The sequence below is a fragment of the Acinonyx jubatus genome, chromosome D1 (genome assembly GCF_027475565.1).
Source record: "Acinonyx jubatus isolate Ajub_Pintada_27869175 chromosome D1, VMU_Ajub_asm_v1.0, whole genome shotgun sequence".
Taxonomy (NCBI): domain Eukaryota; kingdom Metazoa; phylum Chordata; class Mammalia; order Carnivora; family Felidae; genus Acinonyx; species Acinonyx jubatus.
Window position 1 is genome coordinate 14,310,370 of NC_069390.1, and position 72,089 is coordinate 14,382,458.

A 72,089-nucleotide genomic window follows, 5' to 3' on the forward strand; every position below is an offset into this window, starting at 1 on the left:
CCCAGAGCCCGACGTGGGGCTCGAACTCATGGACCGTGAGATCGTGACCTGAGCTGAAGTCGGACACTTAACCGACTGAGCCACCCAGGCGCCCCTCAGGCTTCATTTGAAGTGAATGTTATATTTAACATGATGATTCTTGCATCCTAAATACTATTATTAAATTGTTAGTAAAATCTTTCTCTACCACTGAGTCCAAGAAATATAACAGCTGAAATCTTCTTACCTTTCTTTTCCTTATTTTGTTCTAATTTTTTCTCTAATTTTTTTCTGCTTTATCATCTTAATTAAAGCCGGTCCCTTTTAATTTTTTTCACTAGAGAGTCTATTCAATCTCTGCTAGTTTTATTTTACTTAAATCTTCTCTATCCTACCTTGACTTTCTCCCATAATTTACAGAAACAGAACAATGCACATTCCCAAAGTTCTCAGACCTCTTCTATTCTCCCACCCAGGGTACCCCTTGTTCATCTGAGCCGGGCCCTCTAAGACAAAACCGTGTAGCATAAATGCACTTTCTCTTCCTTGCATGTTCTAGATATGTTACTTCTGCAGTGACTAAATAATTCTCAAGAACTGTCTAGATCTAAGGGTAAGTTTCCCCCACAGTGCTGCTTCCCAGATACCCTACATTGAAATTAATATCAATCAGTCTCTAGAATCTGAAAACAAACCTGCTAATGGCAAAGGTAAGGCCACTCTTGGTTGGGACTGATGGATATATTCTTATATCTATAGTACAACCTTTGGGACATGAGCCCTAGAGATTATGTCTTGCCCCATTCTCCTGAGGTCATGAAATAAACAATTAAAATTAATCATTTTTCTCTGATGTAATGCTTGAAACCTTGGAGCAGCATTAGGAAAATTTTATACAAAAATTTATATAAATGTATTTTAGATTTTATTAATTTAGTCTGGAAGAAAAGGAGAGAGAGAGTGTGGGAGGGGCAGAGACAGAGAGAGAATACCAAGCAGGCTCCACACTGTCAGCACAGAGCCCAGTGTGGGGCTTGAACTCATGAACCATGAAATCATGACCTGTGCCAAAACCAAGAGTCAGACATTTAGCCAACTGAGCCATCCAGGTGCCCCCAAAATGTTCTATTTTAAAATCACTTCTCCAACCCCTGATTAGTCCCATATATACCTACAACCATTATAAAAGTTATGGAATTATAAAAACCATCCTTATCAAATATTGAGTGGCTACCATATAGCAGGCGTAACTGTCTTCCTCCCTGCCATCCACTCTGACCCTGTTGGAGAAGGGTGAAGATCCCTCCTTTAGATCATCATGATTCACTAAGAGTTAAAGCATAAATATTTAAAAAGTTAAATATCAAGTTGGGAAAATAGTCCCTTTGAAACCTTGTCCTATTCTATTACTCTTAACCACCTCTGCTTCTTCGATCTAGTCTGACCTCTTTGTTTTTGTGTTTTGCTTTATGTTTTCCAAAAAATATTACTGACTCTTTCTTTATGGTCTTTTCTCCCATTTCCTGCACACTGAAATGCTTTCCCTTAAGTTTTTGTTCAAATGCAGCTTTTCAGTGATACCCTCCAAAACATACTGTTTTACCACTGGGGCTACTCTACTACCCAATATAGTGTTTAAAGTACTTCACATGTTTCAAATATATTTACTTTATTTATTTATTTTGAGAGAGAGAGTGTGTGCGTGAGTGTGAGTAGGGGGAAGGGCAGAGAGAGAGAGAGAGGGAGAGGGAGAAACCCAAGCAGGCTCTACACCATCAGCCCAGAGTCCCAGGCAGGGCTTGAGCTCACGAATCTTGAGATCATGAGCTGAGCCAAAGTCAAGAGTTGGACGCTTACCAACTGAGCCTTCCAGGAGCTCCTCAAATATATATTTTAATCCTTACTTATTTCTTTATTTGTACATTGCTTGTTTTCTTCTGCTAAGATAAAAGTTCCAGGAAAGCAGAGATCATTCATTGCTTTGTTCACTAATATATCCCAAGCTCCTAGATGAATGAGTAGCATAAAGTCAGTGCACCATGATTCTTCATTGAACAATAAATATGGCCTTCCAAAGGAACTGGGAATAGAGCCAAACTACCAGAAGTACGAGGAATTTCAGTGCAGAGAGGAGATAGTTCACAAAGGATGATAAGGATGTTTTAGAAGTGATTCTTGAAACTGCAGTCACAACAAAACAGAATACAAACAAACCAAAAGAAATTTGCACTCCTCTCAACTTCCTGTCTTTATCAGGTTTATTATATCAAAATCTTGACATTTTCAACATCAGGAGCAGCATGGTGAAATTACCGGCAAATGGAAAATATCTCAAGTATTCTCCTTTAGAAAAATTTACAGGGAGTTTTGCTAAAGTTTTATCGCGTTGATCCATTTGGCAAACGTTTTTTACATATCCATTAAATGCAAGGCTACACTGTTGATATAAGAATAATAAGGAAGTGGATCACATTAAAACTCATCTTTCAAAAGATGTATAATTTCTCTGTAGTAACAAGCAATACAATTGAATAAAGACTGAAGGTTGTACATGCTCAGAATTAAAGCAGGGACTGTTCTGTGAATTTTGTGTTTTGCTACAGGAACCAGGGAAAAGTGGTTGGGTACCTGATGAGGGTAAGTAATTATTTATTATAAGTTTATAATGAGCTAGGTACTATCTTAGATATTGGGGAAAAAGAGAAAGAGTGTCCCTTTGTCAACAAATTTCTATTTAATGGGGAGTACAAATAAATAAATATGTGATCATTTTTTAGTAATTATAAATGCTATAAGTATATAACTGAAGATATCATTTTTTTAAAAATTATTTTTTTTATTTTTTTTCCAACGTTTATTTATTTTTGGGGGGACAGAGAGAGACAGAGCATGAACGGGGGAGGGGCAGAGAGAGAGGGAGACACAGAATTGGAAACAGGCTCCAGGCTCTGAGCCATCAGCCCAGAGCCTGACGCGGGGCTCGAACTCACGGAGCGCGAGATCGTGACCTGGCTGAAGTCGGACGCTTAACCGACTGTGCCACCCAGGCGCCCCTTTTTTAAAAATTATTTAATGTTTACTTATTTTTGAGAGAGTGAGACACATGGTGCAAGGAAGGGAGGGGCAGAAAGAGAGGGAGACACAGAATCCGAAGCAGGCTCCAGTTTCTGAGCTGTCAGCACAGAGCCGGCCCGATACGGGGCTCAAACTCATGAACCATGAGATTATGACTTGAGCCAAAGTCAGAAGCTTAACTGAGCCACCCAGGTGCCCCATTTTAAATAAGGAGGCCAGACAAGACCACAGTGAGGTACTATTTGAGCCTGTACCATGATGAAGTGAGAGAGGAAGACGTACAAAGATTGGGAGGAAGAGTGTGGAGTTTGGGGCAAAGGAAACAGCAAATACTACTTATTTTCAAATGCATACTCAGCAAATGGCAAGATTGTGTTCTTTTTTATGGCAGAGCAAGATTCCATTGTGTGAGTGTCTATGTCTATGATATATGTCTAGACATATATACTCCTCTGTATCCAGTCATCAATCCATGGACATTTGGGTGATTTCCATAGTTTGGCTCTTTTAGATAATGCTATTGTAAACATCAGAGTATGTGTATTCCTTCAAATGAGTATTTTTGTGTCCTTTGGATAGATATCTAACAGCGCAATTGCTGGGTCGTTGGGTAGTTCTGGTTTTAACTTATTGAGGAACGTCCATACTGTTTCCAGAGTGACTGCACCAGTTTGCTTTCCCACCAACAGTGTAAGAGGGTTCCCCTTTTTCTACATCCTCAGCAACACCTGCAGTTGATGGAGATAGAGAGTATTATGCTAACCAAAATAAGTCAGTCAGAGAAAGACAAATACTATATGATTTCATTTATTTTATTTATTTTGTTTCTGTTCAGAAACAAAATAGATAGAATGGGGGGGGGGGGAAGAGAGGCAAACCAGGAAAACAAACTCTTAACTATAGAAAGGAACTGAGGGCTGCTGGAGCGGGGGTGGGTGGGGGGGATGGGTGAAATGGGTGATGGGTACTAAGGAGGGCACTTGTGATGAGCACTAGGTGTTGTATGTAAGTGATGAATCACTGAATTCTATACCTGAAACTAATATTACATTGTATGTTAACTAATTGGAATTTAAGTAAAAACTTAAAAAAAAACACACACTGTGTTTTTACACATCCCAATAATTAATCAGTTCGTCGTGATGTTTTGTGCTTTCTAAATCTGCTTGCAAAATTATAACTTGGATATTTCCAAGTGACATTATTCATGGCAGAAAGGAAAAGAAGGAAGCCTACCTTGGTATATCAATGGGTGTTCTTTAAAGCTCTATTTATGCTACTAAGTGGGTATTGGAACAATAACAAAATATGGGATGCCATTAGTGGAATACTTTTATAGTACATTTTCATTAACAAATTATCATTGAATAATTTCCGCTCTGCAGAAATAATCTGAGATGATATAGCTTAAGAATAAAAAAGGTTTATTGATGTAATTTTTAAAAGTTTAACGGCGGGGCGCCTGGGTGGCTCAGTCAGTTAAGCGTCTGACTTTGGTTTCTGCTCAGATAATGATCTCGTGGCTTCGAGCCCCACATAAGGCTCCGTGCTGGCAGCACAGAGCCTGCCTGGGATTTTCTCTCTCTCCCCTCTCTCTGCCCTTAACCACTTGCCCTCTTTCTGTCTCTCTCAAAATAAAATTATAAAAACTTATTTTAAAAGTTAATGTTTTTTTCTTTTGAAAATATTCAAGGAAACAAAAAGCCCTTGAGCCAATGTTAGAAGCCTCAAAACAAGATCCACAAGAACTGCTGGCCATGCTCATTGTTTTTTTCCATCCCAAATGTGTTTCTTGGCCAAGAGTCCTGTGTGCAGCCTGGAAAAGGAGGCTAATGTGGCTTGCTCTTTGTCCTGAAGGGCCAGAACATTTAATGGACAGCGAGTCCCTGACTTCCAGTCTTATTAATTTGAGTCCTCTACAATATAATAACATTTATAGAATATTATATTTCTCTATCAATCCACTTGCTAAGACAACTGAGTCATTAATAGGAACTTATGAAAAGTGTGACAGTTGGTAAAATGAACGTTTGAGTAAATACCCTCGTCAAAATTTCACCTAACAAAAAATATATCCTTACAAAATTCCACACATATTCTGTTGTTATAACTCAGTTTCCTTTATTATGGAAATGCTCAATGTATCATGTAACAGTTCCCTGGGGGCGGGGCGCTTGGGCATGCACACACCTGTGGACCGGTATGTGCGTTCAGGTAATTTTGCAGAAGACTTGGACCCTTTGCAGAAGGCTGCATTCTCTGCATTGGGCTTACTGCTTTAATTGGTGTCATTTGGCTTGTTCCTGCCCTGGGTTTTATAAACTGACACCTCAAGAAGCTTTATTAGCTCCGATTCATTCTTTTAGCTTCTGTTCGGCAAGCATTGTTCAGACGTGGTTCTGACTCCTCTGTGGCATTGGATCACAAAAGCACCTGTTAACTGATCATCTTCTAGGGATCCTCGGTCCCATCTGTGGATGCAGGTCCTGTCAGCTAGACATTTTAGCATTCCCCACCAACATTTTGCATAATGATTTTAATATTTCTTGAAACCATTGCCTTGGTGCATGTTTTAACATTAGGAGTTCTGAAATCGCGATTTTCTAATTCCATCCTCTTTTCTGCTTTTACTCTCCCTGAATTTCCCCTCACAAACTGTTAGGTAACCCTGAAATGCAACTCATAATAGGAAGACAAAATAAATATTTATTTCCCTTATTTATCAGTTTTCAGAGCAATGCCTTGACACTCCAGCAACCTTCGATAGTAGCCAATGATTTATTATCTTTTTTTCTTTTTTCGTATCTAAATTAAAATTTTTAAACTTAAACATATCTGATGTCTTTTTGAAAAAAAATCTTTTTTAGTGTTTATTTTTGAGAGAGAGAGACAGAAAAAGACAGAGAGAGAGAGAGAGCGAGCAAGAGTGGGGGGAGGGGCAGGGACAGAGAAAGACACAGAATCTGAAGCAGGCTCCAGGCTCTGAGCCCTCAGCCCAGAGCCCGACTCGGGGCTTGAACTCATGGACTGAGAGATAGTGACCTAAGCTGAAGTCAGACGCTTAACCGACTGAGCCACCCAGGTGCCCCTCATATAAGATACTTTTAACTTGATACTCCGTCATCATGTTTCACATCATTTCCAATACTATAATAAAAGTACAGAAAGCCCTTGGAAGAAGAAACAAAGAACTTGGCCAGGTCTTAGAAATAGTGCCTCTCTGCTTATTACTAATTCTTCCATATTTACATTCCTAATTAGCAACCACTTTGTAGAATTCCTCCATGACCCTAATGATGCACGAAACAAAGGCAGAAGGAACTGGCAAAGGAACTAAATTTCTTTATAACCTGCAGCCCATTGACAAATACTTGAGGCAGCCAGAGCAAAATGTTCCTCAGGGAACTGCCTTCTGTCTTAATGCTAATGCTTTGCTAGAGGGGAAAACAACCTTAGCGTGACAATAGCTAGGCCTCCGCTATCCTGGGAATCTTCTTCGGCATCTGAAAATCTCACTGGAAACTTCCCTTGGACTTTACCTCTTCCCAACTCCATAGTATATAACTAGTCTCTCCTTGTGGTCCTGGGGCAGCTCTTCCTGCCCACGGGTTCTGTCCCCGTGCTTTAATAAAATCACCTTTTTGCACCAAAGACGTCTTCAAGAATTCTTTCTTGGCCATCAGCTCAGGATCCCCGGAAACCCCGCCCCCATCACCACCAAAAAAGCCAACCACCAACCAACCAACCAACAAATAAACAAACATCTCATCACCTAACATTCCCAATGTTTAAATGGAATTGAAAAATGATTTACCATGCCAGCATGGTAATCCAAGAGATTTGAATTTTATGGTCTGCTGTTTACTGTTAGATAAGTTTCTTAGAGTTGCTGCAGTAAGTTACCACAAACGTGGTGGCTTAAACTAGGGCAATGCATTTCCTCATAATTCTCAAGACTAGTAGCCTGAAATCAAGGTGCTGGCAGGGTCATGCTCCCTCTGAAGATGTTAAGGGAGAAGCCTTCATTGCATCCTCCTAGAGCCCCCTACTCAGTATCAGCAGAGCACTAATCTTCACAAAGACCTCTCTGTGTGCTCTTTTTCTGTCTCTTATAAGGACACACTCATTGGATTTAGGGCCCACCCTCATCCAGGGTGATCTCATCTCAATCTTCACCTTTATTACATCTGTAAAGACCCTGTTTTCAAATAAGGTCATATTCTGAGCTTCTGGATGGACTTGGATATTTGGGGGGACACTATTCAACCCACAACACTGTTTCTTCACCTGTTGCTCATAGTTCTTTTACAACACATTGAAGTGACCAGAAATCAATGATCAAATAACTGGTTTATTACAACAGTAGATTTCAAAATGTGGTGAATTGACTAAATACTTTAAACTGTCACCTCTACTAGAAGCATTGAGTAATTCTCCGTATAATAAATCAAATCTCTTTTGAAAATACACACCTTTGACAAAATTGCATTGAGTGATTTATTAATTTCCTGACACTCTCCTTCACATCTTTGTTCCTGAGGCTATAGATTAGAGGGTTCAGCATGGGGATCACCACGGTATAAAATAAAGAACCTACTTTGATTATGAGCCATGAGTTTTTGGAGTTGGGTACACAGTAAAGGAACAGGACAGTCCCATGGAAGATGGTGATGGCAGTCAGGTGGGAGGCACAAGTGGAGAAGGCTTTTTGGCGCCCACCAGCAGAAGGCATTTTTATGACAGTGACAAAAATAAAAATATAAGTAGTGAGGATGATTACCAGGCTGCTCACTTCATTGAACATGGCGATGGCAAAACAAAGCACTTGGCTGATGTAGGTGTCAGAGCAGGACACAGAGACAATGACAGAGTGCTCGCAGACAAAATTATTTATGATGTTAGAGCCACAGAAGGACAATGTCAGGAGAAAATAGGTGAGTGTCAGGGAAGAGACTACACCCCACGTGTAGGGCCCCACCACTAACGATGCACACAGCTTTTGGGACATGACAGCTTTGTAGAGTAGAGGGTTACAAACTGCCACAAAGCGGTCATAGGCCATCACTGCCAACATGAACGTTTCTGACACTGCAAATATACAAGCCAAGAGGAATTGCACTATGCAGCCTATGAAAGAGATGGTTCTGTCTTCCACAACCAAGTTCTCCAACAGTTTGGGGGTAACTGTAGTGGAGTAACAGAAGTCGACAAAGGACAAGTGGCTCAGGAAAAAGTACATGGGGGTGTGGAGTTGGGGACTGACCCTGATGATCATGATCATGCCCAGGTTCCCCACCACAGTGACGGTGTAGACGGTCAGGAATAGCAGGAACAAGGGAATCTGCAGATCCGGATATTCTGAGAAGCCCAAGAGGGTGAATGTGGCTCCAGTACTGTGGTTTCCTTCCAGGAGCAACATGCTTGTGGTTGGAGAAGAATCTGAAATAATACTAAGAACAGTAGCAATGATCATCGTGATCACGCATTTCTATTGTACTTACCACGTGGCAGGCATTGTGCTAAAACCTTAAAATGCATTGATTGAAATCTTCAAATAGCACTGTGAATCGTAAAACAAGGAGCTTCATATTTTACTTAAGGATGGGGAGGCATATATAAGTTAAGGAACTCGTTTGAGGTCACACAGCTTACTAGTGATGAGCTCGGTTTTGAAATTGATCCTGAGTGGCAGAACTCAAATTAAATTTAGGGAACAGACAGAAAACTACACCACATTGTTGTAGACCACATGTATTTTTCACAGTTCCATCATTCTGAAGATCCGCCCTTTTTCAGAGGGTTAATATAACAATGCAGCTAAATGTAGCACTCAATTTTATAAAGCGAGGATCAGATGTAAAACATTAGAGGCGATAACACTTTGATAGTTATGATGTTCAACCCCAGGCTCAGGGAAGGCAGCATTTATAAGGTGCTGCAAGAATTTCCGTGTTTTGAAAAAAATATGTGGATGTGGACAGAACATAGCCCCGCATATCTTCAAGCTTTCCACTGATTCTATCCAAATGCTACAATAATTACTTCAGTGTTCCAAAAACAATGTAGGAACCTGGTAAAATAATAAAGTCGCACTTGTGACATGTTTTCCCCCCACTTCTGTGTTTTCTTTCCTACTTATTTTCTCACTTAGTGTCACTAATGCTTTCCTTTTTTTTTAAGTTTATTATTATTTCTTTTTTTACTTTGAGAGAGAGCATGAGGGGAGGGGCAGAGGAAAAGGGAGAGAGAGAATCCCAAGCAGGTTTTGCACTGTCAGCGTAGAGCCCAACATGGGACTACGTCTCACCAATAGTGAGATCATGACCTGAGCTGAAGTCAAGAGCTGGACGCTTAACCGACTGAGCCACCCAGGTGTCCCTTGCTGCTTTCAACCTACTCATCTAGATTCCTTAATTATTATCTTTTTAACTTTCTATTATTTTTAATCTGATAACTTTACTAGTCATGTATATTATTAAATACTCATACAATATCTAAATTAGAGAGTAACTTACGACGTGTTTTGCTCAAGCTTCTCAAGCTAGACGTTACAGCAATAAGCACCAATGTTTACATTATGACCCGGAAAATTTCTGGTGGGGCCGTTGGTTTTGATTAAAGTTATATATGTGATTATCTTGTTTTGAGTCATGCCATCTTTGTTTACTTGTACCTGTTATTTTGAGAAAGCAGAAGCATCTTGTATTCACAAGCAGTCCTTAGCCACAGAAGTATCTTTAACCATTTAACAATAATTTTTAAAACAGTAAGTTAGCCAGTAACAGGCTAACTTAATATTCAGGTTAATTAAAATCTATTAGCATGAATCTCATAAACAAAGACATCATTTTAGTTTTGTCTGACCAGGTCAAGGTAGAAAGAAACTATTATTTCCCTCATAGCTAAATGCTGGTTTTTGATATTCAACAACATGTACTTTCTATGTGCAGAGAAGGAATGGGTGGGAAAGGGACAAAGAGCTAATGACAGTCCAGCATAATGAAAGAAGCTCGTGCTTGGGAACCAAGATTTAAATTCAATTTCAGGCTTTGTCACTTACTCTGTGATCTTTGATGCATTAAATTTTCTGAACCTCGGTTTTGTCAGCAATAATGACATGATGATACATGTTGCATGCGTGTATCAACATTATTTTAGTGAATGATGTTAACGTACTTAGCACTGAGTCTGAAAATTGTGGAATCCAGTAGGTATGGGCTTCCACACCCTCACTGTTTAAAAAAAAAAAAAAATCTTAGTGCTATCACTAATTAATATTATTTTAAAGCCCTTGTATTATTTTTTTTTAAATCTAAGAAATAGGTCAAGGGCCAAAGTGGGCAGCCACAGATAGGTGGGTACATCTGGGATGCCACAGGGAAGCCCAGGTCTCTTTCCTGAATCTCCACTTGACCCTGATCATCTGAATTTTTCAGTTACTGTCTTTCAGTAAATTCTCTGTGTTTTCCCCTTTGCTTTCTCATTATTATCTGATCCTTTCTTGTCCTCTCTTTGTAATATCAGGTTGGCACCCATGGAGACTTGGCAAACTGCAATCATTACCCAGCTGGATTATAGTAGCTTAAACACAGCTGGCTTCCCTGGAGTGCTTCTAGCTTGCGCTGGAAGAACATCAAATTCTTCTTCCCTTGATTACTGTGGCTATTAGGACAGCCTTTAGCTCTGACAACTTGGATTTCTTCCTATCAACTAATTTATCAAATCAAAATTTCTATGCTCAGTTCCACCTAAGGCCTGACCCAAGCCACTTCCCAACATCTAACCCCCTTTAGTGCCAATATCCATGGCTGATCATCAACACGTGCTCATTTGTTCTATGGTTTATGTGATTTTTCTTTCCTTTGACCTGAAATATTCTCTTTTTCTCCCGTGTGTTGATGCAGCACTTGCGTTAAATGAAAACTACTATCACAAAGAAACCTTCCCTTTTCACTCCAGCAGTATTTTCTACATTCTTGCTGTACTTATGGGCATTATTCTCAGGAAATCAAAATGTCATGATCTGTTGCGTTCACTACGACTTTATACATGTTATTCTTATCTCCTATCTATAGGACTTTGAGATGTCGAGGACAGTCTCAGTTTTTACAATATTCTTTTGAAATTTTCAGTGTGATTCTACTATGCTAGGAGCATGGTAGCTCTTCTCGAAGTAAAAATTGGGATGATACCCTAGTGAAGGGGGAAGAAATCAGCTCATCAGCGGGAGCTGTTAGAAAGACCGACTTCAGAGACATTATGTCATTTAGACCAGCAAAGAGTATTCCCTGTCTCAAGGGCTGCAGGTCCCCCATATAAATGAAAGATTACACAAAATAGATCAGCCAGCCTGATACCAACTCACCTGAAGATCCTGTGCTATTATTAACAGTCTCCAAGGAAGTTCCAACTCAGAATTCAAACATTATTAAACATATTAAGTGGTTGGTAAATATTGCAGGAGTAGAGAATAAATTTTAATTAGTGTGACAGGATTATATTTCTTAGTATCCAGAGAAACTCAGAGAAAGGTGAGAGAGAAAGAGAGAGAGAATCTGACTCCTAGGACCAAAATGTAGGGTTTATGTATGCCTCCATGACCTCAGAGATTTAGACCCTGGAGAATTAGTACTCAACTTTTATTTTTACATCACAAACTCAGAAATGAGATTGAGTGCTAGCTTGTGTGGCGTTTTACAAGAATGCAATTTCTTCTAAATCACTGGAGACAATGTCACCAAGTCTACAGCATGAATTTCTTTTAAAAATGTAATTATAGAAAATATACAAACTGACTTGGAAAATATGGTAACTACAGTAAACAAAGATACAGATAAATCAGCTAATATGCAACCATTCAGAGATAACTGCTATTAACATTCACTGTATGATTTTTCTCTTTTTCTCTGCAAAATATATTTGTTGTGAGATGTATAAACAAGAGACCTTGGATTCTGGATTTTTCATTTAACATAAAATAATCATTTTTGTCCTTGGAAATATTGATTTGCTTCATTGAAATAAATGTGTGTGTGTGTGTGTGTGTGTGTGTTTCAAATATGGGCAATCTATTCTTCCAAGTTTGTACTAATACAGTTGAATATTATAATCTTTTTGTGTCCATACGTTTTTAAAAATGACTAAGTATTTTGGTTTTTTGAAATTTTTTTAAGTTTATTTATTTATTTATTTATTTTGAGAGAGAAAGAGCTGGAGCAGGAGTCAGGGAGGGGCACAGAGAGAGAGGTAGAGAGGGAATCCAAGCAGTCTGCACACAGTCAGTGCAGAGCCTGAGACAGGGCTTGATCTCATCACTGCGAGATCATGACCTGGGCCAAAATCAAGTTGGATGCTTAACCAACTGAGCCACCTACTCACCTGACAAATGTATTTTGGAAGCATGTTTAACTCTCTAAAAACAATGGGTGCCAACCAATCCATTGGGTCTACTTTACCTGAATACCACCCAATTAGATCCATTCAACACTCTCCCTGGGCCCCTGACAACCTATCTCTTATCCTACACTTGCAGGGACCCTAACACAACAGAGGCTATTTATCACAAGGAATAGAAACATCTGTGGTAAGTGACATGAATCCCAGAGATCTGCATTGTCATTCGCACACTGGGATTGGCATCAGTTCTGCCCTGCCTCTGCTCCCCACCACTACACCTCTGCACACTGGGAATGTGAATTCTTTCTGATTTCCTTTCACAATTAGAAAGGTAAATAATACATTTGCCAAATCAATGTTTGCATGTTATGTGCCTTAAGCCATATTCATCTGCCCGAGGCCTACTATTTGGTTGAGTTTTCCATGGTCTATGGTTATTCTCCAAGATCCATCTGGCTCCCTCTTGCTTGAAGAACTCTTCATATGACTTCCTTTACTGGCAGTCACCGGCTGTTCCTTCACATTCACATTTTTTGCTGGTTCGGGGAGCACGCTGAGGAGATTTGGCCCTTGCAGAGGGTCAATACTGAGAAAATAATCTAGCAGTGCTTTGTGGAGACACAGGAAATTTATTTGATAAAGTTGTCTAAAAATTTAGTGATGGGAGTGCCTGGGTGTCTCAGTTGGTTACACGCTCAACTCTTGATTTTGGCTCAAGTCATGATATCATGGTTCGTTAGATGGAGCCCCGTGTCTGGCTGGCTCTGCCGCGAACAATATGGATCCTGCTTGGGATTCTCTCTCTCTCTCCTTCTCTGCCCTTCTCCCCATCTCTCTCTCAAAGTAAATAAACATTTTTAAATGTTTAAAAAAAGAATTTACTGGTAAATTGAAAAGTAAAGAAATCCTAAACTCATACTTAATTTTTCCCTACAGAGCCTTTGTTATGTTCTAGGTTTCTGTGGGAGGCTGGGTATGTGAACCAGAGAGACAGATTGAAATGTCCTAGGGAAATGTCATGGTGTTTAAGAAAAAAATATCTCACAAGAGAATTGAGACCTTGCTCAAAGGCTTGACCATCTCTCCCCTCTCACAGTATTTGTCTGGCTATTAAGCTGCAGAAGAGAAAGTTAAACTCCAATACGAGAAGGACAGAACACAAACACTACACATTTTAAGATCTGAGGGAGTTACATAGGTCTCTCTCAAAAGCCAGCTACGCTGAAGGAACAGCGATGCATCATGGGATGATTTTAATGGTTTCTTTCCTATTCTCGGAGAACCTCTCTTCCCCCTCTTATATCAGCAAGACTTCTATGACTTCTATGACTTTTATGACAAATCATTCTTCTAATCTCCCTCTGTTTAGAGCCAAGAGTACTTCATTTCTTGTCCTCACCAAACATTTACTCATGGATACAGCATCTGTCTTTTCTCAGAATTCATAACAATTTGAAAACCATTCTTCCATAAACAAGCGTCACCCTTATCTCAAATCTCAAAAGGACAATTACATGACAGGACGATTATACCTCATCGGTACAGTTTTCAAAGTCTTGGTAACATAGATGCTATAAGATTACCAAAGGCACAATGCAAAAGATTTATGTATATTAACAAGTTTATATAGTAGCATATTTTATTTATTTACGTAACTTTAAGTTTCTCTATGTTAAACTGACAAAAACTTGTCATATCTTTCCTGCCAACTCTTGTTTATCCTTGATAGGTTTATAGAAAGAGCTCTTCATGAAAGACAAACTACTCCTTCTAGAAAAATCACTTTTTAAAGGAAAAAAGTCAAAAAAAGTTTATAAAAGGCAAAAATATCCCTCACACACTATTTTTCCTATTCTTTTCCATTTCCTATATTATTGCGTGTACCAGAGAGAATAATTTTTTCTTCAGTTAAAATAAATAAGTCGGATTTCGTATCTTACGGATGAATACTGAAAAAGAGAATTGTTGAGGTCCATGGGAAGTGTTCACATAACTTCAGAAGACACAGCTAAACTGTTCCCAAAGTCATTTTATGTTTTACCCCCATCCGAAATGTGTGAGCAATCTGCTTGCTCCACATTTTCACCAGTACATGATATTTCAGTTTTATTTATTTTAGCCATTCTAACTGATGTGCAGCAGTATCTCAGTGTTAATAAGAATTTCACTGATGATTAATAATACTTAGTATCTTTTCATGTGCATAACGATTATTCATTTATCTCGTTTTGTCAAGTGTCTGCTTACATATTTCACCTTTGACTAGATCCTTTGTCTTCTTGTCTTGAGTATAAAGAGCTTTCTTTCATATGTTCTACAAACAAATCCTTTGTCAAACATGTGCATGTGCATACATGTGGCAAAGATGTATATATAGCAAATATTTATTCATAGCCTGTGGCTTACTTCTTAACACTGTCTTTTACCACCAAGGAACGTTTGCAACAGATTTTAATGTTGATGAAGTTCTTTTCATCAGTTTTTTGAGGATCCATTCTATTTGTGTCTTATCTTTAAGTGACCAGATATGCTTGGGTCCCTTTAAAGTTTCATGAGTAAAAGTCAACTTCTGCCGTTCAATACAACAAATAGCAAAAGGTTGGCTTCTGTACAAGGTACAGTGAGCTGACACACCCCGCCAAAGCCGTCCCTGGAAATGAGCCACCTGATTGTGATTCGAGGGAACCATTCTTGACCTGCACATATTTAATGAACTGGTGATTAGTTTTATTTTGGAAACATACATATGAAATCATACTACATGATAAAATAGTTTAAAATAACTTACAAACATTGCAAAAATATTACGATCCAAGAGTTTATTTATTTGTTTAAGTTTTGGTTTACATGTCTGGAGATATTTCCCTAAAAATGAATGTGTACAAAATCAATTATCATAAAATGCCCTGCCATAAATACATTCACTGAAACATATTAATTGCAAAATGATTTGAATCGTCAACTGCATGACAAGGGTTGAACAACCTCTAGCATAGTAAATCAGTTTGTTTGTTTTTTCAGGAATAAAATAATGAATCTAACAAGATTATATTGAGGGACAAAGCAATTTTGCATCAACTAATCTCAATGTGTCCTTCACATCTTTGTTTCTAAGGCTGTAGATTAAGGGGTTCCGCATGGGAATCACTACTGTGTAAAGCACAGATGCCACTTTAACTCTGAGCCAAGAAGTTTTAGGATTAGGGATACAGTAGAGGAAAAGGATGGTCCCATGGAAGATGGTGATGGCTGTCAGGTGGGAGTCACAGGTGGAGAGGGTTTTCCGGCACCCACTTGCAGAAGACATCCTCATAACAGTGACAAAAATGAGGGTATAGGACGTCAGAATAACCATCAAGCTGCTCACCTCATCGAATATGGCAATAATAAAACACGCATCTGGCTGATATAGGGGTCCGAACAGGAGACAGAAACAATTACAGAGTGGTCACAGATAAAATTATTTATGATGTTAGACTCACAATAGGATAATGCAAGGAGAAAATATGTGAGTGTCAGGAAACACACTATACCCCATGAGTATGACCCGGCCACCAGCGGAGCACAGAGCTTTGGAGACATAATAGTAAGACAGAGCAAGGGGTTACAGACCGCCACACAACGGTCATAGGCCATTGCTGCTAACATAAAAGCTTCTGTTACTCCAAATATGCAAGCAAAGCAGAACTGCATAATGCAACCAGAGAAAGATACGGTTCTGTCTTCCACAATCAAGTTCTCCAACAATTTAGGTGTCATTATGGTGGAATAACAGAAATCTACAAAGGACAAGTGACTAAGGAAAAAGTACATGATCGTGTGGAATTTCAGATTTATCTTGATGATTATAATCATGCCCACGTTGCCCATGGCAGTGGCCATATAGATAGACAAGAAAACCAGGAAGAGTGGAACCTGGAGGGCTGGGTATTCCTAAAAACCCAAAAGAATAAAAGGGTATGATACTTCAATTTCCTTCAGATAACATCACGATTCCTGTTGATTGAAAAGTTACTTCTAAAAGTAGACCTGATGGAAAGGAGAAACAGAAAGAAGAAAGAGGCTTCATATGCCTTTGTGAAGTTGACACAGAACAGTGACTCTCAACGTGTGGTCCCCAAACCAACAGCAGCTGGAGCACCTGAGAAGTTGTTAGGAATGCAAAGTCTCCAACCCCATCACCAGCTTTCTGAATCAAAAATTCTGGGATGGGGCCTGCAATTCCTTTTTTTTTTTTTTTTAATTTAAATGTTTATTTAAATTTGAGAGAGAGAGAACATGAGCAGGGGAGGGGAGACAGAGAGAGCAGAGAGAGAGGGAGACACAGAATCCAAAGCAGGTTTCAGGCTTTGAGCTGTCAGCACAGAGTCCAAGGTGGGGCTCAAACTCACAAACCGTGAGATCATGACTTGAGCCAAAGTTGGACATTCAACCAACTGAGCCACCCAGGTACCCCGGGCTCACAATTCTTGATTTGACTGGGTCTCCAGGTGATTTTGCTGCCTGCTAAATTATGAGAACTACTAGGCACATAAATAAGTATATGTATTTATTATTTATATATATTTATTATTATTTTTATATTATAATATAATTATAATATATAATATATAATTATAAAACAATATATTATATATAATATTATATATATATATATAATTCTATTGTTTAAAATTCAGCCCTTCTTAGTATTACTACTATTGGACTGAAATATAAACTTAGGGCACAAAAAGAAATCGTAAGAGCGAGAGAGGCAGACAAGAAGCACTGAGTACTTTGTTATGGTCCTAAGAACCATACTAAGGATCAAGATCACTTGGCATTGCAAATGGTGCCCCATAACACTTAGTATTCATTGTTTTTATATATTTAACATTTTCTAGGCATTGTACAGAATTAAATATGCATGGAATTTATGAGTCGGAATAAACCTTAAAATGTATCTAGTCTGTGCCATCTGCCTAATGCTTGAGAATCCATTACAAACTCTTACTCATGAAATAATCATCTAGCTTCCATCAAAGCCTCCACTAAGGTGCATGGCCTACAGGGGTAATTTTGTAGGCCTTTCACTGACATTTTGCTTGCCATGTATTATTTTAATTCATTAATTAATTTAGATTAACTAAATTTGTTATATATTATAAAATCGTAAATATATAATTAAATTTTATATTTTTTGAGAAACAGAAGTATCTTATTTTCACCAACAATAGCTCCATACAAAATATGTCCTGTGATACAATGGAAATTACACATTTTCTTAACCAATAGAAGTAAGCCCTCTCCTACGGTGAGGCAAACTTGGGGAAGGTAAGGAAGTTAGAGCAGGAGGCCCATAAAATGAATGGTCCCAAGATTTAGACATGAGACTACGACAGAATTAGATGGGTAATCTGTTCCATCTTCTGAAGCGTCAAGCTCCAGACTCAGCAGCATGGATGCCTACCTTTCCATGTGCCACAAGCAACCCCACACATAGAGCATCCATCAGCAGCATTTTTTTTTTCCAACAGCAAGAAGGACCAGGCAGATACACTGTAAACATCCATTGTTGTTCAGGCTATTTTAATAAATGAGTTCCCTTCATCATGTGAAACTATTTGCAAAACCCTGGCTTATTAGGGACATTGTTGCTACTACTGTTCTGGCTTTTTGGCACGCTTCTTAGGTCAATACCAAAAAGTTATTCAGAAAAAGACTTGGTAGCCCAACCCTAGCAATTTCAAAGGTTTTGGTGAAAACCGATGGGACCGGATTAGGTTTGTATCCAAACAGAGACCAGGCCTATGGAAATACAAAATCAACAAATACCCCATGATTTTCTGTGTCTTTCCCATTGCTCACTGTTGCTAGTTTCTGTCATACGAAATTTAATTCTCAAAAACATTCATGCCTCGTGAATGAAAATTAAAAGGTCTCTGACCAGAGAAAGGGGTCCACGTATAATTTTTGGAATAATCTATATGAGCTGGAGCTCCATGTTTTCTTCCTAAATTGAAAGCTACTGAAAAAGAAATGAACTGCCCTGACACCAGAAGCTCTTGATTGTTTTACTGAGAACTTTTTTTTTTATGATCAGTGAATCTCAGGCATTTTTCTTCTTAGTAATAAAACATTCTTTACAGTAGCAACAGGCTTGAGGTGTGAAATAAAATGGTAGTATATTTCAATAAGTATAACCAGTCAAAAGGCATTTTATTTCCAGGACCTAAGAAATCTTTGGGAATTCAAAGAAAAAACCAAAAGCTGAATCTACAATCTAAACCCTGCCAAACTCTGGGTCTTATATCTGCCTCCATAACTCTGAAGATATAGATTACAGAGAATTACAATTGGAGTGTTCCTCAGTGCACCACAAATCTTACAGTTAGTTGAAACACCGTCCCTTGGGTCATCGTGGTATATGCATTTTCTCTTAAATCATTAAGGATAATTACATCACCACATCTATTCCACTAATTGCTTTTAAATTTTGAATTATTGAAGTAATATGTATTAACTGAAGAAAACGTCAACTGTTGAGTTTGAAATAAGTAAGGGGAAAAAAGAACAATTGAGAAACAGCTGTTAGGAACTCAACTGCATTTTAAATTCCACAGTAAGTTTGGAGTGGAATACTGCCCCAACGCTACCTTAGGGAAAAAGAAGGTGACCATTATCAGTGAAACAATGCGGATATCATTTACCCCTTGATATGATGTGATGAGAAAGGGTTCACCTTTCTGACACTCTTAATTCCATAATTCCAGCTTAATATGAAAAGAACCATTATGCAAACTCTTATTTGGAAGCATTCTATGGGATACCTAACCAGTATTCCTTAGGGCTGTCAAAGTCAAGAAAAAAAAAAGAGTAAAAAAACTGTCACAGACCAAAGTAGACTGGGGACACACAGCAACTGCATGCAGTGTGGTATCCTGGATTGTACCTCAGAAAACGAAGAAGGCATTAACGGGAAAAAATAAGGAACCTATATAAAGTTTAGATTTTAGTGATCATAACATACTAATACTTCTTTTAAAAATTTTCATTTTATTGTGGTAAGAACACTTAATGTGAGATGTACCTTCTTAAGAGTTTTTTAAGTGTGCAACACAGTATTATTGACTACAAATACAATTTTGTGCCACAAATCTCTAGAACGTACTCATCTTTCTTAACTGAAACTTTATAACCACTGATTGGTAACTCCTCTTTTTCCCTTCCCCCAGTCCCCAGCAGCCATCATTCCACTCTTTTATTCTATGAGTTTGATTACTTTAAATAACCTCATATAAGCGGAATTTATTTTTTCTGACTAGCTTATTTCACTTACATAATGTCCTCAAGGTTTATCCAGGTGATCACATATTGTGGAATTCCCTTCATTTTTAGGGCTGAATTGTCTTCCATTGTATATTCATACCACATTTTCTTTATCCATTTATCTGTCCATGGACATTTAGGTTGTTTCTGCATCTTGACTATTGCTAATGGTTCTGCAATAGAACACAGAAATGGTAGTAACTCTTTGAAATCTTGATTTCAATTCTTTAGGATAAATAGGATTACTGGATCACATGGTAGTTAAATTTTTAATTTCATGAAGAATCTCCGTAACTATATCCATAGCAACTGCACCATACTGCATTCCCATCAACAGTGCATATGGGTTCCAATTTCTTCATTATCTTCACCAACACTTGTATACACACACACACACACACACACACACACACAGATGTGAGGTGAGTCTTATCATTTTAATTTGTATTTCCCTGATGACTAAGTGACATCGATAATTTTTTTTCATATACCTATTGGCTATTTTCAATACCTATTTTCAATATTTATGAAAAGAAGAAACTCAAGACTTTATAATATAGATTTAGCCATTTATATTTGCAAATTGCAACTATAATTTACAAAGCAGCTCTGCATATCATCTCAGTTGTTTCTTGAATGAAAATGGGATTATCATGAGATTCTAATGTCTACCTTGTCAGAGAATGTACTTTCATAAAGATAATTGCATTCTGGATATTAATGATCTGGGAGTTATTGTAAGTACTCCAAGCATGTGTTGCTAATTAGAAATAGAAATTGGACCATTCCCCAGATCATTAACTCTCTGTAGTATTTGAAACTCCCTGTACACAATACATTGCAATGGAAAATTTCTGGAAGTCTAAGCTAATTATAAGTAACAGAATAATCAAAATCTGAAAATAGATTGAAAGTTTATAATTTCATGAAACAAGCTAAGGGTATAAAATATGAACATTGTCAGAAATGGTTGAAGTAATTATTGAAGCAGAAGTGATGTATCATATTACAATTCAAAGAAGACAATAGCAAGTCCTCTAAAATTATGGAATAAAAGAGTGGGGATGAATCTCAATGAAATTTTAGTTCATTTTTTTATAGGTTCAGTATAATCTGGCTCTCAATGTGGCATACTGATATTTGTAATATAATATATTTACAACCTGAAATACATAGATCAAATATGTAAATATTGAAATGAACTAAATACAAATATATTAATATATATTTGTATCTGTATGTTATCTGTATATATGGGTATTCATATATCTGTATATAGGCATCTATCAATTAATCTACAAAAAGAGAAAGATAGAAGCAGATACCTTGGTGATTATAAAATTGAGAGACCATGCCAACGTTTTTTTAATCATCAATTTCTGCATTAAAGATATTTATGATAAATTACATGAAATCGTCTTCCTTTAGATAATGCATTTTCTTAATGTGATTCCAAAGATAAGTTTAAAAAAAATCTCCCACATGCTTCTGCCTGTCAACCCATTAGTTTTTCTACCTGAGGTAAACAGTGCTACCTGTTTCTGTTTGTTTATTTGTTTGTTTTGAATCATCAAGAAACTGCAGTGCATTTATATGTTCATATATACAGAGAAATGTATATGCACTCCTAACACAAATGATGCTGAATTAGGACTACTGCGTGGTTCTTGCTCAGTTTTTCTGGAACATTTTATTTTGGCAATGTAGGTATATATAAAAATGAGCTAACATTTTGAATGGCTACATGGTATGTTCTTTTTTAAAAAAACACTATCGATGGATAAAGAAGATGTGGTATGTATATACAATGGAGTATTACGTGGCAATCAAAAAGAATCAAATCTTGCCATTTGTAACTATGTGGATGGAACTAGAGGGTATGATGCAAAATGAAATTAGTCAGTCAGAGAAAGATAAATAGCATATGACTTCACTCATATGAGAAATTTAAGATACAAAACAGATGAACAAAAGGGAAAGGAAGCAAAAATAATATAAAAACAGGGAAGTGGACAAAGCATAAGAGATTTTTAACTATAGAGAACAAACAGAGGGTTACTGGAAGGCTTGTGGGAGGGGAGATGGGCTAAATGGGTAAGGGGCATTAAGGAATCTACTCCTGAAAGCACTGTTGCATTATGCTAACTAACTTGGATGTAAATTTAAAAAAAATTAATTAATTAAAAAAAGAATTAAAAAAGAAATGCAAAAAAAATTATTTGAGGTAATGAGTTTAAATAGAGGATAAAAACCTATCATTTTAGCGGGGAGCTCAGTTGGTTAAGTGTCTGACTTTAGCTGAGGTCATAATCTCATGGTTCGTGCGTTTGAGCCCTGCAAGGGTTTGCTTCTGTCAGCTCAGAGCCCCCTTCAGATCCTCTGTCCCCCTTACTGTCTGCCCCTCCTCCGTTTGCACTCTTTCTCTGGAAAATAAATAAACATTAAAAAATACTATCACTTATAAGCCAAACACATATTAATGGGCATTTCAGGTTTTCTAGTCTTTTGCTGTTCTAAATAATACTTTAAAAATATCCGAATGTATACCTCTACTTTGTTTTTCAAAGTATCTCTAGTATAAATTCTCAAAAGCAGTACTGCTGTGTATATTTTCTTAGGATAGCTATTACCAAATTGCTCTCTACCAGTTTTCATGCTCACCAGCAATGTGAGAGTCCTTGACTCCCCACACCTTGCTGTGGTGGGACAAAGATGCACAGTACAGATAGATCCCTCTTCAAGGAAAGATATGTTCTCCCAGCTGTGAATTCCAAGATTGACTTCAGCTCTACAGAGCCATCATGCCCATATGACAGATTATGCGTGGGTAGGGGACCTGACCCAGTGGATCGACTCTGATATATGATATGTGTGCCAAAACTCCCCATTGGGTAGGCAGGACTTTGGTGGCTGTATCACAATCTAAGTTGTCCCTGAATTCCATTCCGCCTCCTTCCCTTTCCTTCTATTGCTATGTATCCCATGAAAATTGCATGCCAAATTCCGTAGCGACATCTATGTCTGGAGAATTCAGCTACAACATTGCCAACTCTATACTTTTTTCCCCAAATTCTTTGAGAACATTTTTATTGAAGTAGAACTGTTACAGGTGGGTAGGAGAGACACTGGTCTCTGTCTCATGGAGTCAAGGAATGAATCTCGTGGAAGTGGATAGTGACAAAAAGATAGAGTTTATGGAGTGAAAGTACAAAGCTCTCAAGAGTGAGAGGGTCCCTACTGGGTTGTCGCCAAGGAATCTTCTCTGACTTTTTATTGGGACCTTATCAGGAATAGTTTGTGAGACTCCATTCATGGTGCTTAGCACCTGGCAGGTCTAGGATGCATTTATCCTTTATTTATTTATTTATTTATTTATTTATTTATTTATTTATTTAAATTCAAGTTAGCTAACATACAGTGTAGTATTGGTTTCAGGAGTAGAACCTAGTGGTTCATCACTTACACAGAACACCCAGTGCTCATCCCAACAAGTGTCCTCCTTAATGCCTGTTACCCATTTAGCCCATCTTCCCACCCACCTCTCCACCAGCAGCCTCCACTTTGTTCTCTGTATTTAAGAGTCTCTTATGTATTGCCTCCCTCTCTGTTTTTATCTTAATTTTACCTCCTTTCCCCTATGTTCACCTGTTGTGTTTCTTAAATTCCACATGTGAGTGAAATCATATGATATTTGTCTTTCTCTGCCTGACTTATTTCCCTTAGCATAATACACTCTAGTTCCAACCACGTTGTTGCAAATGGCAAGATATCTTTTGTTTTTTCACCAAACCCAGCTGCAGCTGCAGACAGCCTCCCCAAGGATCCCTTATCTATCCCTGCCCACTGTTAACCCTTTCCCTACTCAGCACTTAAATCCAATGATGTGAAAAATTAAGAGTTCAACTCAATGAACTGTTTAATTAAAAAAACCTTGCACACCTACCAACAAGATCATGATATCAGTTACTATCAAAATATCACTTAGAAGCATCTGCTATGCCTTCCCAGTGAGTAGCCCAAAAGAGCAGCAACTATACTGACACATTACTGTAAACTAATTTGACTATTCATGAATTTTTTGTTAATAAAATAATATGATTTATACACTCTGATGTTTGCATTCTTCTTACTTAACATCATGACTGTGAAATTCCATAACGTTGTACTGAATATTGGTAGTTTTTTTTTTCATTTCTATACAGTATCCAATTGAATAAACGCAACCAAAAATTATTTTTTTTAGGGATATATAAATCATTTTCACTTTGGGGCAATTGGAAATAGTGTGGTTGTGAACATTCTTGTCCCTGTCTTTGGTGCAAATATATATGCATTTCTGTTGGTTAATACCGGGGAATGGAATTATGGGTTCCTACTTCCAAAGAGTTTTCAAAAAACCTTTGTTCAACTTTGCAATCATACTCAGCATTTATGAAAGTTTTATTTAATCCATATTCTTGCTATTTGTTTTAATTTATTTTTAATGTGCGTTTATGAGATTGTTTGCAAGTGTTTGTTGGGGTTTTTGTACTTTACTGTAAGTAGGAGCTCTTTCTATACAGTTATTACATATATCTCTTACAGATGTTCCGAAGATTTTTTCCATTCTATCCAAGGTTGATTTCCTCAGTAGCAGACCTTGAAACAAGTTTTGGATGCAAGTAGTTTGTTTGGAAGATGATCTTAGGAAGCACCAGTAACTAAGTAAGGAAGAAAGACAACCCAAAAATGAACAGGTTATTTGTGTGGATAATTGGGTGTCAGTCCCAATAAGGGCCCCTAGAAGACTGTGTAAAACCTAATTTAGACTTGTTCCCCCCTCAAGGAATGAAGAAGATGGGATCTTTATGTTCTCACTACCATATACTACCACTGGTTGAAAGCTATTCCTGTAGATGTTCACTGTTTGGCACTTTCACACTGGCCTATGTATGGATTGAGGGCACTCCCGGAAACAGGAAAAAAAGAGCCTTCAGAGGAGTCACAGGTATTTTCAGCAGGAAAGCATCTGAAGAAAGAAAAAAGAATTAAAAGGCAAAGACAGAAGAATTTAATAAATAGCAAATATAAAATAGAAGCAATCAACAAATCCAAAATTGGAGAAACCTGATAATATTAAACTCTCATACATCTAAACAAGCAAAAGAGAGAGACAGGTAGAGAAGGCACTAATAACTAATGTCAGTAATGAAAACTGAGCATAACTATAGACCATTTCAACTTTATAAAAAACTTTTATGAAAAAAATTGTGCCACCAACTTTGAAAACTTGGCAATGATGAGTCGGTGAGCTCCAAGAAAAAGAAAACAATATATGGTTTAAGAAAGTGGTCCAGGTTCATTCCTCCGCATGTCGCTGTCCAGTTTTCCCAGCACCACTTGCTGAAGAGACTGTCTTTTTTCCATTGGATATTCTTTCCTGCTTTGTCAAAGATTAGTTGGCCATACATTTGTGGGTCCAGTTCTGGGTCTTCTATTCTGTTCCATTGATCTATGTGTCTGATTTTGTGCCAGTACCATACTGTCTTGATGATTACAGCTTTGCAATACATCCTAAAGTCTGAAATTGAGAGGCCTCCAGCTTTGGTTTTCTTTCTCAACATTACTTTGCTATTTGGGATATTTTCTGGTTTCATACAAATTTTAGGATTATTTGTTCTAGCTCTGTGAAGAATGCTGGTGTTATTTAGCTAGGGATTGCATTGAATGTGTAGATTATTTTGGGTAGTGGTATCAACATCTTAACAATATTTGTTCCTCCTATCCATGAGCGTGGAATGTCTTTCCATTTCTTTGTGTCTTCTTCAATTTCTTTGATAAACTTCCTAGAGTTTTCAGGGTACAGATATTCTACCTATTTGGTTAGGTTTATTCCTAGGTATCTTATGGGCACCTGTCTGGATGAGTACTGGGTGTTATATATAAGTGATGAATCACTACATTCTTCTCCTGAAGTCAATTCTACACTGTATGTTAACCAGCTTGAATTTAAATTAAAAACTTAGAAAAAGGAAAAAGAAAACAATGAAACTGACTCAAGAAGCAATTGAGATTATAATTTTCTTACCACTATTTTAAAAAGTGCATTCGTAATTAAAAACTTTACTATGCAGTTAAAAATTCTCTTATTTTTCAGTGAATTCTATTAAGGAGCATTTTTCACTGAACTGAATAAGGAGAAATTCTTACCATTTCATCTAGAGAGGCCAATACAACTTTGATGTACAAAACTGACAAGGACAATGCAATAAAAGAAAATTGCAGAGCAATTATGAACACAGAATTTTAAATTACAGATAAAATATTGACACAAACTGATCTGCTAATAGAAAAAAAATATTCTATTCTATAACTTTTAAATTCATGTTCTCGGGAAAAGATCACTTGAGTTGATATTAGAAAATTCAAAAAATGTAAGTTACCATATGAAAATATTAAAGGAACTCAGATGAAGAAAAAATAGCTTAATGAAATTCCACATCCACTCACAAAAACCCAAAATACACACAAAAACACAGACAAATGAAGCAGATAACTTTGTTAATCTGGAAGCAGGAGGAATATACAAAAAACCTATAGAAAGCGAGATTTTAGGGAAGCCTGGGTGTCTCAGTTGCTTGAGTGTTTGCCTCTTGATTTCAGCTCAGGTCATGATCCCAGGATCTAGCCCTGCATTGGGCTCTGTGGTGAGTGTAGAGCCTGCTTAAGATTCTCTCCTTCTCTCCCTCTCCCTCTCTCCCCTGAGACTCTCTCTTAAATAAATAAATAAATAAATAAATAAATAAATAAATAATAAATCTCATTTAACCTGTAAGAAAAAAACCTAAATTTTCAGGAATGGCTTTACTGGATACCATATCTTATTAGTTATGGATGGTTTTAACTATAAAACAGGGAAGCATGTAGAAAATTTATATACTGTACATATAGGGACATTTACTTTATAAAAAACCTGGCACTATATATCAGTGCTAATGGAGTGGTTTTCAATAAATAGTGCTGGGAAAATATGCATCCACAAGTTAAAATACAAAATCAGCTGATTCTCATATCACACCAAAATTTAATTCCAGTTTTATCTTAGAAATACATTGAAAAGTCAGTGTAAAAGGAAAATTAAAGTCTACAATCCAAGAGGAAATGAATATAATATAAAAGACATAATAATGTACTAAATTTAGGACAACTTAACCCATAAAATACGGGAATATCTTCATTATTTTAGAGGAAATAAATATATCTTGAATAGGACCTTGGAAGCAGAGTTTGATGAACCCTGTTTCATTAAACATAAGGAAATCTGTGTCCCTCAATACATCGTCAAGAGAGTGGATAGAGAGCCACAGTTTAGGAAAAATTAGTCATGGCAATTTTACCAAAAAAAAAAAAAAGGACTTTTATTTAAAATGCATAATGAACTACATATTTATAATAAAATACAACCTAATAGGAAAATGGACAAAAAAACAAAATAGGCATCTCACAAAGAAAAAAGAACCAAAGGGCTACTAATAACCCTATTAAAAGAAATTCAACCACATTGAAACTATGAGGAATTTAAATTATAACCAAAATGACATACCAATACTCACCTATGAACTTTGAAGATATTAACATGTCTAGTGTGACCATATTAAATGTTGGCAAGAATGCGCAATAATTAGAATCACACGTGATATAGGAGGAATGTAAATTAGTACACTGACTTTGGAAAATTGTTTGATTGTATCTAGTAAAAGAGAAGAAACCAGCTCTCTGTGATCCAGAACTTTCACACATAGGCACATCCCACAGAGTAAGTGCTTGCTTATGTGCAAATGCCTGTGCAAGAACATTCATGGCAGTGTTTCCATAAAAGCCAAGAAGAGGAAAAAACTAAAGTCCATTAATAGTATAGATACACCAATGATGGCATATTTATTTTATGGGACATTCTTCAACAAGAAAAAATGAACTACGGTTACAGCTAATAAATTGAAACATTCACTTAAAACAAATGTTGAGCCAAAGCAGCCAGACATAATGGAATATATACTCTAAGAGTTCATCTATGTGAATTTCAAAAGGAGGGAAAGCTAGCACTTATACTCTCAGACTTATTCTTAGGAGTTGTAGCTAAACTAAAAAGAAGCAGCTTTGAAGACCACAAATTCCACAAAGGAATTTGCTCCTAGAGGTGCTGGAGAGGCAGTGATGAGAAAGTGCTTATGGAAATTTTGAAAAATGCTGATAATGCTCTGCCTTTACTTTCCTACAGAAAGTAACACATGGGATAATTATTCAGAATTACTTCTCTATGTGTTTGTCATATTTCATGATTCAAGAGGAAGGATGAGAAGGGAAGAATAAGGTGAGAAGGAACAAAGGGAGCAGGGAAGGGCAACATCTTTGCAGGTTCTGAGAGTTAGGATGAAAACCTCTTTGGAGGACCATTATTTAGCACACTACCCTCTGGGATTGGAACTTGAGAAGAATTTTCATTCTTTCTTTTCTTTTAACCTGTAAGCAATTTTTTAAAGCACAGTGAGATTTAATGTCACAGATGTATATGAATGAACTAATTATCTGAATACATTTTCTCCAGTTATTTGAAGAAAAATTAACCCTTAGTGCAACATATAAAAAGTATTTAAAAGTAATTGTGTATGTGTATGTGTATAAAAATCAAAATTAAGGGCACTTGGGTGGCTCACTCGGTTGAGTGTCCAACTCTTGGTTTTGGCTTAGGTCATGATCCCAGGGTTGTGGGATCAAGTCCCACTTCAGACTCCATGCTAAGCATGGAACTTGCTTAAGATTCTCTCTCTGTCTCCCTCTGCCCCTTTCCACAACTCTCTTTGTCTCTAAAATAAAAAAAAAAAAAAGAAAAAAAAAGAATCCAAATTACATTGAGTGAGAAAGCAGTTTGGTATGAATTAACTTTCTGGCTGTGTCTTTCACATCTTTGTTCCTAAGACTGTAAATAAGAGGGTTCAACATGGGGATCATGACAGTAAAAAACACAGTGGCCACTTTGACCAGGAGCCACGAGCTTTTGGAGTTGGGCACACAGTAGAGAAGAAGGATGACCCCATGGAAGATGATGATGGTGGTCAGGTGGGAGGCACAGGTGGAGAAGGCTTTCTGGAGTCCTCCAGTAGATGGCATCTTGACTATGGTGACAACTATAAAAATATAGGAGGCGAGGATAATCAGGAGGCTACAAGCCTCATTGAATGTGGAAATGACTAAACACATCCTCTGACTAAAGGAGGGGTCAGAGCAGGATAAAGAAAGGATGGCAGAATACTCACAGCCAAAGTGATGTATAATGTTGGGACCACAGAAGGATAGTTCCAAAAGAGAGTATGTGAGTGTCAGGGAACATATTCCACCCCATACATAGGTTCCAGCTACCAAGAGGGCACAGAGTTTCCGAGACATAGCCACTGTGTAGAGCAGGGGGTTGCAAACAGCCACAAACCGGTCATAGGCCATAACTGCTAACATGAACATTTCTGTAATCACAAACGCACAAACAAAAAAAAATTGCACCATGCATGCTTTGAAGGAGATACTTCTGTCTTCCATGACCAAGATCTCTAGCAGTTTTGGTGTAAATACACTGGAATAACAAATATCTAAAAAGGATAGGTGACTGAGGAAAAAGTACATGGGTGTGTGGAGTTTGGGGTTGATCCTTACAACCGCAATGATGCCCAGGTTTCCCACCAGAGTGACTGTGTAGATGGTCAAGAACATGAGGAAGAGGGGTGCCTGGAGGTGTGGGTACTCCGAGAAACCCAGGAGGATAAATATAGTCACAGAGCTCTGATTTCCCTCATCCAGTGCCATGGTTCTTGATTTTAAAAAATAAATAAAGGAGAAGAAAAGAGAATTGAGCAGCAGAACTTGAGAAGGAAGAGTAAAAGGAAGTCAGGACAGGTCAATGCAAGCCAGTGAAGGCAATGGGGTCAGTGCGTACACATGAGTGCTCTGTTTCGCTTTGGAGTCTTACTTGACTTTTCAATTATGTGCAATTAGCTGTATAGTAGTAGAGTATATAGTAGTACTACTTTAGAAACTAAAGTAGTACTTTAGTTTCCTCATCTGGAAAATAAGAAAAAAAATGGGACTAATCAGTAGTATTAAGTTATATAAATAACCTGTAGATGTATATGATCCTTACAACGTTGAATATCCCAGGATAAAATATAATTATATGAGCACAAAGGAGACATATAGCAAAATTAAAAAAAAAAAAACAAACAAACCTCTGAGCACATCATAGTACTCATATGATCATGTCAGAAGCCAAGTTGGGAAAATTAAACACTTTTAATACATAAAGAAAAACATAACTGTAAATATCTTTGGGGGAAAATGTATCATCAGACCTTCACAATTTTTGTATTGCTATATTGAGTATTTCCCTATTCTAGATATAGCCCATTATCAAGGACTTAAGAGTTTCTTTAAGTGGTCTGGTCAAAAATTCCATGGATGACTATATTCTGTCAATTACATACCCACCATGTGGTCATTTTGAAGGCCCAAACTACTCAATGATTTATAACTGTTTTCTAAGGGAGTATTTTGCATATAGTCTTGAAAATTTCACATCAACCCTCTTCTGTTGGTTATACAGTTTGTAGTGTTTATTGTATTAAAATGGAAAAAATATGCTTATTTATCAGTGATTATAACACACACACACACACACACACACACACACACACACACACAATACGGTACTGAGAAAGAAATATCACTTACAACAACAACCAAAAACTTTGTTCTAATATGGCAAGTCTATCTGTAGTGGTCAATGAAGAATAAAAAAAATGTGTTAGATTAAGAAATATAAACATTTGGTTTCTGTAAAACAGCAGGAGTTTAAATATTACCAATTCCAAAAGGTCAAATCCTAAAGAACGGATTCTAGAAGTGGGTGTGGAGACATAATGAACATGATCCTGCCATCTTGGACACATCTGTGAACCCTCACAACTTTATTTGTCTATAACACACAACAGCATATCGGTAAATCTACCACTAATCCAGGAACAGAGCATTAGCTATGCAGTCACATTCTCCATCACATAGAAGATTGGGTCTACCTGTTGTGAACTTCATATATTTAGTTACGTGTATTGATTTAAACAAAAGTCCTCTCTAAATTCAGGAACTTAGATTGCTTTTATTGGGTCACATTCATGCAAGTTAAGAATTCTGAGATACAATCTGCTATTATTGCCAGAAGGCTAGATAAACCCAATACATCATGGTTTAGTTGTAGAGCTTGGTCTAGTTCAAGTGAAAGACTCCCTAAATTGTTAGTCATATTCTACCTCCTAAAGAATAAGTGATCTTTGTGAGGACTCTAAACCAAGATAAGACAAGACTTAGTACAGTTGAAAGGCAAAGAATTTCTGAGTATTTTCATATGTCTTGTGTTCAGACTTCTTTAGTAACACTTCCACTGCTCTTTCCTTACATTAAAGCTCCTGTCCTCACACCTAATGATCTCTCTTCAAACTCGTCAGTGAAACTATCAAAGCAGTAACCACCATACTCAATTCTATGTTTATCCTAAGTAGTATTCTCCTATCGTATTTTCTAGTGCTTTCAAAGTCCAAATGGATCTTTCTCTCTCTCTGGAGTTCACAGGATTTGAATCTAATCCTCTCTATAAAGAGACTTTCAAATGTTTGAAGACATTAAGGTAGATCCCTTCTCTTTTCTTCTCTAGGTAAACAATGTTAGTGTTGGTTTATTGTTTGTGCTTTGTTTTTCCATTTTCTTCCTCACATGGGTTTCTAAATATTTTGGACAAACTAGTCAATATTCTAGGTATAGCATGGACCCCTTTGAGCTGATATTGACACTAAGAACTAAACTAATCTTTTCAGAGATATCATGGAGTGCCAAAAGGCAATGAACTCTGCAATCTGCTTGCACTTGCTATATATGTATACATATGTCTATGTGTATATATATGTATGTATATGTATGAGTTCCAAGTTTTTAAATATAGATAGATAGATAGATAGATAGATAGATAGATAGATATAGATAGACGATAGATAGATGATAGATAGATAGATAGATAGATAGATAGATAGATAGATAGAACGAACCTGGGTATTTGTACTCAAATATTTGAACTGTGTTAGGTCAATTTACTGCCCTGCCAAGCTTTGTCCAGGATTTACAGTAAGCAACAAATCTCAGACGTGTACTTGAAACATTTGTACAAAGTTGAGGATTGTGCATTTATTACTAAATTTCATGCACTGTTGACTCCTTACTTCTCTCTTCACCCCTGGCGTGGCCTTTTAGTCTAACTGAATTGCTGCTAATCTCACTACTTCTTGCCTTTACTCGAGCCACTCTGTCCACCCAGAAGGTCTTCAGGTTCCATTCATATCACCAATCACCAGTGCCCACTCCATTCTCATTACTACTTGGGCTATTTGTTAAATTGTTGGTAAATATGCTTTCACTGCCACTTCTCAAGAGTGCACATGTTGTGTTCAATACGTGTCCCACATAAACTTTAAATGAGAGAATTCCAGGATGCCTTAACGACCTAGAGGAGTTCAAGGTCAGGAAAGAATGCCAGGAAGTCTTAAGGAGTTCAAGAGTTAAGAGTTCCAGGTTACTCATAATGAATGTGAGACTTCTCGCCCATTCCACACCCCTTGTGAGGAACATGCTCCCATTGTAGATTTATTAGTTCACCAATTCTACAGGTACAAAAAAAATGCATAAAGGCAATAATTGTTAAGGTAATGTTGTGGTGATAAGCTTGTCAAACTAAGTAGGGTATTGTTTTTAACTAACTTAGCTTGGTACTGGGAGTATGATTGGGATTGAATAAAGAAGCTATATCTTTGTTCACAGTGCAGAAAAAGGAAAATAAAATATCTCACTTACCTTTTCATATCAGAAACTTTTCTTATAAAATTCTACTATCAACTTTTTTGAAAATTAGCCCCATTCAGAGAAGGGGCTAATTTGAGTGGGTGGAGAAAAGACAGCCTTACATCATGTTATTTTATAGAGAATGTGAATTTAGGAAACAGATGTTAGTTCAGTTTCAGCCTATGTTGTATATTACATAAGCAACTTTAACAAATTCTTTAATCATATGAGCCTCAATACTCTCATCTACAAAATGTGGGTGGTAACACCACGCTAGCTCATTTAATGTTGAGCGCGAACATATTAAATGACGTATGACCTTAAAATATCCAAGAAATCCTACACTTGGTTAAGATCTCCACAGATATCGGCTTCCTTCCATGTTAATTTTCTACTGCCATTAATCTCTATGAAAATAGTACAAGTTCCAAGTTTTTAAACGTTCTTGCGGTGCATATTCAGAAAGCTATTTTAAAAAGAATTGTATCTCCTGGACTCTTTTTAATTGGAGATGTTTCACTGAGTCTTGAATTCACAATCATATCCATTTCTAACCCAGCAACACAGAATCTTCATTTTCCTTTGCTTTCCTAACCCTGCCTGGTTCTTTCTGTCTCTTCTGCCTGTCGTATGTGTGACTGTGGGAAAGGCAATCAGGGAAAGGTGAAAAGAGAGAAATAGTCTAAGTGTACCTCCCTCTTCATTTTTACTATCACCAACTATCCTCTCACCTGCATATAAGATTTCCAACTGGAGTCCAGTCTGTGAGATTAACTTTTGTTGACTCACACTTAGCCTGGAATGCAATGGTGTAAGCATTTTTGAGAGCATTTTATACTAAGTGAATCAAATCGAAACTTCTGCCCAGATGTCTTTAATATCTCCAGGCACTATATAACCACATCGTCTGTCATGACCATAGTGCTTCATTCACAGTGGGACCTTAAATCCTTATTGTACAAAAACAAACATTTGTAACTCTTAATCTTCCACCATTCATCCCTCTGAAATGGCACCTCTACCCTTGTTGTACGTTGTGCCACCATTTCCTGAAGTACCACATAGCCCCTCCAAAAAAACTGCTGGTTAACAGAAATGCCTTTTCTCTTCTTCTATGTTCTTTCCACGTCTATTACCACAATGTATGTGTAGTGCCTGGCATGTTTGCTACATTTATGGGCATGTGTGTGTATGTGCATGTTTGCATGTGCACCTTAGCTTTTTCCCTGAAGAGTATCACTTCTTTAGGAGAAGACTTGCATTTAACATTTCTTGTCAAGCCACACAATGTGTTTAGCTTAGCAATTGGAGACGAACTTTCCAGCTCAGAACAACGGTTCTGGGAATAACGCAAGTAGAATGCAGCCAGTTGAATATACACACAAACCAAGTCGAAATTGCTTTTACTAAGCTCACATAGGTGGCTCCGGCCAACAACGTGCTGGGTTCCAATGTCCCTCACATCAGAATGAAAAGATAATCCTAGGTTGAATCAACTCACCAAAAGCCAGATTTTCCTGATGCATTTTTATTGAAGACTTCCTTGCTAGTATTAATAAGCTGCCTATACTTTCTGTCTCAAAACTGAAAGTTTTGTTTAAATGTTTCAGTTCTTTGATCAGAGTTGATGTTTCTTGCAAAATTTTATTCAATAAAGATCCCAAGAAATGCCACTTTTGCAATTGTCAAGAAATTTTGGAGGGAACATAGAGATGTCCTTCAGGAGTAGATAGACCTGGAAACTATGTTCCATGATGGTGTTTGTTTTATTCTAAGTGCCTGACCTTGGGGGCACAGACCTCAGGGAATCCTGACAGTGTGTGCTATAATGAGCTACAAGCAAAATAATTAGAGGGAACTTCCTCTTCCTCAGCTTAGACTATAATTTCTTTTAAATCATTGACATGCTGATCTTTACATCTTAAAAAATAATGTGCCTCTGTATAGAGGTTATACTTATTAAAATCATGAAAAATTATAGTCCTATCTATCCCATTGACTCCTGCATACTTATAGCTGCTATGATATGCTTTTTTAGTCTCTTAATTTTGCTTATCTGTTCCTACATGAATTTATATAGAAACACACTTAATATTATACTATGTATATATGTATATACATATACATATATATAATATATATAACACTTAATATTATACTATGTATATACTATGTATATACGTATATACATATGTATATGTATGTGTATATATATATATATATATTACATATATGTACATGTATATATATTTTACATTCAACTATTAAGGCTTATTGTTTCTTATATGCTGAACATGCTTGCCTTCAGCTGGGGGCTAGGATATGTTAGTTAATCATCATCTTGGCTATAAAGCCAGCTGTATTCTTTAGTTCAGCCAGAAAGGTCATAGTGCTAATATTTTAAGTCCACCTATGTTATTCCTGTACCTCTAGGAATATTTTCTAGGCCACATATTAGGAAAGAAAGAAAATTGTGTTCAATATGGACCTGTTACGTCACAGGCCTTGGGCAGAAAGAAAGTCACATTTATGCCTACTACATCTAAAATTTTAAAGGAAGAGTAGCATATAAATCCATGGGTAGAAAAAAAAAATAGCCCATAGCCATCACGTAACACAACCACTAGTGAACAAATATATTGTCTAATGTGTTTATCTTCACTGTTAGAACGTCTACTTTCAGGCTGAACGTACAACGTGAGGCTTTTTGAAAATCACTTTACATTACATTTGTGGAAATAAGCTGCATATGTAAGAGCAGTTACCAATATAAAAGAATATCATGTTCTAAAAGGATTTTTCAGCTCTTCACTTTTTCTTGTTTTTATTTTGTTTTCCACTGAGAAACACAAAACTAATTAAAGTACCAAACCCCACGTTACATAACTTCAAAATCAATATTTAAAAATTATATATTCTAGTTTTTAACCTTAGAAACCTTACTGAATATACCAAATATTCCATGATAACACGCTCAAGCTTCCTAACTTATTTTTGTGTTCTTAAAAGATCACACACACGCAGAGGCATGCACACAGCGAAAGAACCTGATGGAACATTTACTTAGGGCCCTTGGTTGACAAACAATTAAAAATTAAAGTAAATCCTTTGTTATTGTTATGATAAACAATGAGTGATTATAATTTTGTTATATATCCCTAATTTACACAAGATACCTGATTCCACGTAAAGCATTATGGTAAAGAGCTTTTAATTTCCATATGAAAATAAGACTCTAAATAATGGAGAGAAACAAGTAATGTTTAAGTGGTTGAATTAGAGCAACCACACTTGAATGTCTCTCTAGTCTTTGCTTATAAACTTTAATCATGATTAAGACAACAAAGAAAACGTGAGTTATATTTAATCCCAGGCATTTGCTTAAAGCAATACAATAACCAGTCAATTATTAGAAAACTTGGATGAAACCTACCACAGTCGTGGGTTATCTGTTATCTGCCATAAAGTTATCTGGCATTATCAAAGAATATGTTCAATGAGGCAAATGTTTTGGTCAATCTTCAGTAGATTTTGAGCCAGATTCTTTACTTCTCCCTATATATACCCTGTTGACTTATAACTTAACAGTTCCACAAGATGTAGATACCTTTCTCACCCCTTGGCCTTGGGCTTAGCCATGTGATTTGCTTTAACTCCTAACATGTTAACAGGTGAGACCCAAACAGGCACTTATAATATACCTTTGCTTTATGTATACTTTATTGTGACTCAGCTTACAACGTAGACCATTAACCGAATAGTCCAATAAAGATGACCTACCTACAGGCCTGTAGATTGAGGTTAGCTGATCTGGTTAGCTCAGTATTGATGCTCAAGTGACCCAGCTGCTATCAGCCGAGGTACCTTCGTCAACTCACTGGTTCTATAGGATTGCTATTGTTGCATCCTTCTGGAATTTATGATTGTTTTTCATCAATAAATAATTGATGCCTGAGTAAGATCTGTACATTGTGTCATTATTAATATCCTGATTGTTGTATTATATGATCATAGGGGAAAATCGGTAAAAACTACCTGGGATCTCTCTAAATTATTTCTTACAACCTAAAATGTACCTAGTACTATTAAAATAAAATTTTGAATAAATGAAAAAAGTACAACTACATTGACACAAAGAGAAAAACTACAGTGATGGGCGTGGATCTCCAAAATGTATATTGGTTTCTTGTGCTACTACAGACATAGAAAATATTTTATATTTGTTCGTACTGCCAGTTATAATTTACATTGTATTCTGGACCTTTTAAGGGAGATATACTTTTATTTATTTTTATTTTTCAGGGAATCTTCCAGTACCAAGATGATTCTTGTGGAATTAAATATAATTTTTGTTTTTGGAACCTTAGAGTTTTATGTTGAAAGCTTTTTAAATGTTTATTTATTTAACTTGAGAGAGAGAGAGAGAAAGATCATGAGCAAGGGAGGGGCAAAGAGAGAGAGAGGGAGAGAGAGAGAATCCCAAGCAGGTTCCATGATGTCAGCAAAGAGCCCGACATGGGCCTCGATCCCAGGAACCATGAGATCATGACCTGAACTGAAATCAAGAGTCAGATGCTTCACCGACGGAGCCACCCCCGAGCTCCTATGTTGAACAGCTTTTAAGGTACTATTTTTACATTAAGAAGTAAACTACCTTGTAATAAACCATAACTCTTCAGACCATCTCAAAAACCCCACACTTCCATGACTTAAACTGAACTGAAATTTGTCTGAGCAATTACATGATCATGTATACTGACACAGACACTTTTGTATTTCAATTTATGAATCAAACACTTGGTTTAATCTTTTATCCCTAACATCATATGTAATTTTAAAGTTATTTCACTAAACATTAGAGTGAACAGATTATGGACTGTCAATTACAAGTGTATCATACCCTTATGGACTGATTTTCTATTGGACAAGTCTTACCAGTACTCTAAAAAAAGGACTAATTCATATTTCTGGCTTTACATTTTATCAAAGAATAATTTAACATTAACGTCTTGACTGCCTCTTTCACATCTTTGTTCCTGAGGCTGTAGATCAGTGGGTTCAGCATGGGAATGACCACAGTGTAAAAGACAGAAGCTACTTTGACCATGAGCCATGAACTTTTGGAGTTGGGAACACAATACAGAAACAGTATGGTCCCATGGAAAATTGTAACAGCGGTCAGGTGAGAAGCACACGTGGAGAAGGCCTTGTGGCGCCCTCCAGTGGAAGGCATCTTCATGACAGTGATAAAAATGGAAACATAGGAGGGAAGAATGATCACCAGGCTGCTTATTTCATTGAATGTGGCAGAGACTAAAATGACCCTCTGGCTAATGTAAGGATCAGAGCAGGACACAGAGACAATGGCAGCATGCTCACAGACAAAGTTGTTTATGAAGCTAGTTCCACAAAAGGATAAAGTCAACAAAAAGTATGTGTATGTTAAGGAGCAGGCTATACTCCAAGAATATGATGCTCCCACCAACAAGGAACAAAGCTTCTGAGACATGACAACTGTGTACAGAAGAGGGTTACAAACTGCCACAAATCGGTCATATGCCATCACGGCCAACATGAAGGTTTCTGTCACCACGAATATGCACGCAAAGAAGAATTGCATGATGCAGCCTGTGAAGGAGATGGTTCTGTCTTCCACAACCAAGTTTTCTAATAGTTTGGGTGTGACTACTGTAGAGTAACAGAAATCAACCAAAGATAAATGGCTGAGAAAAAAGTACATGGGGGTGTGGAGTTTGGGATTGATCTTGATGATCATGATCATACCCAGATTCCCAAGAACAGTGACTATGTAGATGGTCAGGAATACCAGGAAAAGTGGCATCTGGAGTTCTGGATATTCTGAGAAGCCCAACAGAATGAAGGTGACTCTACTACTCTGGTTTTCTTGATTCCTGTGGACAAAATATAAAAGTTTATCCAGAAAATAAGTTCCAGAATCTGAAATACATAAGAGAAGAAAAGACAAGTTTAGAGGCTCAATGGGTCTGTTAAGAGTGTTGCTGAAAATAGTAGACTTCCTTCCACTGTTACATTTAAAAAGTGAGTATTGACTTATGTAACAATTACACAGTGAGTAAAAACTTTGTGACTAGAATCATCAAAACCAAGGTTAAAACAGGAACATAAAAAACAGACTAGACTTTGCTCTATTTCAGATAATAAAATCAGTATTATCATAGGCAGCTGACTTCATAAGCCACTCTCTTTGCATGAATTTGAGCTTAGTAAAAATACAGTTGACCTTTGAACAACGGTTCGAACTGTGCAAGCCCACTTATGTGCTATTTTTTCCAATAAATATAATATAGTACTGTAAAAGTACTTTATCTTTCTTACAACTTGTCTTAATAATTCTTTTCTCTAGCTTACTTTATGGAAAGAATACAATATTTAATGCAAAACGCACACATACATATATACAAGCATAAACCAGGCAACATACAAAATACGTGCTAATCGACTGTATATGTTACCAGGAAGGCTTCCAGTCAACACTAGGCTATTAATAGTTAAGTTCTGGGAAGTCAAGAGGTATATGTAGGTTTTTGACTACATGGAGGTTGGTGCCTCTCACTCCCATCTTGTTCAAGGGTCAACTGTAGAAGCAAAGAATTACATGACTTGCTTTACTTTCTTACCTGCCTCTCCCCTTAAACTGTGAGAAAATCAACTTCTAACTGGTTTTAAAAAGTTTAAATACTAGCATTCATGCAAAATGGTCAATTTAAGATTTTCTTGGTTGTCTCATCTCCTTTTCAATGCCCTTGTTACTCCTGGTAATCCAATATTCTCAACACAGATACAGCTGTGCTGTAGAAGTATACTAAACTTATACACTTATGTTGAACTAATCTTGAAAATTTTTAATATTATCCCTCATGTCATATTATATTATTCATCAAGATATGTTCACAGCAAAATATGTGCTGCATTTCTAGGGAAGACAGTTAAAACGATATTGAACAAAAATCTCTTCTTTCTCCAGTGCGGTAAATTTTGGAAACTGGATAGGTGGTACACAGTGAAAACTCTCAAAATACTGGACAGTGTGCATAAATCTCATGCTGCAGTGAAAAATGCATTCTGTCATTTTGAACTAAGTTTAAAGCTTTTCCAAGGACACGTGTCAGGACAAAGACCCATCTCAAACAACACACGATATTTCTTGAAAATTACTTGCTGCCACGAGGCATTTTCTCAACAGTAAAATGAGAATATTTGTAATATAAAATTTAAATCACTACAATGGATGTAGATACTTTGGTAATGAATTCAAGGCTACAAGACATGGTGCAATGCGTACTTGATATTCAGCTTTCTTATTTAATGAAATTTTGAGTAATGGGTAGGATTCCAAAAAGCTTACATTGTTACAAAAATCAGGCCCAAGTATGGACATCTATCAATGGGTGGGCACATACAATATAGAAATTCTTTCCTCCTGAACCCATACAATAGAAACGCTATAGAATTTCATTGGGGCATTTAATCTAAGATGCATAATTATATTTTCCCCATTCTGCTATAGGTTTTCTTAACACACTATTGCTTTCTCTGCTTCCCATGTCTTCGTTCCTATAGGAAAGATATATCTCAAAGACTGATCCCACAGCAAAGCCACTGTGACACTCCCTTAAAAAGTCTTAGCCCTGCAAGGCTAGATTATGGACATACACCCCAGGAGCATTCCTTCAATTTGAAATATTCCGTGCAACACTGTGAGAATAATTTTCCACGATTACTTTAACCTGACAACCAGTGACTTCTAAGACTCCAAATACATTTTAAAAGTGAATGAAGGCAATTTACAATGTTCAGCTGGCTTTTCCAAAACTTCTTGGATCTAGAAATTCAATCTCATTGCCACCTGACACATTTTTCTTCAGTCATGGCGGACTTATGAAGACCTGTTACATAATACGTGATCATTTGCCCATAGTTTGTTTTCCCAATTTATTCCCACTATTGTCATATTTTATTTTACCACCTACTATTAGAGACATTGCTCATTGTTTCTTGCCTTTTTATAAACTCTACTGTTTATAACTAACGAGTGCCATATGCTGTAGCTTATCATTTAAAATAAGGTTGTTATTATTACTTTCTTCTTTGGAGATTGTAGGCAGTGTGAAAGACAAGGCCCATTTTTTTTTATTATTGTTATTCTGGATTTGCCAAATGTTTGTTGCCTTGCTGGCTGTAGAGTGACTACAAAATAAGGAAAATAGGATGAATAACATTTGAAAGAAAGAAGGAATTAGAATACAATACCACAAACCCTTTGCACACAGAACTAAGTGGTCTGTGGGCACTTTGTCCTACGCACGTGCTCGTCTCCTGCAAAGATTACTGGAACTCCATATTTTCCTTCTAAAGTAAAACAAAATCAACTCACTTAAATGCAGAAAGGCTTGCGTGAGTCATTTAGGGAATAATTCTTCACTTGGATGAATGAACTCCAGGAATGTTCCTGCAAAGTATTTAATTAATAGAAACAGAGCTGAAAGCAAGAGAAGTCTACAGTATGTTTCATTAAATGTTTCAGATAGTTACTTGTTTTTTTTCCAATTTATTAAGACAACTCAGAAATAACAGAGATAAGATGACACCTGAAAACTAAATCCGGGCACCAAACTGTGTCACAAATATATGCCTGTAAGACCTTAGGGATACAGAGACTAGAGAATATCACTGAGGTACTGCCTTGCAGACTGTAATTCAAGTAATTAGTTGTAACACATCCCATGTGGTATCTTGGTTGTGTATCATTTTCCTGAAGCCCTGAGGTGTTTGCATTATCAACATTAAGCTTAAGGAAAATAAACAAGATTCTGTATATCTTTACATTGATGTAAAATACAGAAATGTGTGAGAAAAAGGAGCTCTTGGATGGCTCAGTCGGTTGAGCGTCTGATGTCAGCTCAGGTCATGATCTCATGGTTCATGTGTTCGGGCCCCGCATCAGACCCTGTGCTGACAGCTCAGAGCCTGGAGCCTGTTTCAGATTCTGTGTCTCCCTCTCTCTCTGCCCCTCTCCCACTCATGCTCTGTCTCTGTCTCTCTGTCTCAAAAATAAATAAAAATAAATAAAATTTAAAAAAATTTAAAAAATAAAAAAAAATAAAATAAAAAAATTAAAAAAAAAATAAATGCATGAGAAAAAAATAACCTGTAAGAGATTAGTCTAGCAGGACACCTGGGTGGCTCAGTCAGTTGAGCACCGACTCTTGATTTCCACCCTGGTCATCATCCCAAGGTCTTGGGATCGAGCCCCATATTGGGGTCCATGCTGAGCATGGAGCCTGCTTAAGATTCTCTCTCTCCCTCTAGCCTTTTCCCCCACTTGCATTCTCTCTCTCTCTCTCTCTCTGTCTCTTAAATAAAAAAAATAGGTAATAGTCTAGAGATAGTCATTGTAATTCATGTTGAATTTATATTTTCTATTTTCCTATGAAAGTATACTTATGTCCCTGTGTATGGTAATATAGAGCTTTCTAAGTAATAAATTACATTGTCTATTTTTAATTAGTTAGCAATACACTGAAAACTTCCTTTTCTAGTCACACTATGGGTTTTATTAATAGAAGACAATCTGCTTTGGCCTGTCAAATACAGGTACGGTGTCCTCGGATATTTATATTTACTATTGACTCTGAAATAATTTTGGATTGTAGGTTTCCTAAAATACCAATTTATGGAAAGGATGATATATTCATTAATTTGGTAATTCTATCCAACATGCATGAAAGACACAAATCAAAAATACCAGTAGCTAGATGCAGTAAGAGCATATTTCTTTCTCACTAATGGAAGATTCAAATTGCATTCCTGAATATTAGGCAGTTATGCTCCATATAGTAATTTCGGTGCTCAGGTTTCTTATAACCCCTGGCTCACCATCAACATGGTGCTTCTGAGGTTATGATTCTATTCTCTAAGTATAGAAGAGGCAGTTAAAAACTCTGTAAATACATCCTTCAGAAGCTCAATTTTTATCGAGTCCAATTTATATAATGCATAAGAAAATCAAGGATAAAAGATAGTCAGCAGTCTCTGAAACAATACATCTGAGGATCCACACATAAAAAATGATATAGATCTATGTTCATCAGGGATCTTGATCTGTAATTTTCTTGCAGTGTCTTTGTCTAGCCTCAGTATTGGGGTAATAGTGCTGGACTAAATGACTTTGGAAGATTTTCTTCTACTTTTTGGAAGAGTTTTAAAAGGATTGGTGTTAACGCTTTTTAAAATGTTTGGTAGACTCCTCAACAAAAGGGTAGCAAATTGAATCCAACAGCATCCTGAAGGGGTCATATCACATGACTTAGTGATATTTTTCCAGAAATACAAGTGTAGTTCCACATAGGAAAACCAACCAACGTATGTACCACATTAACAACAAAGCAGTAAAACCACATGATCATCTCAGTTGACACAATTTCAGCAAAGTTTCACAGCACACAGTAAACATGCAAAAATCAGTGGTGTTTCTAGAGAGCAGAAATGAACAATCCTCAGTGGAAGTTAAGAAAAACATTCCACTTAAATGAAACTCAAAAGAATCAAATACCTAGATATAAATTTAACAAGGAGGTGAAAGACGTGTATACTGTAACTACAAAACATTGCTGAAACAAATTAAAGAATATCTAAATAAATGAAAAGATACGGTGCATTCATAGGGAAGGAATCCAGAATATGCCCTGCTAAAATATGCATTTTGATATTAAAAAAATTGTTTTGAGCTGAAGGCAAGTAGAGCAACAAATGCAGGGAAAGCTCTTTGTACCGTCCCCTTTTCTGCCAAAAAGCAGAATATAAATTTTCTTTTTACTAGAGACAGACACTTATCAGCCCAAAGAAATCTGCAAACAATCTTACTCCATTACTTTCCTTTTTTTTGTTTGTTTCAAGTTTTTATTTAAATTCTAGTTAGTTAGCATATAGGGTAATATTGGTTTCCAGGGTAGAATTTAGTGATTCATCACTTGTGATACAACACCCAGTGCTCATCACAAGTGCCCTCCTTAATGCCCATTACCCATTTAGCCCAACCTCCTGCCCACTTCTCCTCCATCAGCTGTCAATTTATTCTCTATTTTTAAGAGTCTCTTCTGGATTGCTTCCCTCTCTCTTTTCTCCCCTTCTGTTGTTCATCTGTTTTGTTTCTTAAGTTCCATATTTGAGTGAAATCATATGGTATTTGTCTTTCTCTGACTGACTTATTTTGCTGAGCATAATACTCTCCATCTCTATCCACATCTTTGCAAATGGCAAGATTTCATTATTTTTTATGGCTGAGTAATATTCCATTGTATGTATATATGCCACTTCTTTATCCATTCATCAGTCAATGGGCATTTGGGCTGTTTCCATGATTTGGCTATTGGTGATAATGTTGCAATAAACATCGGGGTGCATGTGCCCCTTCAAATCAGTATTTTTGTATCCTTTGGGTAAAAAGCTAGTAGTGCAATTGCTGGGCCATAGGGTAGTTCTATTTTTAACTTTTTGAGAAGTTTCCCTACTGTTTTCTGGAGTGACTACACCAGTTTGCATTCCCACCAACAGTGGAAGAGGCTTCCCTTTGCTGCACATATTTGCCATGACCTTCCCACAGTTTGCTACCCTTGGAAGCCAACAACTGTTTTCCTTTGTCCTGTCGACTCTCTACACATTCATTGTTCTTTGTTGAAGATGCTATCAAAGCTGCAGTTCTAAGCTGTCTCTGCATTATTTTATGTTTAAACTTCTCTCATGTGATGTGCACTGCATGCATTAATAAACTTTGTTTCCCTCTTGTTAACCTTTTTTGTTAAAAGGCCTAGCTGAAAATTTAAGATGAGCAGAGAAGTTTTGTCCCTCCTGCAATAGCATGGAACACTTAATGTTGTTAAGTTGGCCATAGCATCACAGGTTATATACAGTTTCAGGGCAATCTCTATCAAAATTCCAAAGGTAATTTTATGGAAATGGAAACTGATTTTTAAATCCATATGGAATTAAAAGCAGCCCAAAAGCTAAGACAATCTTGGAAAAGAACATATGGGGGGATTCATGATTCCTGATTTCACAACTTACTCCACAGATACAAGGAATAGAATTAAGAATCCGGAAATAAACCCATATATCCATGAACCATTGATTTTCAACAGTATCCCAAGAACATTCAATGGAGAAAGGAATTTTTTCCATAAGTGATGGCAAGGAGAACTGGATATTCACATGTAAAATAATGAGGTTGGACATCGACTTTGTTTTATTTTATATTTTTAATGTTTTATTTTATATTTGAGAGACAGAGACAGACAGGCAGAGCACGAGCAGAGAGACAGAGACAGAATCTGAAGCAGGCTCCAGGCTCTGAGCTGTCAGCACAGGGCCAATGTGGGGCTTGAACCCACGAGCGGTGAGATCGTGACCTGAGCCAAAGTTGGACGCTTAACTGACTGAGCCACCCAGCATCCCTGGACATCTACTTTATACCATATACAGTGGTTAACTCAAAATTGAACAAAGACCTAAAGTAATGTCAAAACCTATAGAACGCTTAGAAGAAAACTTAGCCGTAATTTTTATAGCCTTGGATTTGGCAATGAATCCTTAAATACGGGACCAAAAGCACAAATGACAAAAGAAAAAAATAGATAAATTGGACTTAATAAAAATTTAAAATTTGTGTGCATCAAAAAAAACACACACTATTATTGAAGTCAGAGAATAGGAGAAAAGATTTACAAATCATATATCTGATAATGGAGTGGAATCCACAACATATGTAGAACTCTTACAACAAACACCCAAGAGTCAAGCCTTCCAGTTAGAAAATGTGCAAATGATTTAAATAGACATTTCTCCCAAGATCTACAAATGCCCCGCAAGCACATGAAAAGATCCTCAACGTCTTTAGTGATTAAGAAAATTCAAATCAATACCACAATGACATGCCACTTCTTCACTAGGAGAGCTATAATTTAAAAAGGAAAAAAAATGCACAGTAGCAAACATTGGTGATGATATAGAGTAATTGGAGCTTTTGTACATTGTTCTTGGAAGCCCAAAATGGTTCAGGCACTGTGGAAATCAGTGTGGTTATTCCTCACATAAATAGACTATTAGACTCAATGTGTAGTAAAAAAAAAAAAAAATTGGTCTTGCACAAATGCAAGTCCGGCTTTTAGTCTCAGTTTCTTGGAGGTGATCTATGTCTTACCTGATAGGAGGGTCTGTTTATGATCGGTGCCACACCTGATCTTAAGTTGGGGCTGACCACATATGTCAATCTTGGCCTATAGTGGTCTTTTGTCTACAGTCAACCTGGAGGCTGGGAGATCAACCATGTGGACAGTCAATAAATCAACCCTATGTAATAGAACCGTAATAAAAGCTGAACACTGAGGCTTGTGTGATCTTCCCTAATTGCCAATGATCCATGTGTATTGTCACACGTGGAAGCTGGAATGGTAACATGTCCAAGGACACTGGAAGCTCCTCTTTGGGATCTCTTCTAGATTCTGTTCTGTGTGTTTCTTCCTTCAGATGATTGATCTTATTTTGGTTTATGTGGTTTATCACTGGATAAACCGGGAGTTTCAGTGAGTTGTTTGAAAACTGTTAGCAAATTAATAAACCTAAGGGTGGTTTTGGGGATTCCTCTAACTTGCAGTTTGTGTCAAAAGTGAGTGTAGTCTTGTGTATGGGGCCTTTTAACCTTACAGTTTGGGTAATTCCAAGTACCCAGCAATTCCACTCCTAGGAAAAAACTGAATAGGTGTAGCTGAATACAGTTGATAACAGGCACCCAAACAGATACTTGCACATAGATGTTTACAATAGCACTATTCACAAATGCCAAAAGGTCAAGCAATCCAAATATCTATCAATAAATGTACTTCAACAGATGTATGAACTGTAATATGCACATATGATGGATGACTGTTCAACCATATAGAGGGATAAAGTACTGATGTATGTTACAACGTGGATGAACCTTGAAAACATGACAAATGAAAGAAGCTAGGCACTCGTGAAATATGAAATATATAGAATGGATAAATACATGATATGAAATATAAGAATGGATAAATACATTATGACAGAGAACAGAATGGTCATTATCGGGTTCTGGGTGGAGAGGCAGAATGGAGAAAAACTGATTAATGGGTATGACATTTGCTTTTGAAATGGTGAAAATATTTTGGAACTGGGTAGAGGTGTTGGTTGAATAATACAGTGAATGTTTTAATGGCACTGAAGTTTTGACTCTAATATGGTTATTTTATGAAAATTTTGTTTCAATATAAAGGAAGCCAGCTATCGAAAGGAAATTAACTTTGACCCTATGTTTTCTCTCTGCCTCAAGTGTCTGCAATAATTAGCTCAAATATGTCTACGGAAAATAGTTTGTTTTCATCCTAACTAAAATTCTAGTGCTCCAGTTTTACACACTATTGATGCCTTATTGTCCAGAAAGAAGTAAATGAGTTCTTCCTTCTAACAATCTGTCCTTTCTGTTCCTACTTTACTATTTTTATCATGAATAGTTGCTTAATTCCATCAAGTATTCTCTACATCTGTTGAGGTAACTATATGTTTTGCTACATTATTTTGTCCATGGGACAAATTATAATAATGGACTCAAATTATACATCATTCCTGCATTCCTGGATTAACTCCCTCTTGTATATGATGTACTAGCTTTTTTTATATACCAATAAATTTTATTTGTTCTTTTAAATATTTGTCCATGCATATTTATGATATGTTGTTCTATAATTTCCTTATCTGGAGATGCTGGCCTACAATGAACTGGAAAGTGTTCCCTTCTCTGCCTGCTGGGATAAATGTACGTAAAGTTGGAATTATATCTTCTCTAATGTGCTATTTACATTGGAGATAAGGCTTTATTTATTTATTTTTATTTTTTTTTTTTGTAAGGCTTTCCTGGAATTTCAATTATAGCAGTAGGGAAATAAACACCAAATGCAACCAGAAAATCACTCCAGGATTTTGCTTCTATCAGAGGCACAAGCTCAGGACTGCTTTCACATCCCTTGTGCTTTGAATGCAACTTTTTTCTTCAAGACTATCCTCAACTTGAATGAACTAAGTAACTAAGCAGTAATATCCAGAAAACAGAGCACTGATGTAGGAGAGCCACAATCCCTTCCTCTAATTGTCCAGGTAGCTTTCCTTTTTCTCTTTCAGGTTCCATCTAAGATGATGAAGTAGGAAATACCAGATACACAATAAAAATATCACCTATCACCACTGAAATATTCATATCATAAGCCAACTGTCCAACATTAGTACATTTCCTGAACTCTTATTTATTATTAAACACAATATGAAAATTAATATGTACATAACGTGGTCAACATTCAACTTATAACAGTTCCTCCATTAAGTGGCTATTACTTCTGTACATTTTTTGTTGTACAAGATGATCTTGTGAATATCTTTACCAAGAGTCTTGCCACAGCCTTCAGAAACCAAACAAAAAATTTGCTTCTATCCAAACTACTAACAAAAAGTTAAAGAAGAGTATAACATACATAGAAATAAATAGCTCATTACTATGACTTTATAGAACCCCAATGAAATAATATACATTAGTAATCATACACTTATCACTTAAAATGTGCACATTCAGATTAAAATTATAATTTTGAAATTCTTGGAGAACTTCTGTATTACATTTGTGTGAATAAGTGTCCATTCAAAAGCATTTTCCAGAATAAACCAGTAACCTATTTAAAAAGATTTTGCAGTTATTCAGAGATCTTTCTGTAGAGTTTACTTTTGTCCTGCACGGCACAAATCCAATTAGTTTCAAAATAACATTTTACCTCACATCTATGATATTTTTTAAATGTTAACATCTTAAATCCAAAGCTCTATATCAAATGCCACATATAGTTAATTCTATACTGCTTTCATACACTCCCTAAATACATTTTTTCTATCCTTAAAATATTTGTATTAACATACACACACAGCCTATAAAGGTATTCTAGTGAAATTGGTTGAATGCTTTTGATACTTGGTTAATAGAGAATTAAAAGTTAAATAAATCACAAAAGCCCATAATTATATATCATGATTTGCTCGTATATTGTTACGTATTGCTAAACAATCAGATGAATAGGTGTATAAAGAGCAAAGCTTTATATGAAGGAAATTGGAATATTTTATTTGGAAATAAAAACCTCATGATTTGGGTGAAGCCAGTAATATAGTGTGAAGTTGGATTGGAACTATGCTACTTGGAAATTTACCAAGACGTTACCTATCCTGGGAGTCATCAATCACAATCTGCAAGCAATAACCAATACAGTCATGTAGTTAAGCCAATCAAATGGTGCACCAATGTATTTAAAAGTTCTGTCAAATTAAGACAGTTATATTATATTTATCTGGAATACAGGAGAAGGATATTTTCCACGAAGTAAGATTTACCATAAACTTCAGGAATATTGAAATATTGGACCCAGTTCTTCATGACTCCTTGTATGTATGCTCTTTGCCATGAAACTTTTCAGTCTTGCAGTTTAGATATACCTTGGCAACCATCGACTTTGTGCTCAGCTATGTGATTTGCACTGGCTGATAGAATGTTGATAGACATGATACACAAGGGAACTTGAAGCATCTTTTGTTATATCGCTTTCTTTTTTGTGATTCAGCCGTGAACACTGCAAGAAAATCCTCTAACTAGTCCCATGGTTCAAAGGGGACCATAGATCCACAGAGCACAGCTACCCAATCACCATGCAGATCTATGAACTGGAAGTAAGTTGTCCAGTTAGACAAGACGGTATCAAGTTAACCAAGATGATTTTGCTGATATTAGCAGGGCTATCCAATCAATCAACCAATAAATAATTACCTAATGTGACATATGACTAAAATCTTATGTCATTGTGTTATTATGCATCAATAGCTAACTCACAACACAAGATGAACAGGAATGATAAATTTAGATTTAGCAAAAGCTGTTTCTGAACTATACAGTTATTAGTTTTTATTTTCATATTTTGTATACAAAAAGAGAATATAAAATTTATATTAAATACTATTTTACTAAGCAGTGTTCTGAACTTTAGTGGGGCAGAGATACGCCTTCTTTGTATTTGTAATGTATCAATGTTCCTTGTGTAAAATTGAAGAAATATTACTTTTAAAATTAGTGTGTGAGTGTTGATCAGCTCTTAATTGACTAGACTACATTTGATGTATCCTTCCCCACGATAAACCATATGTTTTCAGGGTAACTCTATAAACTCAATCTTCAATGACTTAAAAAGGAATCGAAGATTTACGTAGGTGGTCAAATGGTCATGTGTACTAACTCAAAAGTCTTTACGTGACAAGCCACTTTACATTATGTATCACGATCATTTGGTATTGATTAACTTCTTGACTGTCTCCTTCACATCTTTGTTCCTGAGGCTATAGATCAGTGGGTTCAGCATGGGGATGACCACAGTGTAAAAGACAGAAGCCACCTTGACCATGAGCCATGAACTTTTGGAGTTGGGAACACAGTACAGGAAGAGAATGGTCCCATGGAAGATTGTGATAGCCGTCAGGTGGGAAGCACACGTGGAGAAGGCCTTGTGGCGTCCCCCAGTGGAAGGCATCTTCATGACAGTGATAAAAATGGAAACATAGGAGAGCAGAATGATCACCAGGCTGCTTATTTCATTGAATGTGGCAGAGATTAAAATAATCTTCTGGCTCATGTAGGGATCAGAGCAGGACACAGAGATGATGGCGGCATGCTCACAGACAAAGTTATTTATGATATTATTTCCTTTGAAGGATAATTTCAGTAGGAAGTAAGTAAGAGTCAGGGAACACACTATACCCCAGGAGTATGATGCACCCACCAACAAGGAACAAAGCTTCTGAGACATGACAACTATGTACAGAAGAGGGTTACAAACTGCCACAAATCTGTCATATGCCATCACGGCCAACATGAAGGTTTCTGTCACCACGAATATGCACGCAAAGAAGAATTGCATGATGCAGCCTGTGAAGGAGATGGTTCTGTCTTCCACAATCAAGTTTTCTAATAGTTTGGGTGTGACTACTGTAGAGTAACAGAAATCAACCAAAGATAAATGGCTGAGAAAAAAATACATGGGGGTGTGGAGTTTGGGATTGATCTGGATAATCATGATCATGCCCAGATTTCCCAAAACAGTGACTGTGTAGATGGTCAGGAATACCAGGAACAGGGGCATCTGGAGTTCTGGATATTCTGAAAAGCCCAAGAGAATGAAAGTGACTTCAGCACTCTGGTTTTCTTGGTTCCTGTGGACAAAACAAGAAAGTTGACTCAGAAAAGTCAGAAACAAAATCTAAATAAGGAAGGTTAAAATGAGGAAATAAGGAAAAACTTAGTGATTATCCATAAATAGTCTTGTAGAAAATACTTGATTTCAACCTTTATTTTTTTTTTAATTTTTTTTCAACGTTTTTATTTATTTTTGGGACAGAGAGAGATAGAGCATGAACGGGGGAGGGGCAGAGAGAGAGGGAGACACAGAATCGGAAACAGGCTCCAGGCTCCGAGCCATCAGCCCAGAGCCTGACACGGGGCTCGAACTCACGGACAGCGAGATGGTGACCTGGCTGAAGTCGGACGCTTAACCGACTGCGCCACCCAGGCACCCCCAACCTTTATTTTTAAAGTTAGGATTTACTAAAAAAAAAAAAGAAAACAAAACAAAAGAAAAATGAAGTTAGAATTTACTAATATCACAATTGGAGGGTAAATATGAAATTTGTACAAATAGAATAATAAAAGAAGGCAGTCAAGAGAGACAGAACAAAAATAGAATTGCCGCTGATATATTTCGAATGATCAGACCCAGTATCTTCAGAGGCAGGTGACTTCATGAGAAAGACCAGTCTGATTTATTTCATGAATCAGAATTCAGTTAAAATGCTGGTCTTAGGAGCACCTGGGTGGCTCAGTCAGTTGAGCATTCGACTTCAGCTTAGGTCATGATCTCGCAGTTCATGAGTTTCAGCCCACGTCAGGCTCTGTGCTAACAGCTCAGAGCCCGGAGCCTGCTTCAGATTCTGTGTCTCCCCCCCGCCCCGCTCCTCTCCCACTTGTGCTCTCTCTTTCTCTCTCTTTCTCAAAAATAAATAAACTTTAAAAATGTTTAATAACAAAAAAAATGCTTCTCTTGGTAGACATACATATCATAAATTTCTACAATCTCTTCCTGCCTAACCTGTCTATGGGAACTTAGAACTCAAAAGAAAATTAATGATCCAGAGAAATGACCAGATTACACTTTTTTACTATTGTTGCTATAATTATTTTTGAATTCCCTTTCCAGGAAACTTCTTATACTCCGTCACACATTTCTGTCCCCACATTTTAGCTATGTCCTACAGAAAAGTAGCACACTTGGTCAGCCACATTTCCCTAAGTATGGAAAATTGTAATTTTACAATGCAATATTACATATTGCATTGTAATATCAGATATTTCATGAGATGTGTGATAGAAATAAACTTATTTACAATATGTGCAGGCTATTTTTTTATGCTGGAAATCTTTCTACCAGATTATCATCAAACTTAGTCTACCTCAAAACCTCCAAAGATTGCCACCTGCTTCCTGAAGTATTACAGTGTGGTTGTTATTTGACTAGGGATTTTTCTTTCTTTCTTTTTTTTATTTTTGTATTGAGTTGATTTCATAGACATAAAGATAATCCTTCCAATACCCTTTTCTCTTAATTTCTTATCTCTTACAAAATCTTTCTCTCCACTTGACCCTTTTTTCACGGTCATGGTCATACTCTCAAGGCCATTATAAGAAGTATAAGCCCTCAAAATACAAATTTCATCCACATTTGTGACATAATTGCATCTTACTTTTTAAAAAATCATTTAACATTTATCATTGTCTGTTCCACGGCAAAATAAAATTCATGAAAACAAATTTGGGACACCAGAACCAGAGTGGATACTCAATAACATTTATTGAATAAATAAATATACGAGCATGTGAAAGAGTAAACTCGGGCATATAATACACATGTATTGGGGTAAAAGTTGCTAATAATAGTAAAAAAGTTAGGTATGCCTATTAAATCACCACCACACACAATGCACGGAGACACATCTTAAGTCCTATAAAACTAGCAGAAATAGTGAAAATCCTGAACTTCCTGAATTAGCATAAAATGAGGACCTTTGAGGGAAGAAAGGAAGCAATGAATTGTTCTCTTAAATTGTCCTGTGTTCCTCCAAAATGCCTAAACTGCCTTTTTCTGCCAGTGTAATTAGTTACTCTAAAACCCACTTCCTGACCACTTACTGAAATCTACAATAGCACAAGGCACAGCAGGGAAGGCCATTCCACATAGAATTCAGTGAAAATTCTATGCCGTATTATCGGCCAAAATGAAATTCTCCGTGCTTTTCATTCAGTTGTTCCGGTTTTATCCTCTAGGACCAGATATAGCACTTAGAAGTATGAAGGAAAGCATATATATAAAGACATCATTCCCATTCCCCTGCATTTTTTCTTCTTCAATTGCTCTTTTAAGAGTCCTTTGATACTTGTGACTTCATCTTCCACCACATTTATTATCATTTCCTGAGTGTATTTTTCAATTTAATATAAAACTCAGTAAGCGCCAATTCCAGAATTGAACACACTTCTCCCCAAATTTGTATTAGTTCCCTCTGTCTGTGGTAGGAAAGCCTGAGCAATTCAGAACTGAGGAGGATAGCATCACCATCAAAAATAAATGTAACTGGGGGGCGCCTGGGTGGCGCAGTCGGTTAAGCGTCCGACTTCAGCCAGGTCATGATCTCGCGGTCCGTGAGTTCGAGCCCCGCATCAGGCTCTGGGCTGATGGCTCAGAGCCTGGAGCCTGTTTCCGATTCTGTGTCTCCCTCTCTCTCTGCCCCTTCCCCGTTCATGCTCTGTCTCTCTCTGTCCCAAAAATAAATAAACGTTGAAAAAAAAAATGTAACTGGAAGACTGTATCTCCCACCCCCTTTCACTCATTTTGTCCCTAGCCTGCCCCACACGTCCCTCTGGCAACCATCAGTTTGTTCTCTGTATTCATAGAGAGTTTTTGTTGAATCTGTTGAATCTGAATCTGGTTTTGTTGTTGTTGTTGTTGTTGTTAGTTTACTTACTTGGCTTTTAGTTTTGTTTGTTTTGTTTTGTCTTGTTTGGCATGCCACATATGAGTGGCATTGAATGGTATTTGTCTTTCTCGGTCTGACTTATTTCATTAGCATGATACTTTCTAGGTCCATTGATGTATGATGTGGTGTGATATTGTATGATATTTTGTGTATGGTGACAGATGGTAATACACTTGTGGTGGGCACAGCACAACATATAGAGATGTTGAATCACTCTGTTGTACACCTGAAATTAAACTAATGTAATATTGTGTGTCAATTTAGTCAAATACAAAAATTTGAAGATAACTATGATTTCTGATGTATATTTAGCTCATTCTTACCCATGTATCTTTTCCACACATGTAGCTTTCCACTCCACCTCTGGCACTCCTTATATTTATACCAGCAGCCTTGGGGTCAAAGTTCACAGCCCCCCATTTGGCTCCAGGAAGTGTCCAGCACGTTCAGCTGAATGAGCACATAAGGTGCTATGCACACCCTCTCCCTCCTCTCTAGTGACATCTATCATGCTTTCTCATTGCATCTCTACTATGTATTCAACACCATAATAGGCATTTAGCAACTGTAAAATCATAAAATATAGGCCTCGTCCTCAAAATTGTTCTTTTTTTCTGAGAATTATTTTGAGGAGTATCACATATCACAAATAATATATTGCAACGTATAATTCTTATTGTTATTAAAATTCAATTTGTTTATAAAGAGAAAGATGAGAATACTGTGGTGCAACAAAGCTGAAAATAACTTCTTAGTGATGTAGGTCAGTGAATAATAATAAATGTGGTTAGAGATAAAGAACTGAGTTAGTTAGTTAGTTAGTTAGCTATCAGGATGCCTGGATTTACAAATGTGTTTGTCTCCTACAAAGATTATTGGAGTTTCTTTCTAAACTAAAATACGTAAGAATGGAATCAACTCACCTGAGCGCAGAATAATTGGGCTTACTCATTTACTGAAGCTTCTTTGTTGTGATTAATGGGCTCCAGAAAACTTCCTGCTGAGAATTCAAATAAAAAAAAAAAAGTAACAAACCTGAAAAAATAGTCAAAGAAGTCTACAGTATATTGTAATGAATATTTCAGAGAAATGAATTTTCCTCTAATCTATTAAAAATAAGTTCAGAGATGACAGAGAGAAAGGGAGATCAGAAAGCTGAATCCTAACACTAAACTTATCTTGCATATATTCCACCAAGACCCTAGGGATGTCAACCCTCGAGAATATGATGGAAGTATTGCCTTAGCAGACACAAAGCAATTAAGTGAAGTAATGTCCCATGTGCTATTTTAGTTGCATATAATTTCTTCTGAAGACTGGGGAATCATTTCATCATGAACTTTAATCCAGTGCTCTTTTAAAAATGTTGAAACAGACCCTACATTTTGTCTTTAAATACCTGTCAAATGCCTCCATGTCAAAAAGAAAAATCAGCTGCTATGCGACAATCCAGAGATAACTACTCTTATTCTTTGTGGTACTTGTGAATTACTCTCTATATAAGGTTATATATTTATCCGTATGTATTGGGTTATGAAATTTTTGCAGTAAGAATCATATTAGTTATATTGTTCATTATCCTTTTAAAAATTTAACATTGTATCACAAGCTTCATTTTTATGAAAACCATTGGTTTTCTTAAGCTGAGACAGTTTGCTTTACTCTTCCAAATGTGACCACAATACTGTTCAATGTTTACACTTATTATTGAAATTAAAAAAAAAAACTATTACTCTATTTTTCAGTTTATAATCTGGGTTTACGGAAAGAGTAATATATCTATTATTTAAGAAGCTATCATATCTTAACATATAAACATCTCAATCTCAGTGACTTGTTGTAACAGAACATGTCAGCAAACTTTTCTCATAAAAAGCCATAGCGTTAATAATTTAGGTTTTGTGAGCCATATAGTCCCAAGCCCCACTATTCAGTGTTGTAGCATGAGTGCGGTCATAGGCAATACACAACTCAATAGGCATGTCTCTGTTTTAATAAAATTTTATTTAAAAAAAAACACAAAAAAATCAGATTTGGTTTGTGGGATGTAGTTTCTTAAACCACGCAATAGAAATTTATTACTTGATTGCCTAAGTTCCAAAGTTATGTCCGGATAGGTAGGCAGATGTTCTCTGAGTAGTTATAGAGAGACCTAGGCTGCTTCCAAATTGTGGCTTATAATAATGCGATTATTATAATGTAAGTATTGTGAGAGGAACAAGAACTTGAAAAGAAGACACTGCACTTTTCTACGTCATCACCATGCGTAAGGTTTTTCGGTTTTGTTTCAGTTTGGTTTGGTTTTTACTTTAAGCTTTCATTGAGTACATTAGGGGTACTCTTCAGAAGCTGAAATAATTAAATAAAGTCCAAGATTTTTACTGATTGGCAAAATCATAATAGGAATTTGAACTTCGGGATGAACTATAATGTTAGAATAGAATTACGGGGACCAGGGGCACCTGGGTGGCTCAGTCGGTTAAGCGTTCAACACTAGCTCTTGGCTCAGGTCATGATCTCATGGTTGGTGAGACTGAGCCCCTCATCAGGCTCTGCTTTGACAGCACAGGGCCTGCTTGGGATTCTCTCTCCCTCTCTCTCTGCCCCTCCTTGGCTCTCTCTCTCTCTCTCAAAATAAATAAACTTAAAAAAAAAAAAAAGAATTACAGGGACAAGAGAGAAAACCAAAAGCTTTTCAATCAGAAGAGGCAGCCTGAGCCAAGGTAGGAATTTGGATGCTTACGTTTCTATCAATTAGAAATAGAATTTATGCAGGTAGCATAGCAGATGAGACTGGAGAATCAGAGGGGCCAAATGGTATAAAGAATGCAATTGGAAACACTGTAGGTCATTGAACCTTGTAATAGGGTTCCATGCTGATAGGACAAGAGTGGAATAATGAAGAGCTTGTTTGTAAAAAGGTACAAGCATTGTGAATGAAACCGATGTAGTTCTAATATAATCACAGCATTCAATTTGGCTGCACTAATAGATCATGTAGACAGATACAGGTAACTCCTGTTTTCATTCTAGTTTGGAAGGGAGCAGAATGCTCTTGATGGCATCTCAATGCAGGTAGGCCGTCATTTCCCAATAATCATTGGTATTTGTATAGGTTTCTACAAAGTCAAGTAGTTAACAGTGATATCTATATATCTATATCTATATCATCTATACATATATACATACCTATGTATGTATATATATATATCTCATAAACCAGTCAAGGGCTTGAAGACATCTGAAATACAGAATAAAAATAAAAAGGGACTCTGACCAATGATGTTTATATATTTCAAGGCTAAAATGTAAAAAAAAAATAAAAATAAAAGACTAGCCTTGTTTCCTGCGTCTTCAGGAGAGAAAATTAATTCCATTAATTTGAAAAACACAGGGAAAACAATTTTAGAACCAAAAAAAAAAAAAGAACTTTCTCTCTATACTGTCCAAAACCAGAATAGCATGAATGATTTTTAGAGTCCTTGGGTTGCTAAATTTCACTAATAGGGTATTAGTAGGGACTATAAATAAATAAACTTTAATGTAAGTAGAATGAAGGGTGTGATTCAAGAGGAAGAATGCAGATAAAACTCCATAACCTCCTTCTGTATTTCTCCTATTCTGTGACTAATCCTCATTTTGGGTAAGAGCTCTCACTAAAATCACTTCATTTTTGGAGTTCTCAAAATACGCTGTTGTTTTTAAAATTTTTTTTTTCAACGTTTATTTATTTTTGGGACAGAGAGAGAGACAGAGCATGAACGGGGGAGGGGCAGAGAGAGAGGCAGGCACAGAATCGGAAACAGGCTCCAGGCTCTGAGCCATCAGCCCAGAGCCTGACGCGGGGCTCGAACTCACGGACCGCGAGATCGTGACCTGGCTGAAGTCGGACGCTTAACCGACTGCGCCACCCAGGCGCCCCTGTTGTTTTTAAATTGTCTTTATGCTTCTCAAAACCCATAACCTACACCTATCTCACAGGTTGGCTTAACTGCCCTTCCAATAAAAGTAACTATTATAATAATTAAATAGACATTTTCTAATATTGCTACCTTAAGGATTTGGTTCAATTCAATCTCTGTTACTTATTATCCATAAATGAGGGGACTATTCAAGCAAGCACATGTAAATGTATAAATATGGCATATCATAACAAGTTAGAAATTCAGTTCAAAATAGCCTCCAATATCCATCTATGATATACAGGTATATAGAACAAAAAGTATAAATTATATGCCCGTGACTAATATTCTGTATCTAAGATAAATCTCAATTAATGTAATTACAGGCAGTTTTCTTCATCTTTCCCTGATCTAAGCTGAGTCTCCAATATGGCATATATTTCAGAAAAGATGAAAGAGTTAAGGTAGACTTGATGATTAATCTCTTAAATCCTAGTCCAGTATTATTTCTTATTACACAAGAGTTAATTTTTTAAAAAGTTTATCCTAGTTTGACGTAATAAGAATGAAATGTTGGTTTCAATTACCCCCAACATCGCAGATTTGATTATCATCTATTTGTGTTTTTTCAACGAAATTACATTGTAATTGGTAGATTTTTTTCACGTGGTCAAAATAGAGTCTGAGTTGTCTTTTTCTTATAAGTGATACAAATAGAATATCCACTAGATGGCAGGATGATACCAAAATTTGAATCAAGACATTAAAATCCCTCTGTATTATTTGCTTTAAAGAGAGGAACAGAAACCCATAGAAAACACATTCATAGCTTGAATATACCTTGAAGACTATTCATTCCACATACCTTGATTTCAGAGACAAGAGAACAAATATTCAAAGATGGTAAATCGTTTGACCACATTCAAACACTGACTCACCTTTAATTTTATCTTTGTTTTCAAATATGGATTAATTTTGAGCTAGAAATAATGTGTGTCGGCTTTTGGTCACTTACACAATCACACAGTTGGAGGAATAAAGAACATTAACAATCCATCTTAATTGATTTGTAATGAGTAAATACACAAATCAAAAGGGGATTAATAATATATAAGGATTTTATTATAAGGATAAAAATCCTTACAAAAATACAAACCTTACTCAAGCCAAAGCTAAATGGTGAAAAAAAACATTTATCTATTTACATACACACACCATAGCCATATCTATACATATGCATATACATGATGTAAAATATCATATGTATGACATACAATATAACAAAATGGAAGCAGCACACATTGATTATATTAATAGATGTAATGACAAAGTTAAACCTAACACTGTGCTATCAACATGAGAAACATAAGCAAAAAGATTCAGAAAAGTTAAAGAATAAATTAGTGATTTCTAAATTAGTTTAATTTTCTCACAGAAAATATTCTGAAAGATTTGAGTCCTTTGAAATTTGTGGTGGTTGGCTTTATGATCCACGAAATACTCAATTGTGGTAAATTTTCTACATGCACAGAAAAACACATATGTTCTGATTTTGTTGATAGTCGTATTCTATGTAGGTTAAGTAGGTCAAATACATAAATTATGTCATTTAGAGCTTAGACATCATACTGCTCATTTATTCATTAATTGAAAAAAGTATGTTAAAATCTCCCACAATGATGAAGGACTTGTCTATTTCTTCTTATAGCTCTGGATTTTTTCCTTTACTTATTTTGAAGACCTATAGTTGAGTGAATGGACATTTGAATTGTAATCTCTTCTTATTAGGGAAATCCCTGTATCACTGTGAAATAATCCTCTATCTTTGTGATTTTATTTTACTTAAAACCTACAATGTCTTATATTATCATAGCTGCATGAGCTTTCTTCAGAGATACTTTGCTTTGTACATATTTTTACAAAATCTAAAATAGATGAACACACGCATAATTTACCAGAAAATTTACCCAAATATATAACCAACAGAAATATTTATGTTCACCAAACAATATGCAGGATTGTTCAAAATGCCATTATTTATAATACCTGAAAAGTAAGAAACGGAACAAAACAAAACTTAGAAAGCCATCAACATCTTTATGGATAAAACTTGGGGTATATTCATACATTAAGTATCATACAGCAAAAAGAATAGAGGAATTTGTGACAACAAGATGAATAAATGTTATAAACACAATGTTGATCAAAAGTTGCCAGATACAAAAAAAGAAAACAAACAAATAAAAGAGATATATTCTGTATAGTTTTACTTATATAAAGTTAAAAACAGAAAATATTGATATTACAAATTTGAATTTGAATTTTGGTGAAAGGGGGCTAGTAAATGAGAAAAGAGCAAGTATTTTTCTGCATTTTGTTAACGTCCTGCTTTTGGTCTCTATGCTGGTTACAGATGTGTGTTCATTTTGTTAAAATTGTTGGTGTTATTAGTAGCCTTTTCTATGTGCGTGCTAAAATCGTTAGAGGGAGGGAGGCAAACCCTGAGAGACTCTTAAATACAGAGAACAAACTGAGGGTTGCTGGTGGGGTTGTTGGGTAGGGGGATGGAATAAATGGTGATGGGCCTTAAGGAAGGCACTTGCTGGGAGGAGTACTGGATGTTATATGTAAGCGATGAGCCATGGGAATCTACCCCCAAAATCAAGAGCATAGTGTTAGCCAATTTGATAATAAATTATATTAAAAAAAAAAACAATAAATCCATCTGAAAAAAAACAAACAAAAAAAAACCTAAAAAAAAAAAAGAAAACATTTAAAACTGAAGAAAGATCTTAAGCATATAAAAAGAAACAATGTGCCAAAATTGCTGTGGGGAACAAAGGCAAAAGGGAAATGTAGATAAAATTAAACTTCCTTATAACCTGCAGCCCATTGACAAATACTTGAGGCTGGCAGAGGATGGTATTAGGGAAAAACAATCTTAGCTTGACAATAGCCAGGCCTCCAGGATCCCGTGAATCTTCTTTAGCTTACGAAAATCCTTTTGGAAACTTCCCTTGTCTTTATCTCCCCCAACTCTAAAGTATATAAGGAATCACTCCTCACAACTCCAGCGCAGCTCTTTCTGCCCATGGATCCTGCCCCTGTGCTTTAATAAAACTACTTTTTGCACTGAAGACATCTCAAGAATTGTTTCTTGTCCCTGGGCTCTGACCCCAAACATTTCCACGTCAAAATGATGGCACGTGACAAACGAGAATGCAGGCCATACAGCTTTAACTGTAGTAAAAGTAAGAAACACTCAGTTACAAAAGCTAGAATTCACAATGACGTTACAGCAGTTATTAATATCTATATATCTAATGATCAAGCAACAATTTTCATAAAGCAGAAACTAGAAGAGACGAGAAGTATAGAAAGACTCTTAATTCAAGAGAAAAGAAACACAGCAGGCATTTACTAATGCTACAATCGCAAACTGTACAATCCCAAATATCGCACAGAACTCCAGTTAACAGAGAATACAATTTTTTCAGTTGCACCTGAGTAGTTATAAAAATTGAGTATATTTCAGCCCATGAGTAAAACACAATAAATTCAACAATAGGAAGTGAATAAAGAAGATCTGAATATTCCTTGAGGATGGGTGAAAGAGTGGAGAATAAAACACAGCCAGGTTTACGTCTGTGCGTTTCGGGGACCACAAGGGAGGAGACCAGTGATTTTCGGGAAAGTAACACGAGTGTTAACATATAAGACTACATCCAACCGTGTCATCTCCACAGTAAGCCAATGGACTAAGCAAGGAAGGAGGGAATATCACAGGGCTGAGATTTACGTGATTACCAAATAATGTTTACTGACAAATAAGGTAGTGGTAGAAATCAAAAGGACCTTTCTAGGGGTGCTTGAGGGGTCACTCGATTAAGCCGCTGACTCTTGATTTGAGCTCAGGTCATGATCTCACAATTTATGCGTTCGAGCCCCATGTGGGGCTCTCTGCTCACAGCACAGAGCCTGCTTCAGATCCTCTGTCTCCTCTTTCTGCCCCTCCCCAACTCATACTTTCTCTATCTCAAAAATAAATAAACATTAAAAAAATGTTTAGGGGCGCCTGGGTGGCTCAGTCGGTTAAGCATCCGACTCCAGCTCAGCTCATGATCTCACAGTTTGTCGAGTTCGATCCCTGCGTCAGGCTCTGTGCTGTCAGCTTGGAGCCTGGAGCCTGCTTCTGATTCTGTGTCTCCTTCTCTCTCTGCCCCTCCTCCACTTGTGCTCTGTCTCTGTCTCTCAAAAATAAATAAATGTAAAAAAATAAAAAAACAATAAAAACATAAACAAAATGGAATGACATCGTTAGTTCTAAATAGGAAAGATTTGGAATATTTGAGTGTGCGTTGCATGGTGGGCTGCAGGAGTCTGTGAAATCTCTCTGGAAATAAGAGGAGTTGAACTGACCCGCAGGACTGAACAGGGCCTGATTGGGAATGGTAAAGGTCCAGTTACGTACTGCAGAGAGCCCTTCAGGGTTCCAGGGAAAGATACTTAAGTTTAAGCTTACAGACACTGCTAGAGATTTCGGCATACGGGTGTACATAAAGAAAACTGTGTTTAGGGTATTGAAAGTAGCAGACTATGATGGATCCTGCTTCTTTCGGGGAGAAAGGCCATTTTGTTCTGATTGCACAATTAACTCAACTGCCCTTCAAGGAGATAAGAGGGACAACCAGCTGAAACTATTCATTTATTCTGATATGTTTGGAAGAAAGACAACCGGCCATCAGTAGCCAGCTGCTGACTCCTCCTAAGGGAGGTCTGAATCACGGACAGGTCAGGCCCAGAAGACGCTTCCTTAAAAGATCTGGTTTAACATCCCCCCTACCCCTCCAGTTCACTTAGGGTGAAACTGAATAAAAGGAATGCAGCATATTAAAATCATCCAGTTAAGAAGTAATGCATCCAGATGAAGGAGATAATGTTTTGTTCTGTTTTACAAACAGCCCAGTGTTTTAAGGGATATCTACTGATGCAGTGGTATTATTATCTATGCTGTAAAAATGCAGAATGAGTCTTGTAGAATATAGGAGTCATCGCTTCTCAACTTTTTATAGAAATACTTGACAATAAGGGAATTAATACTTTCAAGTGTTCAGGAACATGGATTATAGTTTTTGAGTCATGCACTACACAGATTTTGTATTTCAAACGGTGAATTAAATGGTAGGTCCTGTCCACATCTTTTTTTTCCCCATCTTTCTCACAAACTGGATTGGATGCATTCATGTGGTTATAATCTTTAAAACAAGAGTGTATTTAGCTTGCTTTTCAATAATTCTTCCTTAGCCTATCAATGACACTTGAAAGTCTATCACTAGAAAAGTATTTCTCTGTCCTGAGGCTTAATGGTTATACCAAAGAGACATTAATAGAGCCAGTTGTTGGGATGCCCGGGTGGCTCAGTCCGTTAAGTATCTGACTTCTGCTCAGGTCATGATCTCTAGGTTTGTGGGTTCGAGCCCCGCGTCGGGCTCTGTGCTGACAGCTCAGAACATGGAGCCTGCTTTGGATTCTGTGTCTCCCCCTCTCTCTCTGCACCTCCCCTGTTCACTCTCTATCTCCCTCTCAAAAATAAATAAGCGTTAATTTTTTTTTAAATACAGCCGGTTGTACATTACTATATTACAGTGAGAGGGTAGTAATACATTACTGTATTACATTTCATTCAATGGGAATGAAAGAGAGAAAAGAAGGAAAATACTGGAAATGTGCTAAGTGAAGGGAGCACACACTTTCAGCATGGGTGGTTAGGAAGAGGTGAACAATTTGTGGACATCAATTAAAAAGAAGCCAATTTATGCAAGTGAGTAAGGCATTACGGGAGACTCTAAAATCCAGGCTATTCCTACTACCCTTATCCTCAAATGCCCTGATGAATGTCAAAGACATTTCAAATGATAATGTTTTGAAAAATAGAGATAATTATACTTCCCTTGTTATCCATATATTGCCTATGAAATGTAACAAATCCTTCATTTGTAAAGTAAGCATATTTACAAATTGAGCACAAGAAAAATAGAACTGATTATACCCATGTGTGAATCCTTCACGTTTCTAAATATATGGGCTGATTTTTTTTAATTTATTCCCTTTCCACACGGGACTTATGGCAAGAAATTTTTCACATCTAATATTATCCACTTATTATACTATATATATTTGCAGTTTTTCGTTTTCACTCAATGTTTCATTTGCATGTGTATTTTCTCAATAATGAAGAATGAGAACAGCCAAGAGATATCTTTTTTCTTTCTCTAAAAATACCTTTTTTGTAATGCTATTGAGGCATGGTATCCAGCTATTGAGGCATGTTTTATAATACATGTTAACAGAATGGTAACACAAACACCCTATATTTTACAAAGTTAGTCTTCATTTCAGGCACCTAAGATGTTTATCACTAACTAATGTTTTCAAGAAAGGAACAAAAAGGCCTGCAGAAAAACCTTCACGGATAACAATTACATTTCTATTTTCATCAACCTTCGAATGCTTTCCATTATAATCAGCTCCTTACCAACGAATCATATGGATCATCATATTTAAATATATATCACAAGAATTAATAATTTATCTAATTGCAGGTAGCTACAAACTGGTCTGGATCATGGAAAATAGGAATAACATCACAGAATTTATTCTTTTAGGACTTTCTCAGAAAAAAGAAATAGAAGTCTTCTGCTTTTTACTGTTCTTGTTTTGTTACATTGCCATCTTGATTGGCAACCTTCTTGTCGTGATTTCTCTCACCTGCAGTCAACTTCTTGACCACCCTGTGTATTTCTTCCCGAGTTTCCTATCCCTGGCAGACCTTTTCTACACCTGCACTGTGACCCCCAAGTTCATCACTGACTTGCTGACAGAAAAGAAGGTCATTTTCTACAGTGGCTGTACGACACAGCTCTTCATCGTGCACTTCTTTGGGGAAATCTAGGTCTTTGTCCTCACTGGGACGGCCTATGACCGACACATGGCCATCTGCAGGCCCCTGCACTGTGCAGTCATCATGAGTGGAAGTGCAATGCCATGCTCGCGGCTTTGTGTGCGGGTGGGTTCCTACATTCCTTTTTGGTCAGTTTCTCCTCGCCATCGTGTTACCCTACTGTGGCCCCAGTGAAATAGATCACGCCTTCTGCAATGTGTATCCTTTGCTGAAGCTGGCCTGCGTGGACACGAGCAGAATAGGTCTCCTTGGCGGTTGTCAACTCAGGACTGATGGTCTGGTGACTTTTGGGTCTCGCTGGTATCCTATGCTATGATCCTATATATTGTCAGGTCCTACTCCGCAGAGAATCACCACAAAGCCCTTTCCACATGCAGTTCCCACATCACCGTGGTGGTTCTCTTTTTTGCTCCTTTAGTCTTTATTTACATTCGACCAGCAACGACCTTACCAGAGGACAAATTGTTTGCTCTTTTCTATACTGTCATTGCCCCCGTGCTCAACCCTCTCATAGACGCACTAAGAAACATGGGGATGAAGAACGCCGTAAAGAAACTCTGGGGCCATGTCATGGGAAGTGAGGACAGAAGCTGAAAGGCATCCCTGATTTTCACCACGGAACTTGTTGAATACAGGACTTCTCCACTCAGAAACATTTCATATGCGCAATGCTCGCCTGGGTGTCTTGTATGTAGCCACATGTATAGCCCCAAATATGAGCAAAATATTAGGATTCCTTGGATTTATCCAGGCTCCTCTCTGCTATGCTTTCTTTTCTAGTTTTCTTACTTCTATCTCCTTTGCCCCTGTTGATCCTTTGTTTGTGCAACTAACCTAGGTATTTATTAGCAGACGACCCAAGCAGTGTCACACATATGAACACTACAAACCCATGTAGCTCATTTTTGGGTATGGCTATATTCAATAAAGCCAATTCTAGCCACCAAAACAATGCCTTAAAAAAAAACTCTCATCTTTTACTTGTGATGAGGAAGCAAAAGGCAAGCTGAGGGCAAACGCGAGTTAAAACCTGGGCAATTTCCCCACCCCCCACCTCTCATTCCCCTCAACCCCACAAGATTCTTCAGGCACTCCTGGCTACCCAAGAATAAAGGAAAGGGAAAAACAAGAAAATAAATGGCTAACTGGTACAGATGGCAGTCATGATGGCCATGAGCCTCCACCAGTTTACAACTGTCTTAATGATTTGCCAGAAAAAAGCCATCTTATCAATAACCAGGCCCCCAGAAACCTATAGACTCAATCTTCCGGAACCCTAACATCACCCTCCCCTCCACAGGATTGAAAGTCTTACATTCTCAGTCACCCCTCACAACCCCAGTGCAGCCCTTTCTGCCCACAGGTCCTGCCCCCATGCTTTAATAAAAACACTTTTTTGCACCAAAAATGTCTGAAGAATTTTCTTAATATCCTGAAAGATCTAATTGACGTACCATAACAGTAGTCCTCAAAAAAAAAAAAAAAAATCTACTCCGATCATTTTGTAGCCAGTGGCATTTTAGAGCATTTCACATGCCCCCAAACCAGCAGTCCATCCCAAGCCCCATGTCAAAACCTTTTCTTTTGTTCTAAGGCCCTTCCTCTCCAGCTCTGTTCACAGGCTAACTAACTGCACCTCCCTAGCTAATTCTAGCCCCTTCTGGTGCGTTGATTAAGACGTGAGTTCTAGACCCAGAATTGGGTATCCACTGTGAGGACTAACACCTATGCCCAAGAAAGCATCTATAACATGGAAATAACAACAGTCTTCTGAGGGTGATAAGTGAAGGGCTGAAACACTGACAGACAGTCAGCGCTCAAAAAGATGAGTTTTGTTGTTGTTGTTGTTGTTGGCCCTATCCCCTGTTCCGCATCAGAAAAGCAACCATTCTGTTAAATGACTTTTCTCTGGAGATGGGAGGTATGAGGATAGGAAAAGTTAGGGAACACTCACGTGAATGTCACATTCCTGTTACTGGTGAAATTACATCGTCTCAGAATGGGCAGGTAGAAAAACAACACTTACATCCAATGGTGCACTCTTTAGCACCGTAAAAGTTAAAGGCGGGTTTTGTTTTGTTTTTGTTTTCAGTGGTAATTGAAAGTCACCCTGGAGAAAATTAAAATTTGCCTCAAATCAGAAATGGGTAGGATGAGGGATGCCCAGATGGCTCAGTCGGTTAAAAGTCTGACTTTGGCTCAGGTCATGATCTCACGGCTCTTGAGGTTCTCGAGTTCAAGCCCCACCTCAGGCTCTGTGCTGTCAGCTTGGAGCCTGGAGCCTGCTTTGGATTCTGTGTCTCCCTCTCTCTCTCTGCCCTGCCCCGACTCAAGCTCTGTCTCTCTCAAAAATAAATAAACATTAAAAAATTTAAAAAAAAGAAATAAATGGCTAGGATTAAAATCAGGCCACTGGATAATTAATTAGAACAGAGGAGAAACTCTCAAGTTCTTTTAGAATCTCTTCTCACGTGAATGCTTTGCAGAATTTGTTTCCGGCTGATACAGGAGACATGCTAAATAAAGATGGGTTATTATTGCTGAGGCTTTCCTAAAATGGGCGAAGAACATAAAGAGGAGAATAGCCTATTGTTGTGAGTCCATTTAAAATACCCCAAAAAATGGAAGTGAAAATATCACATACTCAAAATTCTTGAAAAATACGCTAACATACGTTCTTAGTTGTTCTTTGTCTAATCCCTGACATTTCTACCGGAACTCCAGAGTAGGGCTTGAACAGATGTGCACGAGCCTACTTAGAGTAACAATAAAAATAAATTAAATGAAACAAACAAAATCCTCTTTTGTCCTTTATTTTTCTTCCCCATGTCCCCAATTCTGATTGTTTTCTTCTCATCTTGTACTCACTGTATATAATTTCCCTACGCTCAGGTTTATTTAGTTTCTCAAATCAGATTACCTCCTCTCTTCCTTCACTGAAACTGTCCTTTGCAGGACTGTCAATGGTTTTTACGTTGATGTATCTGGAATTTCACAGAGTTGATCTCTCTTTTTACCCTGAGACATTTTGACTTGGCCTTGGGGTCATCATAGTTCTGGTTGTCCATGCATGTAAAAACTATGTCTCAGTTTCTTTTCATTGAACTTATTCTTCTCACTAAACTCTGTGTCGGACTGTCACAGGGCTCAGGCCTTAGAACTCTTGTTTTCTATTTTGGTCGTTTCGTATAATCTAGTGGTTTTAAATAGTTTCCATAGTTTCTTAAATTCCACATAGGAGTGAAATCACATGGTATTTCTCATTCTCTGACTGACTGACTTCATTAACATTATACTTTCTAGCTCCATCCATGTCATTGCAAATGACAAGATTTCATTCTTTTTTATAGCTCAGTAATACATATATATATGTATATGTGTATATATACAGATACATATATATACAGATACATATATATATACATATATATATGTACATGTATATCTGTATATATACATATATATGTACATATATATATATACAGATACATATATATGTACATATATATATATACAGATACATATATATGTACATATATATATGTATCTGTATATATACATACATACCTCATCTTTATCCATTCATCAGTCTATGGGCTGTCAACCTCTTTAAAATTTCCACACACATTCACATCTATACCCAGACTCTTTTTATCTCTCTTCATTGTTCTATTTAATCCTTACACTTATTCGTATTTAACCTATTACACATTAATACTAAATACTTATTAGCATTTAACCTATTACTTTATTTAGTGGCTGTCTCAATTAAATGCAAGCTCAATGAAGCCAGGGTATCTGTGTTTTTTGTTTTTGTTTGTTTGCTTATTTGTTTTGTTTTGTTTTGTTTTGTTTTGTGTTACTTTGTTCCTAGAATAACGGCTAGTACATAACAAATAACCAACACATATTGTGGAATGAATAAACGCTAAATACATATACTGGGAAAAATCACTCTGACAGAGAATATAACCTAAAAGAAGGGAGCCTATTAATAGAACTATATATTTATCATGTAATACATTCTTTATATATATTAAGAAATATTTCTGGGTTCCAAATCTTCTTCCAAAAAGTATTTGTCCTTTCTAAAACCAATTCCTTATTGAACTGATATCTGAGAAAGCAAATGCCCTTTCAGCGTTCTTATTGTGTATACTATTTCAGATGTTTCCAGATGCCTACCTAGATTTCTCCTTTTTAAAAAAATTGCTATCAGAGCTCTGAGATCGTTCATGCTAGTGGTTCCCCAGTCTGTCTTCTAACTAGGTCAACCAGTGATGCAGCCGTCATCCACGAAAACTAAATGGGAGCTTCCTGGGGAATTCTGGGAAAGTTTTACATCTTGACACTTTTGTTTTCTTTCCTTTCCCCTTCTTCCTTCCTGAAACATGAACGTAAGACTATAATTAGAACAAGTGCCTGCTCTCTTACTTACTGTTCTACAGGCCAATGTACCCTGCTGGGGAAGTGAAAACATTACACTTTAAGAGGTGATAGTTTTGCCAATATCACTGTTTTAATGTATATACATTTAAGGGAATGTTAAGTGGGGGAAAACGACAAGGCTTTTAGAGGATTATAAGTATCTTCATTTCTAATGTTCATATGTTATGTGATATAAAACACATTTTTTTGTCCCTAGATGCACAATGTATTTGTTCATAAGTAAATCTATACAATATATACATTATTTGGTGGTTTTGCTATTTATAAATGTTATGTTTTAACTATTGCTCACTTATGGTTTGTTTTTGGTGTTTTTAATATGTATATCATCATGCCAATTTCTAAGAGAAATGCACTTCATAGTATATACTGTTACTGATATTAAAATACTTCGTAGCATAACGTAGCCTCCAAGCAAAAGCGAGTATTTAATTGTACAACTAAAAAAGCAAGCTGCATGCTATTGTTGGTTCCTGATAGGCTAGGCCTATTTAAAGAAAAAAAATTGGGGGTACCTGGGTGGCTCAGTCGGTTAAGCATCCAACTCTTGATTTCGGCTCAGGTAATGATCTCACAATTTGTGGGATCGAGCCCCATGTCGGGCTCTGCACTGGCACCACAGAGCCTGCAGGGGATTCTCTCTCTCCCTCTGTCTTTGCCCCTTCCCTACTCATGCGCCCTAAATAAATAAACAAGCAAAAAGAAAAGAGTTTTACACTTATGCATTTCCCCCATCGCCAAACACATCCCCCAGGTATGACATGAGGTTTTCAAACTGGATTTTAGCCAGTGTATTCATTTAGCCAAAAATAAATAAATAAATAAACGAATTAATTAATTAATTAAAAACAAAAGAATTCCATTGTAACACATCTGAAAACTTCTTTGTTGTGACTTGACACCATGTTTTTTTTTTTTTTTTACTTTTTTTTAAAACACAGCCTGGGATGGGATGGCCATGGCATCTTTTCAGACAATATCCTTTATCTGTTAGAAAGAATCCTTCAGAAATATTAGCTAAAACCTTTTGATTTTTAAGAACAATCTAGTAAATCCATGAAGAGTCTTTTAATAGCCTTGAATTGGCATTTCTATGAAGATGCTGAGTTATATGGATCATACGGATGGTTATGGCATAAACTCCTTTCAAGGATGAAGAGCAGAATGAAACATTTTCTGGGTAGTTGAAAATTACACAAGTCAGTTCCCTTTTCGTTTCATTCCTGTGTCACCTGGGTCTGTGAAGTCTATACAAAAACACTCTTCTTCAGACGCTACCGTGAGCTTTCCTGTCAGATGCTTAGAAAGTATAGCCAGTTAAAGGTTCATTTCAGGGGACACGTGGGCGGCTCAGTCAGTTGAGTGTCCAACTCTTGATTTAGGCTCAAGTCGTGATCCCAGAGTCATGAGATCAAGTCCTGCATCTGGCTCTGCACTGAGCATGGAGGCTGCTTGGGATTCTTTCTCCTTCTGCCTCTCTCCCCCACTCACACCTCTTCTCTAAAAACTAAATGTGGTTTTTTTTTAAGTTCATTTTGAAATATATGGCCTCTGGGGGATGAGCCAAGAGCTATAAACTCAAAGAGAAGCAGTTTTTATATCTTCACATTTATGGGAAAGAAACTCCCAACCCTCAAGTTTCTAGGACAAAACCAAACAGACAAGGAGAGAACTGTTGCAAAGCCATTACAATTAAAAAGGGAAAAAAGAAAAATATGCAAATGCGCACACAGACAGAATAGCTGAGAAAAAATGTTCAATAGAATGTGAGGGCTGTGTGTATGTGTATATGGAATTACTTATTAGCCCCTAAAATTCTCTTCCACAGTATCCGTCGTGAATACGACCCAACGGTTGTCAAAAGTTAACACAGCTTGTCTTTGGTGCTGTTTGTTTTTTTTTTTATTTTTATTAAAAAAAATTTTTTTTAACGTTTATTTATTTTTGAGACAGGGAGAGACAGAGCATGAGCGGGAGACGGACAGAGAGAGAGGGAGACACAGAATCCGAAGCAGGCTCCAGGCTCCATGCTATCAGCACAGAGCCTGACGTGGGGCTCGAACTCACAGACTGTGAGATCATAACCTGAGCCGAAGTCAGACGCTCAACGGACTGAGCCACCCAGGTGCCCCACTGGTGCTGTTTTGGTTTTTTGTCCTCACAGAGTGGACTTATTTTGTTTTCATGTTTAGAAACGAAATATATTGATTCATGTGTAAATTGCACATTATTTGACATCCATATTATGAAAACCGCTATTCGACTCAGTGAGCCTTCCAGTTAGGGCCAGCTTCAAATCTATGGGATTTATGACAAATGTATTATACCTTGTTGAACTTAAACTTTTTTATTAGCCTGTAAATAGAGATGGCATCTTCCAAAGCTATAGGGGGAGCAGCCATTTTGCAACCAGAGGGACAAGTGCTTCACAAAAAACATGGTGGAGCAAGAATCTAGAGGGATTGTGGGTCCCGACTAGATCAGCAACGACATCATTCAATCAACTATATCGTGGTTTTAAATACGATCTTTGTGCACATATGCTGTTTTTATTGACTTATTATTACATTAAGAAATACTTGGGGCACCTGGGTGGTGTAGTCGGTTAAGCGTCCAACTTCAACCAGGTCACGATCTCGCGGTCCGTGAGTTCGAGCCCGGCCTCAGGCTCTGGGCTGATGGCTCAGAGCCTGGAGCCTGTTTCCGATTCTGTGTCTCCCTCTCTCTCTGCCCCTCCCCCGTTCATGCTCTGTCTCTCTCTGTCCCAAAAATAAATAAACGTTGAAAAAAAAAATTTAAAAAAAGAAATACTTGCTTAAGTTCCTAACCTGTTTTCTATTAACAGTTGGGAATAGTTCCCAATTAACTGAGGGAAATTTCAACTAATAGAGATC

The 72,089-nt window shown here is 36.9% G+C and overlaps 3 protein-coding genes and 3 pseudogenes across 3 annotated transcripts; 1 reads left to right on the forward strand and 5 right to left on the reverse strand.

Moving 5' to 3' along the window:
* Nucleotides 1–7,501: 7,501 nt before the first annotated feature.
* On the reverse strand, nucleotides 7,502–8,473 carry LOC106986201 (olfactory receptor 5D13-like). Its single transcript, XM_015084377.1, has one exon. It carries the CDS (start codon nucleotides 8,471–8,473, stop codon nucleotides 7,502–7,504), a length of 972 nt encoding a protein of 323 aa, XP_014939863.1.
* Nucleotides 8,474–15,496: 7,023 nt separating this feature from the next.
* Nucleotides 15,497–18,848, reverse strand: LOC106986203 (olfactory receptor 5D13-like; annotated as a pseudogene).
* A 9,793-nt stretch (nucleotides 18,849–28,641) lies between these two features.
* On the reverse strand, nucleotides 28,642–29,592 carry LOC106986265 (olfactory receptor 1165). Its single transcript, XM_015084436.1, has one exon. It carries the CDS (start codon nucleotides 29,590–29,592, stop codon nucleotides 28,642–28,644), a length of 951 nt encoding a protein of 316 aa, XP_014939922.1.
* Nucleotides 29,593–37,637: 8,045 nt separating this feature from the next.
* Nucleotides 37,638–38,578, reverse strand: LOC106986204 (olfactory receptor 5D13-like; annotated as a pseudogene).
* Nucleotides 38,579–50,084: 11,506 nt separating this feature from the next.
* LOC106986205 (olfactory receptor 5D13-like) lies at nucleotides 50,085–51,011 on the reverse strand. Its single transcript, XM_027072665.2, has one exon. The coding sequence runs from the start codon at nucleotides 50,937–50,939 to the stop codon at nucleotides 50,085–50,087; it is 855 nt and encodes a 284-aa protein (XP_026928466.2). The 5' UTR covers nucleotides 50,940–51,011.
* Nucleotides 51,012–64,410: 13,399 nt separating this feature from the next.
* LOC106986206 (olfactory receptor 4P4-like) lies at nucleotides 64,411–65,340 on the forward strand (annotated as a pseudogene).
* Nucleotides 65,341–72,089: the final 6,749 nt, after the last annotated feature.

Coding starts and splice junctions, on each gene's coding strand:
- LOC106986201 (XM_015084377.1), bottom strand. CDS start 8,473: ATGTTGCTCCTGGAAGGAAACCACAGTACTGGAGCCACATTCACCCTC.
- LOC106986265 (XM_015084436.1), bottom strand. CDS start 29,592: ATGGCACTGGATGAGGGAAATCAGAGCTCTGTGACTATATTTATCCTC.
- LOC106986205 (XM_027072665.2), bottom strand. CDS start 50,939: ATGCCCCTGTTCCTGGTATTCCTGACCATCTACACAGTCACTGTTTTG.